A 72089-nucleotide genomic window follows, 5' to 3' on the forward strand; every position below is an offset into this window, starting at 1 on the left:
TTACAATACTATCTATTGAGTACTGTGTTTATAAACCTCTTGTGCTGCTGCCACTAGTAAGAATTTCATTGTTCCGTTTCGTTATATAAGGTCACAAGCGATAGGAGCAGAATTAGGCCATTCTGTCCAGCAAGTCTACTCTGACATAGAATCATGGCTGATATATCTCTCCCTCCTAACCCCATTCTCCTGCCTTCTCCCCACAACCTCTGACAGCCGTACTAATCAAGAATCTATCTAAACGGCCTATCCCACTTAGGTGATTTTTCAGGCGACTGTCAGAGTGGAACACACACACACACACACATACATGCACACATACATACACATACACACACATCGCTTCCTTCACCAGCCCGTTATGCAGGCCGGGGACAGGGCAAGCGGAGGGAGCAATGTCTGAGTGAAATTCACACGATGCAAAGCCAAGGTGATACAGACACACACCGCAATGAACAGGAAGGTTGGCGCCGTAATTAAGACGGCTAAAGCACAGTGTATGATAAGTCCTTTAAAGGGGTCCTTTAAACCCAATAAGTCCTTTAAAAGGGGGGGGGGGGGGGGGGGGGGGGGTGGAAGAAGGGGGAGAAGGAGTGGAGACAACTTTTAAGAAGCCAGAGATACACAGCTGTGAAGCTCGGCAGACATTAATAATAATAATAATACATTTTATTTATTGGGCGCCTTTGAGACATCTCAAGGACACCTTACTTAGATTAACAGGAATATAAACATATAATCAGAATAAAATAAATAATAAAGACATCACAGAAACACAAATTAAAAACAAAATTCAGTCCAAAAACAAAAATCAAAAACACAATGTGAAGAGAGAACAGCGGCAGCTAAAGCGCGCCAGCGTCCACTCTCCCTTCACGGCAGCCATCTTGGACAAAGACTAACAGGATTACCTTACAGACAAAAAATCATCCCCCCACAATGGACACCACTGTGGGGGAAGGCACAATGTCCAGTCCCCATCCCAAGTTCACCCCAAAGTCAGGCCTATTGAGGCCACCGCAATTGCCTCTATGGAGGCCCGATGTTCCTGGCCGTTCTCACCGGGTGGTCTTGCCCCGGCGTCGGGAGAGTCCTCTCGGCGGCTGGGCCACCTGGAACGGCCGCTATCTAGCTGGAGACCGCGGCTTCCGAAGCCGACAAGGCCGTGCCGGTTTGGAGCTCCCAGGCTCCCGATGTTGAAATCGGCGCCGCCCGCTCCACTCCGCAGACCCGCAGCCCGGAGGTGTTGAACACGGCGGTCTCAGCTCACCAGATCTCCAGTGCGTCGATCCAGCGCGGCGACCCAGGCAAGGCATCGCCCGCTCCGCTCCGCGATAGCGCACCAGCGCTGTGCTGCCACCGAGGCCGAGGTGCTGGGCGGTCCCCGCCAGGAAACGGCGCTCCAAGCCCGCTGGTAGGCCACGAGGACGGGTCGACGGGCAGCCCAGAGAAAAAGCTGCCTCACCGACCAGGTAGGGACCTAGAAGTAAAATTAACCCCTACCCCCCACATTAAAAAGTCCATATCTCCAATGGACAAAAAACAGGACTCACTAAAAACTTTAAAAAAAGCGAATTAAAACGGACGGCTGCTAGCTAGCAGCCGTTCCCCAAGATGGCTCTATGGCAGGTATTGTCATTACCGGTCCGTTATCCTTGCTTCTGAAAACTGCTTACGTTTTTTTGCCAATGAGACAATGAAATTCACCGGTCAAAACCAGCTACAACTTACGAGAACCTTCGACCTCCTGGCAACCCACTAGGACCTCCTGCCGACCCACCTACGGCACGAGAATTCTCGCTACTCTCCATGGCGGCTTCATTCTGGTGGCCGCTAATTTTTCAACATGTTGAAAAATTCGCAGTGACCATAATGAGGCCGTGACTAGTTCCCAGAATGCGGGAACTCCTCACGACCATGAAGGCGACTCCCCGGCAACCATCTTGCGGTCGCCTAAAAAGTCGCCTAAGTGGGTCAGGCCCATTACTCTGCCTTAAAAATATCCACTGACTTGGCCCCCACAGACTTCTGTGGCAAAGAATTCCACACATTCACCATCCTCTGACTAAAGAAATTCCTCCTCATCTCCTTCCTAAAAGAACGTCCTTTAATTCTGAGGCTATGACCTCTTGTCCTAGATTCTCCCACTAGTGGAAACATCCTCTCCACATCCACTCAATCCAAGCCTTTCATTATTATGTACATTTCAATTAGGTTCCCCCTCATTCTTATAAACTCCAGTGAGTACAGGCCCAGTGCCGTCAAACACTTATCATATATTAACCTACTCATTCCTGGGATCATTCTTGTAAACCTCCTCTGGACCCTCTCCAGACCCAGCACATCCTTTCTCAGATACGGTGCCCAAAATTGCTCAAAATATTCCAAATGCAGTATTACCACCGCCTTTTGGTGCCTCACAATCACAACAACACATTCTTGACTCTTGACAGCAGCGATGCATCACTTGAGCTGTGGCATTTTTTATGTTCTTCTTGCTGGCAGTCAGGGTCTTAGAGTCACAGAGTCTTATAGCGTGTACTTCCTCCAACTGCCTGCACCACCATTTGTGTAAAAAGGTTTCCTCTCAGGGTCCTATTAAACTTTCCACCCTCACCTTAAACCTATGCCCTCTGGTTCTCGATTCCCTGACTCTGGGCAAGACTGTGCGTTTACCCGATCTATTCCTCTCAAGATTGTGTACATTGCTGTATGATCTTGGTTTAAGATGTCATCTGAAAGACAGCACCGATAGTGCTGCACCAATTGAATTACTGCACCAGAATTCCAATCTATGATTTGTGATTAACTCTCGTCGATGGGATTAGAACCAAAAACCTACTGCCACCGAAGCTAGTGTGCTACCCACGAGGCTGTTTTCATACCATTGGCTTACAATCCAATGGAATGGTTATTGAATTATCTGATTTTTAGGTGGTTTCTAACAACAGCTTCCCCCCCCACGACAATAAAACACTCTGGACTCTTTTCTACCCCAAGACCGGCAACTTGTTAATCCTGGAACAAATAATCAATCTGGTAAACCCAGTGATGGCAGAGAGAGCTCAACATGACCTGAGACGTGGAGGATTTTACACACATGGAATACTCGCATTAGAAAACAGCAACTGGATTCAAGTTAGTGGCTGCCAGAGTGAGACGTGTGTTCAGAAATGGCTTTGGCTTAGGTCTCCCCAGGCTAAAAAATTATTATTCGTGCTAAAACAGAACTTCGCAAAGTGGACGACTTATAAAGAGTACGGGCAGAATGAATTAACTCATTACCGACTGTCATTATAATGACATTTGATTAGTACGGGTTATGGGGATAAGGCAGGAGAATGGGGTTAAGAGGGAGAGATAGATCAGCCATGATTGAATGGCAGAGTAGACTTGATGGGCCGAATGGCCTAATTCTGCTCCTATCACCAATGAATTTTTGACAGGTAAATTGTGATTTGTTCTAGACTTGAAATGGATCGCCAAAGGGGAATATCACAACCTAAGAAAATAACGGCACATTTTGCAAATGGAAAATACTGAAGGTTTCTGGCAGTGGAAATTGAATGGAACTTGCTGCAGATTAAGAGCGGTATTTACAAGAAGTTCAGATTCTTGCTGCTTCCCTTTGGCTTTGGTTCAGCTTCAGAACCTCCAGCACATGTGTACACACCAACCCTGACGTTAGCCCTGCCAAACTAACCATGGACAGTGGAATTCAAGGCAAAGACTCACTCCACTGTTATATTCCAACACAGGATTGCATTTCAAACCAATATAGTCCACAGGTGCACAGGGCACCTGCCATGATACAAAATAAAACATTACGCTTTCCAATTTCAAGTCATATTCCCCATCTACCCCCCACCCCCCACCCCCCTCCCTTTCCCCTGCCCATGGCCACTGTCCACACCAGTTATCAAACTTGCATTCACATTAATTCTACTCACTTTCTCATCCTTTCAAGACTCAAGAAAGCCAAGTGTGTTTAATTGTCATATATACTGAAATGTATACTTTATCTCCCATTCACACTGGTTCTATGTTATCCCATTTTCCCAACTGGTTCCTACACGCAAGCAGCAATTTTGCAGAGGCCAATTGATCTGGGAACAGGCACGTCTTTGGAATGTGGGAGGAAATCACATTGAAACGGAGGACCTCATTGAGACGTACAGAATAGTGAAAGGTTTGGATAGAGTAGGTGTGGAGAGGATGTTTCCACTAGTGGGTGAGTCTAGAACTAGAGGTCATAGCCTCAAAATTAAAGGATGTTCTTTTAGGAAGGAGATGAGGAGGAATTTCTTTAGTCAGAGGGTGGTGAATCTGTGGAATTCTTTGCCATAGAAGGCTTGGAGGCAGTCAGTGGATATATTTAAGGCAGAGATAGATAGATTCTTGATTGGCACGGGTGTCAGGGGTTATGGGGAGAAGGCAGGAGAATGGGGTTAGGAGGGAGAGATAGATCAGCCATGATTGATTGGCGGAGTAGACTTGATGTGCCGAATGGGCTAAATGCTACCCCTGTCATGTATGATCTTATGTGCAGGTTTGCAGGTTAATTGGCTTCTGTAAACTGTCTCTGGAGTGTAGGATAGATCTAATGTACGGGTGATAGATTTTGGCATGGACTCGTTTGCCGAAAGGCCTATTTCCCTGCTGTATCTCTAAACTAAACTGTACTCGGGAAATGCTGCACTGATGGAGATCTTGTCTTTCAGATGGTGCATTAAATCTATTTGGTCTGCTTGCCAAGTACAAAATATCCCAATAGACTCTGTTGGGAAGAGAAGGGAATTAGCTCTGAACCGTGGCTATATCGATGCCAAAACAAACATTACTCAAAACACAAAATGCTGGTGTAACACAGCAGGCCAGGCAGCATCAGTGGAGGGATTGGATTAGCCATGTTCCAGGTTGGGACCCTTCTAGTTTAGTTTATTTGTTGAATATTGTCATATGTATTGAGGTGCAGTGAAAAGCTTTTTTGTTGCATGCTCTCCAGTCAACGAATAGACTACACATGATTACAATCAAGCTGTCCACAGTGTACAGATACAGGATAAAGCGTATATCATTTAGTGCAAGATAAAGTGATAAAATCCAATCAAAGACAGTTCAAAGGTCTCCAGTGAGGTAGATGGGAGGTCAGGACCAAGGATGGTTAAGTTGCCTGATAACAGCTGGGAAGAAACTATCCCTGAATCTGGAGGTATGCATTTTCATACGTTTGTTCCTCGTGTCTGATGAGACTCTTCAGACTGACCAGCTGAGTTCCTCCAGAACTTTGTGTTTTGCTCAAGATTCCAGCATCTGCAGTTCCTTGTGAATTCAAACATTACTCAAAGAGATTTTCCAAGAAATTCATCTCTAGTTTGGATCAATAGACAGATTCATTCCTCATGCCAATGCAAATTTCCCTTACTCTGAATTTCATTCCATTGTGGAAGTAATTTTGAAGGCAGTTTGCAATGCGTTGATGGAACTATGTAGTGCGTTGTATTTCCTGCCTAAAATTCACCACTCTGTTCTTTCCTGAAGCTTGGTGAGTGAAACTTTCCTCTCTTAAAAACATGCCTACAGTTCAATAATTACTGCACTGGCTGTAGGGTGCTTTGGATTGACAAGAGGACGTGGAAGGTGCAATGAATAAGGATGTCGCTTTTAAACAGGAATTTAATATTAGGATTTGTAAGGGTGATGAAGTGGCTTGGAGTTGGAGCGTGAAGAAACTTTGCAACGGATTCTGCAAACTGTTGGAAACTGATTAAGGGACCAACATGAAACTTTAATAAAGCCAAAGATGTATTTTACATTTCAGAGTTGACATCAACTGATGATATGACCCCAATGAATTAACAATCCCGACAGAGTCATCGAGTTCTACAGCACAGTAACAGGCCCTTCAGCCCAACTCGTCCATGCCGATAAAAGCATCTGTGTAGGATGGAACTGCAGATAGATTATGGTTTACACTGAAGATAGACACAAAAAGCTGGAGTAACTCAGCGGGTCAGGCAGCACCTCTGGAGAAAAGGAACGGGTGACATTTCGAGTCGAGAGCCTTCTTCAGACTCTTCAACCTTTTCCAGACTCTTGAGTCTGAAGAAGGGTCTCGACCAATAATGTCACCTATTCCTTTTCTCCAGAGATGCTGCCTGACCCGTTGAGTTACTCAAGCTTTTTGTGACCCGTTGAGTTACTCAAACTTCGATAAAGTTACCTACCTGACCTAGTCTAGGTACTTGCATTTGTCCCATATTCACTCTTCTCTATCCAAATACCTGTCCAATTATACGCTGTTATTGTACCTGTCACACACTCACAACCACTTCCTCTGGCAGCTTGTTCCAGATGTTCACCGCCTTCCATGTGACAAAGTTCCCCTATAATCCTTCCCTTCTCACCTTAAACCCATGGCCTCTAGTTATAGACAGCCCTACACTGTGCAAAAAGGCTGTCACCATTGATAATACAAAGAACTGCAGATGCTGCTGACACTTATATTTACCTCGCAAGATGTGATAAACCTCATAAAGGCTCATTCTCTCTAGAGTCCCAGCCCAATCACTCCCGTTCCAGAAACATCCTATCCCATTTTTCCTGCACCCTCTCCAGCTTAATCACATCCTTCCTATGGTACGATGACCAAACTGTACACAATATTGCAGCGACTTATTCTCTCTCATGTGGCATACCATTCATTCCTGTACCACCCATCTACACGAGGGCTCATTAGCCAGCGAGCCAGCATATCTTTGGGATGTGACAGGAAACCAGAGTTCCCGGAGGAAACACAAGCAGCCACAAAGTAAATATACAAACTACGCACGGACAGTACCAGAGGCCTGGATCAGAAATGGGCCACTGATGACTTCTCTCATTGCATATTTCCTTCAGGCAAAGGAGGAGGCCATTTGGCCCATTGAGGTTATACTATCTTTTGCTGCGATCTCGTTAAATTTCATTCCTCACTGCTTACATCTATAATCCACCTTTATCTTGGGATAATGTACAGTAACTACATAAGCTGACAATCAGCATGTTTCTGAGGTGAGAAACAGGAGCACCTGCAGAGAACCCCAATGCAGTCACGGGGAAAGCGTGCAAACACCACACAGACAGTATCAAACCCTAGTCGCCAGAGCTGTATGGCAGCACCATTGCCTACTTAGCACAGCATGGATACAGGCTCGTTGGCCTACCGATTCCGCACCGACCAGCAATCACCCCGTACACTAGTTCTCTCCTACACACTAGGGACAATTTACAGACGACAATTAAACTACAAAGCTGCACGTCCTTGGAACGTGGAAGGAAATCCGAACATCCAGAAGAAACCCACGCGGTCACAGGGAGAGTGAGCAATCGCTGTGCGTACAGCGCCCAACGTCAGGATCGAACCCGGGTCTCTGGCACTGTAAGGCAGCAACTCTACTGCTGCGCCACCGTGCCATACGTTCCTAACACTGATGACACAGGGGGAAGAGAGAACGGGTAATACAGTAAGGGGAGAAGCAAAGGATGGTATCAAAGAGGTGTACAATGTAAAGAAAGGAGGGATTTATTTAGCCAGAGTTTGGTGAATCTATGGACTTCATTGCCACAGGCAGTTGTGGAGGCCAAGACATGGGGTATCTTTAAAGTGGAGATTGAGCAGTCCTTGATTAGGATGGTCGTCAAAGGTTACAGGGAGAAGTCAGGAGAATGGGGTTGAAAGGCAAAAACAGATCAGCCATGACCAAATGGTGGAGCAGACTTGATGGGCCGAATGGCCTAATTTGGCTACAAGGTCTAATGGTTTAATAGCAGAACTTGGTGTTAACTCCAGAAAACAGAGGAGCAATAACCAATCCACTGGGGGAATTCTGTGTTCTGTTTGGATGGAGGCTATTTGGTGCATTGAGTCTATGCCGGGTCACAGAGCAAGACCATTTCCTCATTTCATGTGTTATAGGAGCGGAATTAGGCCATTCGGCCCATCGTGTCTACTCCGCCATTCATTCATGGCTGATCCATCTTTCTCTCTCAACCCCATTCTCCTCCCTTCTCCCCATAACCCCTGACACCCTTATCTGTCAAATCTCCGCATTAAGAACATTTATTCTCTCTTCCAAGTCCGTCACCCCCCTGATTCTCTCACCACCCGCCCACACAAGGGATAACCTACAGTGGCTAATTGTCCCGTCACCCTGTGTGTCTTTGGGATGTGGCAGGAAACCAGGGGTCCCAGAGTAAACCCAAGCTGTCCCAGAGTAAAGGCGCAAACTGCACACAGATCGCACCAGAAGTCAGAATTGAACCTGTGTCTCTGTAGCTGTGATGGAGAAGCCTAGCTTGCAACCCAGCCCAGCCTGCATAGCGCCACCAGGCTTCAACTGAATGAATTACTCTTCATTTCTGTGCAGCTTTCGACACTTGGTTTAAGGCGTGCAAGCACTGAACACATCATCATCATAAAACTCCTCTAATAAAAGGGCTTAGCCTTGCAGGAGGCCAGAAAGTGTCAGAAATCCAAACCGTTAATCTAACCCTCAGTGTCAGTAAATAACTGGCACAAACTAATTTAAATCACCTCATATAAAGTGTGATGAAACTCAACATCAGACTTACTTACTTATGCAATTAGAGATATAGCATGGAAACAGGCCCTTCGGCCCATCAAGACCACACCAACAATCGATCATCCATTCACACTAGTTTGATGTTATCCTACTTTTGTACACATTAGCTACACATTCAGTGCAATTTAGAGCAGGCAACTAACTTGCAAACCTGCACGTCTTTAAGGGCCTGTCCCACTGCGGCGACCTAATTTGCTTTCGACTCAAACTCGCAGCAAGGTCGACACATGGTCCTAGGAGGTCACTGGAACTCTCCTTCATGCTCGAGGGAAGTTCCCACATACTCACGGCCTCAGTTTGGTCGAGGAAACATTTTCAGCATGTTGAAAAATTTTCCGCGATTAAAAATTGGTCGGCATGGTTCTTTGAACTCGTAGTGCAGTGGAGTGGGGTCGCTAGGCAGTCGAGGTAGCCGTAGGCAATCTCCTTTGCTGACCGGGCATTTTATTTGGCTCATTGGAGTTTTCAGAACCAAGGAAAACCAACCGGTAATGTTAAATGCCCGCTAAACTTTATTAAAAGTTGTCTGGCTTCTTAAAAGTGTCTCCACTCCTACCCCCCCTTCTCTCCTCTTCTCCCTCCCCCCCTCTCCACGGTCTCCAACGGCATGGGCTAAGTGTTCGGCTGGCGACCGGAAGGTGGCCGGTTCGAATCCCGCTTGGAGTGCATACTGTCGTTGTGTCCTTGGGCAAGACACTTCACCCACCTTTGCCTGTGTGTGAATGTGTGTGAGTGATTAGTGGTGGTCGGAGGGGCCGTAGGCGCAGAATGGCAGCCACGCTTCAGTCAGTCTGCCCCAGGGCAGCTGTGGCTACAGAAGTAGCTTACCACCACCGAGTGTGACTGAGGAGTGAATGAATAATGCGATGTAAAGCGCCTTGAGTATTAGAAAGGCGCTATATAAATCCCATCCATTATTATTATTATTATTACTGTACCAGCTGTCTTTTACCTTCCTGTTCATCGCGGGTGTGAATTTCAGACAGCGCTCCCCTGCTTTCCCTGGCCCCCGCCTTTGTGTGCGTGTGCGTGTGCGTGCGTGCGTGCGTGTGTGTGTGAGCAGACGGTCGATCCAGCTCGCTGTTTTTCAGGCGAGTGCCCTCGAGCTTGAAGGTCAAAGACAGTCGCTGAAAAGTCACGTTAGTGGGACAGGCCTTTTAGGAGCATAATATCATAAGGGGCAGAATTAGGCCCCATTCGACCCATCATGTCTATTCTTCCATTCAATCATGGCTGATCTATCTCTCCCTCCTAACCCCATTCTCCTGCCTACTCCCCATAACACGCTGACAGAGGATGTGGAAGAAAACCGGAGGAAACCCAAACGGTCACAGGGAGAACGTGCAAACTCCACACAGACAGCACCTGAGGTCGGGATCAAACTCGGATATCTGGCTTCGCGAATACAGGGACATGAATAATTATTTATGGAGCTTGACAGCGGGCGTGCCCTGGGCATACAGCTCTGTAACTGAGGACTCTCTGATTTACAGACTGTTCCCAGGGACACATTAGTGCTGCTGGAAGATCATCAACTTAGGGAAAGACTCTCTTTGGCCTGCCTCAAACCTGTTGGCCTGCCAGCAGAGCGAGATGTCCGTCGGGGGAACGTTGCGGACTGGCCTGCTCCAGACTGCAGGAGGACGTGCTGAGGGATGCACTGAAGCTCGATGCAGCCAACGCCAAGGCTCTGTTGGGAGAGGTCTAGGGTCCTTCTGTTGCTGGACATTGAGGGGCAGAGTCCAGTGGAGACATCCCTCAAACAAGGGAAAGGATATCATTCCATGGAGCCACCTGTGTTCTCTTTAAAGATGGGTGTGAACACCACCGAATATGACACCCGTGAATGTATAGATAGTGAGAATGTTTAATTTAATTTAGTTTAGAGATACACTCTGCCTCCAAGCCCATGCCGACCATCAATCACCCATACACTACTTCTATATTATCCCACATTCTACGCACTAGGGACAATTTACAGAAGCCAATTAATCTGCAAACCTTTGTGGGAGGAAACCGGGGCACCCAGAGAAAACCCACGCAGTCACAGAGAGAACATACAAACTCAGTACGCACAGCACCCATTGTCAACATCAAACCCAGGTCTCTGGCATTGTGAGCAGCAACTCTACCGAGCCATCTGAATTTAAGCCTTGCTCAACATGCTCTCTGCACATTTTTGCGCAGAACAGGGTTTAGTTTAGAGTGCAGAAACAGGCCCTTCGGCCCTCCGGGTCCGTACCAACCATCAATCCCTTGCACAATAGCACTATCCTACGCACACGAGGGACAATTTACAACTTTACCAACCCAACTAGCCCACAAAACGGAACATTTTTGGAGTGTAGGAGGAAACCAGAGCTCCTGGGGTAAACCCACGCAGGTCACGGGGAGAACATACAAACTTCGTAGAGACAATACCCATGGTCAGGATCGAACCCAGGTCTCCAGACTTTGAGTCCTAATGCAGGGTCTCGACCCGAAACGTCGAGCATCCCTCGGCCTCCACGGATGCTGCTCGACCGGCTGAGTTGCTCCAGCAGTATTTTTTTTCTGCTAGTGTGGATTATTTGATTTCCCCTTATGACAGCATTCCTTGTGATTTAGTAGCTCAGGAATTGGGAACCACCGACAGATCTGCAAAAACCTACAGTCGATATGTGTAGGAAGGAACTGCAGATGCTGGTTTACACCGAAGATAGACACAAAAAGCTGGAGTAACTCAGCGGGGCAGGCAGCATCTCTGGAGTGAAGGAAGGGGTGACGTTTCGGGTCGAGACCCTTCTTCAGACTGTCTATGGTAAACTCTATTGGTTACATAAAGGCAATAAGCTCTGGTGCAGTGTTTTGAACATTCTTCAAGCAGAAAGCTGCAGGCGTCTCAGGCTCAGATTCAATCCTGACCTTGGGTCCTGTCGTAGTGTTTCCACATTCTCTTTGTGACCACATGCACTCGGCCCATGCATTCCAGTTTCCTCCCACATCACAGCCAATACAAGTTACTCTTGAGTGAAAATTGGTGGCAAAAAGTTGACCTAGTGAGCGAGAATACATTGCATGGCTGCAGGGAAATGAGAAGTGGGAATGGAAACAATGGAAGTGTTTTCTTTGGAGCTAGCATGAACTTGAAGGGCCAGTTGACTGCCTCGTAACTCGTATAAGGAAACAATTAAGCATTTTCAGTATTTTGAAACACAGGGCATCGAACATAATTGTGAATATATTTGAGCCTTGCTCAGCATGCATTCTGCACATTTATAAAAGAGGTATTTAAACAGTGATCAATATCAAAGCAACAAGGGAGACTAAAGCACCTCTTGCAACAACATGGCAATGATGATCTAACTCAAAGACCCAACGATCCAGAAGACTTTGACCCCTTTGATCCAAACCGCTCTGAACAGCGCATTCATCACTTTGTTACTTCTGAAATATTATTCCATTTTTCTGCCCTTTACTGCTTTGCAAGGAGCAGGTTTATGAAGAGCCTGATAATTTTGTGCAACAAATTAACTGCTCGTTATCGAATTAGTTTCCTTGGCTGCTTGCTCTGCACAGATTTTCTGTACCCTTCAGAAATGGCCGCGCTTTGTTGGTTTGAAAGTGCTTTGGGATGTTTTAAGGTCTTTAAAATATTTCTATTTTTAAGCAGCTTATTTGAAAATAAAATTACTGTAAAACTGAAAGAATGCAAGTTGAACAGCACTTCAGTGGAAGGAATGCAATGAAATAACATAGAATTACAGTAACAATTAGTAGTTCAATTATTAATGATTTAATGCACAAGTGGAAAGACTGTTGGACTGGCTCAGAGACTGCCACAGAAGGGGTTTCTTGAAGTAGTTACACAAAACACCCACCAGGAATCTCCACACAGAGGTAGAATAATACATGTACAGTATATAAAAAATATTTTTGCTGACATTTATTTTTACAAATATTTTTGCAACTTAATGAAATGAACATGGGATTCTGCAAACATTAAGGTTATTATTGAAGTCATTAAAATCGTACATTAAAGTTAGCGCGGCACAGTGGCGCAGTGTTAGAGTTCATGCCTCACAGCACCAGAGACTTGGGTTCAATCCCCACCTCGTTCTCCCTGTGACCACGTGGGTTTTCTCCGGGTGCTCTGGTTTCTTCCCACATTCCAAAGACCTGCAGGTTTGCAGGTTAACTGGCCTCTGTAAATTGTCCCAAGTGTGTTGGATGCGAAAGTGGCATAATATTGAACTAGTGTACAGATGATCGAAGGTCAGCGCAGACTCGACTGGCCGAACGGCCTGTTGTAATGCTGTATCTCTAAACTTTAAACTATTAATGGCATATTTAATATTTAATATTTTTGTAATGGGTCATGGGTTCACATGCACGCACTCATAAACTAAATTCACAAATCATAAAATATTGCGTATCAATACTAATGATCCATCACTACTTTATAAAATTGGTAGGAAGGAACTGCAGATGCTGGTTTAAACTGAAGATAGACACAAAATGCTGGAGTAACTCAGCGGGACAGGCAGCATCTCTGGAGAAAAGGAATGGGCGACGTTTCGGGTCGAGACATCAATTGAGAAATAGGTGCATCAAATTCCCTGCTTATGTTGGCCACTAGATGGAGCCTGTGAGCAAAACGTAACTTTTTTGCAGACCATTTCCTTGAAATTCGGCAACATGGCAATGTTTATTTGTAGGTTACACCAAGTGTATTTACCAGGGAGAGAAAAAGTGTGGTTATGATCATCTGAATCATAATCCATTACATCAGAGGCGAGGCCTATGTTTGAGAATAATTTGTAAAAGTGAGGGGAAGCAAAAATCACACACTCAGCAGATCAGGCTGCATCTCTGGTGAACATGGATAGGTGACATTTTCGGTCAGGATTAGGGGTGCCAACTGTCCCGTATTAGCCGGGACATCCCGTATATTGGGCTAAATTGGTTTGTGCCATACGGGATTGCTCTTGTCCCGTATTTGACTGGTACTACTCTGTAATCACCGGAGGACAAGCGTACAGAAAGATCCTAGACCCCCCCCCTCACTTCCCTGTGCCAAACCTGGACTCGCACACACTTCTTTCCGATCCCTGGTTTTGCAATTCACATCTCTACTATTCATCTCACACCTTTTGTCTTTTCTGGCTCCTGTCCAACCATCTGCCTATCAGTTCGATTAAGTGTCTCAACCCGAAACATCACCTATTCCTTTTCTCCAGAGATGCTGCCTGACCTGTTGAGTTACTACAGTATTTTGTGTCTATCATCTACCTATCAACCACCCCCCACCCCCCCCCCCCCACATCACTGTTATCCACCCATCACTCGGTCGGCTTTGTCCTGCCCTTCCTTTCATCCAGCTTTCCCCGCCCCCCCACCCCACTCATCCCTATCAGTCTGAAGCAGGATCACGACTTGAAACGTCACCTATCTATATTCTCCAGTGATGCTGCATTTCCTCCCACACTCCAAAGATGTACAGGTTTGTCAGTTATTTGGCTTGGCATAAATGTAAATTGTCCCAATTGTGTGTAGGATAGTGCTAATGTGCGGTCGGTGCGGTCGGTGGGCTGAAGAGCCAGTTTCCTCACTGTATTTCTAAAACGAAAATCTAAACTAAATCTTATATTTTCAGTAATATAAGCAAGAGAATTGAGTGCACACACTGGTGCAATGGTAGTTAAAACAGTGAAACATTTGTTATTAATTCATGAAATTGAGAAAAAATGTTGTGATTCAGCCAATTGCCAGCAATTCACTGCTTCTCCAATAAAATCAGGGCAAATTATCCAGCATGAACTCAAGGTCAAACGAATCCCATTATAACACATCTTGAAGTTATCCACTTTGTCACTTTAGGTCCAAGTGTATTATTAATGCCTTAGACTACAACTATTGGCCTGAAATGATTTGGTCCGACGTATAAAATAAGACTAATTTTCTATATGCCGATTTCAGTTTCCTGATGGACATTTCAAATTACAAGTGATTTTAAAAGAATGTACTTTAAAAAAAACTGTATCTTTCAGCTTCTCGTGTTGTGTCAAACGTAGGTTGTAACTTTACGATTCTACACCAGGAAGCTTTTAGGTCAGCGTAGAGGTCAGGCTGGCACATCTGAGCACAAGAGGGCTATGGGTTTAGAGGGCAAGAAGGCTCAGAGCGATATGGGCCAGGTCCAGGCAGATGGGACTAGCCCAGTTTGCCAAACTTGCTCAGCTTAACCATAGAGTCTTAAGGGCCTGTCCCATGTGGCGATTTTTTCGGCGACTGCTGGCATCATTGACTGAGGTATCAGGTCATTGAAAAAGTCATGGCGTGATGTGGCGTGACGTGGCGTAACGAGGTGGTGATGCGTAGTGACACGGCGTGACGCGGCGTAACGAGGTGGTGACGCGTAGTGACACGGCGTGATGACGTGTTGACACACGGTATTTCCTCAAGTGTCGCAAATTTTTCTGTCGCCGCTGAATTTTGAAATGTTCAAAATCTTTTGGCGACCCTGATATGACGCCGGCAGTCGCCAAAAAAAAATCGCCAAGTGGGACAGGCCCTTTACAGCGTGGAAACAGGCCCTTCAGCCCAACTTGCCCACACTGGCCAACATGTCCCATCTACACTAGTCCCACCTGCCTGGATTTGGCCCATATCCCTCTAAACCTGTCCTATGCATGTGCCTGTCTAAATGTTTCTTAAACGTTACGATAGTCCCTGCCTCAACCACCTCCTCCAGCAGCTCGTTCCATACACCAACCATCCTATTAAATCTTTCCCCTCTGTGGTTCTCGATTCCCTGGCTCTGGACAAGACACTCCGTGCGTCTACCCGATCTATTCCTCTCATGATTTTGTACATGGTGGGCTGAAGGGCCTTTCCCCTGCTGTACAGCTCTGTGACTCTTAATACTCACCCACTGATACCAGATGTTGGCCAGGGTTACAAAGCAACGAGAAATGAGTTGGATCTAAGCTTTGGAACCTCCGATTTTCTATTGCCACATGAGAGCCTGGAATACACATGGTTCCTTTTCTGGGAAATATCACCAATTTACTGGTTTGTGCCAGAGAGTGTTCCTGGATTTACATCAAGTAGCTACAGTGTTAATTCAACCCAGACCCAATTCAAATTTGGCATCTCCGGATCTTAGCAAATTTGGAAAGCACCAGTGATTGAATTACTCAGGGGGGCAACAGAATAGCAGAGAGAGGTCTCTGTAACTGGTCTCTTGGTGGTTGCAAGGGGCAGCAACCTGCCACCAACCGATCTCTGTTTTCAATCATTTGTTATAGGATGACAGTTTGTATCAAGTGAAAGTACAAACAGACCCAACAATAATCGCACATTATATCATTCCCGTACCAAGTAATTTCAGCACTTGGTAACAATCAAGCATTCAAAAGCAAAATTGTTTCAATCTTTTGACTGTTACATGCAAAGTAGTGGAAAACTGGATCATTATAAGATGAGGAGACAACTCAATACCATTAAACCCGATAGCACTAAACATCCCGATACCATCAGACTTCAATGTTATATCTTTACACTATAAGTTGTATCCTTTATCTGTGCACTGTGGACAGCTCAATGTTATTCATCTATAGACACAAAATGCTGGTGTAACTCAGCGGGACAGGCAGTATCTCTGGAGAGAAGGAATGGGTGACGTTTCAGCGTTGAGACTTCTTCAGACTGAAAGTCATGCGAAAGTGAAACGAGAGATATAGACGATGATGTAGAGTGATGTAGAACAATAAAATGCATCTGCAGTCTTTTCTTTGATTAGATAGCAATAGCTTTTCACTGTACCTCAGCACACGTGGTTTCCTCCCACACTCCAAAAGTGCAAAATCCACACTCCAGCGATGAACAGGTTTGTAGGTTAACTGGCTCTGGTTAAAAAATTGTAAATTGTACCCTAGTGTGTAGGATAGCGCTAGGGTATGGGGTGATCGCTGGTCGGCGCGGACTTAGTGAGCCGAAAGACCTGTTTCCACACTCCATCTCTAACGTCTAAAGTAAAGTTATAACTTAAAGAATGTGGAAAAGTGCGATGTTATAGTAGTGAGACTTAATAAAGTCTCTGACAAATGATATGATGCAATAATGGAGAGTCGACGTTGAGATCATTGCTTTGCTCATTATATATATATTTTGCGTTTTTGAATCCAAGTTGAAATGCTCTCCAGAGATGCTGCCTGACCTGCAGAGTTACTCCAGCATTTTGTGTCTTCGAGATATTTGTTTTGCTTCTTAAATATTTATTTTGCATTTTATAATCCACATTCATAGAAACATAGAAATTAGGTGCAGGAGTAGGCCATTTGGCCCTTCGAGCCTGCACCGCCATTCAATATGATCATGGCTGATCATCCAACTCAGTATCCCATACCTGCCTTCTCTCCATACCCTCTGATACCCTTAGCCACAAGGGCCACATCTAACTCCCTCTTAAATATAGCCAATGAACTGGCCTCGACTACCCTCTGTGGCAGGGAGTTCCAGAGATTCACCACTCTCTGTGTGAAAAAAGTTCTTCTCATCTCGGTTTTAAAGGATTTCCCCCTTATCCTTAAGCTGTGACCCCTTGTCCTGGACTTCCCCAACATCGTGAGCAATCTTCCTGCATCTAGCCTGTCCAACCCCTTAAGAATTTTGTAAGTTTCTATAAGATCCCCTCTCAATCTCCTAAATTCTAGCGAGTATAAGCCAAGTCTATGAAAGTATGAAAGTCCTGCCATCCCAGGAATCAGTCTGGTGAACCTTCTCTGCACTCCCTCTATGGCTATAATGTCCTTCCTCAGATTTGGAGACCAAAACTGTACGCAATACTCCAGGTGTGGTCTCACCAAGACCCTGTTTTTGCCACCAAAATGGATAACCTCACATTTATCCACATTATACTGCATCTGCCAAACATTTGCCCACTCACCCAGCCTATCTAAGTCTCCTTGCAGTCTCCTAGCATCCTCCTCACAGCTAACACTGCCCCCCAGCTTAGTGTCATCCGCAAACTTGGAGACATTGCCTTCAATTCCCTCATCCAGATCATTAATATATATTGTAAATAGCTGGGGTCCCAGCACTGAACCTTGCGGTACCCCACTAGTCACTGCCTGCCATTGTGAAAAGGACCCGTTTACTCCTACTCTTTGCTTCCTGTTAGCCAGCCAGTTCTCTATCCACATCAATACTGAACCCCCAATGCCGTGTGCTTTAAGTTTGTAAACTAATCTCTTATGTGGGACCTTGTCGAAAGCCTTCTGGAAGTCCAGATACACCACATCCACTGGTTCTCCCCTATCCACGCTACTAGTTACATCCTCGAAAAATTCTATAAGATTCGTCAGACATGATTTACCTTTTGTAAATCCATGCTGACTTTGTCCAATGATTTCACCACTTTCCAAATGTGCTGCTATCCCATCTTTAATAACTGACTCTAGCAGTTTCCCCACTACCGATGTTAGACTAGCTGGTCTGTAATTCCCCGTTTTCTCTCTCCCTCCCTTCTTAAAAAGTGGGGTTACGTTTGCTACCCGCCAACCCTCAGGAACTACTCCAGAATCTAAAGAGTTTTGAAAGATTATTACTAATGCATCCACTATTTCTGGAGCTACTTCCTTAAGTACTCTGGGATGCAGCCTATCTGGCCCTGGGGATTTATCGGCCTTTAATCCATTTAATTTACACCACTTCCCGTCTAACCTGGATTTCACTCAATTCCTCCAACTCCTTTGACCCGCGGTCCCCTGCTATTTCCGGCAGATTATTTATGTCTTCCTTAGTGAAGACAGAACCAAAGAAGTTATTCAATTGGTCCGCCATATCCTTGTTCCCCATGATCAACTCACCTGTTTCTGACTGCAAGGGACCTAAATTTGTTTTAACTAATCTCTTTCTTTTCACATATCTATAAAAACTTTTGCAGTCAGTTTTTATGTTCCCTGCCAGTTTTCTTTCATAATCTATTTTTCCTTTCCTAATTAAGCCCTTTGTCCTCCTCTGATGGTCTCTGAATTTCTCCCAGCCCTCCGGTATGCTGCTTTTTCTGGCTAATTTGTACGCATCATCCTTCGCTTTGATACTATCCCTGATTTCCCTTGTTATCCACGGATGCACTACCTTCCCTGATTTATTCTTTTGCCAAACTGGGATGAACAATTTTTGTAGTTCATCCATGCAGTCTTTAAATGTCTTCCATTGCATATCCACCGTCAACCCTTTTAGAATGAATTGCCAGTCAATCTTGGCCAATTCACGTCTCATACCCTCAAAGTTACCTTTCTTTAAGTTCAGAACCATTGTTTCTGAATTAACAATGTCACTCTCCATCCTAATGAAGAACTCAACCATATTATGGTCACTCTTGCCCAAGGGGGCACGTACAACAAGACTGCTAACTAACCCTTCCTCATTACTCAATACCCAGTCTAAAATAGCCTGCTCTCTCGTTGGTTCCTCTACATGTTGATTTAGATAACTATCCCGCATACATTCCAAAAAATCCTCTTCCTCAGCACCCCTGCCAATTTGATTCACCCAATCTATATGTAGATTGGTCACCCATTATCACGGTTTTGCCTTTGTCGCACGCATTTCTAATTTCCTGTTTGATACCATCTCCAACTTCACTACTACTGTTAGGTGGCCTGTACACAACACCCATCAGCGTTTTCTGCCCCTTAGTGTTTCGCAGCTCTACCCATACCGATTCCACATCCTGCAAACTAATGTCCTTCCTTTCCATTGCGCTAATCTCCTCTCTAATCAGCAACGCTACCCCACCTCCTTTTCCTTTCTCTCTATCCCTCCTGAATATTGAATACCCCTGAAGGGGGATTGTGATAGTGTACTGAAGGGTACACTATCACAAGCCAGTCCGCCGCCCAGTGTAAACACCTCTTCTGTCCCGACAGCTTCTAAGTGGGTGAACCTGTTCACAAGAGGTACAACACCCGGGGACATTGGCATTCCATGCTTCCCTCCCGTTCTCACTGTCTCCCACCTTCTCTCTTCCAGTACCTTAGGTGTAACAATCGTACTGTAGGACTTGTGGAGGAACGACTCCGTTTCTCGGACGAACTGGAGGTCATCCACTTGCTTCTCCAGTTCCCCAACACGGCCCTTCAGGAGCTCTACCTGGATGCACTTCTCGCATTTGTAGCAGCCAGAGGCACTGGCGGTGTCCTTGACCTCCCACATACTGCAAGCATCGCACTGAATCAGCTTGCCTGACATCTCCTTCTTTCGTCTCCGAAGACTCTCGAGCCAGACTCACACTTCCCTCACAAGGCCGCTCACTCACTGCCGCTCACTCAGAACAGTCTTGCTTAAATTGACTGATAAATTGCCTGATTTACCAATTTACAAACCAAATTCCTCAGTTTTCAACTGTTTTCCCAGCACTGACTCACTTCTCTCCTCCCACTTGGGCTAGAGCCAATCAGTCGTATCTCTTGCTAATCTCCTGCTGCTGTTGTTGCTCCCAAAGCTACAGCATTTAGCAATTGATCAAGGTTTACAATCCAAGAGTTGGGGTGAAATACTGAAACCACACTCTTCCAAAAGTGAGGAGCTGACATCCCTGCACTCTGTATTTCAGGAACACACATGTGAATAATGCTTGTGTGAAATTCCTCTCAGACATTATCATTGAGGGATATTTCCATCGATTTCAAGACCTTTTAACACTATCCACAATGTTTTATAACCTTTGGTTGGGATGGATGCAACCCCCCCCCCCCCCCACCATTAACCCCATCACGCTGCCTCAGAAAAGCAGCCGACATAATCAAAGTATTTTTCCAAACCAGTAATTTCTTCTTCTCCCTGTTCCTGTTGGACAGTAGATAAAGAAATGTGAAAGCACACAGTGCCAGACTCAGGAACAGCATCTTCCCACCTGTTGTCAGGCTTCTGAAAGGTTCTTCCATAAGCCAGCGTACTGACCAATTCACCACTTCCCCATTGCAGACATAGGATTTTCTCTACAGAACTGATGCTGTGAATTATATTCAGCACTCTGCATCCTTCCCTTGCTGTAGCAATGTTACAACATTTTGAGATTTAAAAAATCAAGTCTGCAATTTATCCCATCAGATAAAGCACAACAATAAGTTTAATTTGACACCTAATTCACTTTCATATCTTCAGTATTAAAAAAGTTATGGCCATTTTCATACTCGGAAATTAGCATCTTGTTCCATATTGATTTTCCATTGACTTAACACAAAAGCTGTGATCGAGGACAGTGAAATGGCCATAATTTTTTTTTAAATTAAGAGGACTGAAAGATATTTTCAGTTATTATAGATTGAAGCATTCTGAAACAAATATGAAACAATCTTACTTGGATGACCTGAAATTAAAGCATATAATTAGTTAGTTACCCAATTGTAGCTAATTCCAAACTTCAATTACTAGATCTAAACATCTATCCATTTCTTAAGGAAAGATTAACATTTTTAAATAGCCTAAGTGTGCAAAGAACCTTCACAAAGAATTCACAATAAAACATGATTTTAAAATCTCATTTACATTAATTTATAGGCCAAATGGAAGGAATTTAGTGTTCAATTGCTGTAAATTAATCGCCATTTAAATCAGCTTTCGAGTGGGATCCTTTGGAACTCTGTGGAACGCGCTGGTTTAGAACGTTCCCATTGCGGTGGATTTGTACCCCATATGCCCAGAAAAATACTGCGGGATTGAATGGGCCCCCAAATTAGCTATTTGCAATATTAAACTTTTTATAAAGGGATCTTAAGAATCCCTTTTTAATGTAAAAATAAACAACCTACCTTCCGTTGTCCGCTGTATGAGATCCGTCCCGTTGTCGGCGGTCGCGGGTTTAGAGGATAATTTTTAACTTACTATAACAACTAAATTAACCATTATAGTTTAAAAATAGCTCCAGCGAAAGAATCTCCCAGCGATTTTTCGTCAGCAACTAAGTAGGCTGAACAACCTCGATTTGAATAGCCTAGGGAAAATCGCGTTCTAAACCCGCCCCCATCTCAACGACGCCAAAATCGCGCACACGGGCTGGGACAGATCTGCAGCCCCGCTGAAGGTAGGTTTTGCAACATACCTACTTGTTGCTCCACCCCTTGTACTTGAGTTTGACTTGATTCTTTTTAGTTTGGGTTGATTGTATTTATGTACCGTATTTCCCGGTGTCGAAGACGCTATTTTTTACCCTAAAATAAGGCACGAAAAATTACCTGCGTCTTGGAGGCCAAAGGTTAGGTTGTTCATAGGCCTATAGGAAGCGTTTCGATACTACACGGCAATGCAATCATTTGTTTTGATGAGAAGCGACAACATGCAGTCGCGCACGGTTGATTTTCGCCACTTCAAACACCTGGTCTAAGTAGGAGCTCTGTAAATTCTGTTTATATTGTTTAACACTGCCCCTATTATGGCATCTGCAAAAAAAAAAGCTGTTCTTACACCATTGGCTACAAGTTGCAAGTTACTGAATATGCGAAAGAACACGGCAACAGGGCTGCAGAGAGACATTTTGGATCATCGCCAACTGAGAAAATGATACATTATTGGAGGAGGCAAGAGGACCTGTTGAAGCCTGCGATAAGAATCAAACGTAACCTGCATTGTTCTGCAGCAAAGTGGCCAGTACATGAGGAAGAAATGAAGAATTGGATAGTTGAAGAGAGAAATGCGGGCAGATCAATGTCAACAAAAACTATTATTAACTAATCAAAGCAGCACAAGGTCTGGATGATTTTCATGACACGTCGTTGGTGCCTTAGATTTATGGCGAGAAATGGACTTTCGATGAGAACTAAAACAAGAATCGCTCCAAAAATGCCTGAAAAGTATGAAAACAAAATCATTGAATTTCATATCTACGTAATCAATGCTAGAAAAGAGACTGACTGTGAACTGGGACAAATTGGAAACATGGATGAGGAAGCATGGAAACATGGATGATGTGCCGTTAACGTTTGATGTGGTATCAAATAGGACAGTGGATATCATAGGCTCCAAATCCGTAACTATAAAGACATCTGGACACGAGAAAACCCGCTACACTGCAGTGCTATCATGTTGTGTGGATGGGATTAAATTACCACTACTTATTTTTAAAGAGGAAAACCCATCCCAAAAGACAAAATTCCACCAGGGATTGTTCTCCACGTGCATTCAAAGGGATGGATGGATGGAGATGGAATGAAGCTCTGGTTGTATAAGGTCTGGTCATGGCATCCCGGGGGCCTTCTTAAAAACCATCCCTACTTGTGTGGGACAGGTTTCGTGCTCACCTAACTACAGCTACTAAAGAAAGGGTAAAGAGAGTGAAGTCAAAACTTGTAGTGGATTAACTTTCCAATTTCAGCCTTTGCACATATCCATCAATGTTATCCATCCATTATGAAAGAGGAATGGAATCAGTGGATGAGGAGCACAGACCACGATCTAACACCAACAGGTCGTTTGAAAAGGCCAACCACTGCTCAGGTGTGCGAGTGGGTTTTAAAATCGTGGAACCGTGTTAAGACTGAAATTGTCGTCAAAGCTTTTTAAAAATGTGGCATCAGTAAAGCGTTAGATGGCTCAGAAGACGACATTCTATTTGATAATAGTTATATTCCGAACAGCTGTGATGCCCCTGGTGAATTATCATGCTTTGAACATTCGGATGATAGTAGTGACTTTTTCAGATTTGAATATTAGAATGTTTTTCGTTTTTGTAATCTTTGTTTCGTGCACAATAAAATGTTATTTTATTCCGAACACTGTATTGTTTTTATTACCGGTATATACATTATCTTTATTTTATATGAAAACAATACGCAATGCAAATGGCCGCCACCACGGCGAATGTTTGTTTTTTTCTCCCAAAATTTAGCAACTCAAAATGGGGGTGTGTCTTCGACGCAGGTGCGTCTTCATCGCCAGGTATATTATCTGTTTTGATTAGATAGCATACAAAACAAGGCACAATTGACAAGGAAAAACCCAAACAGGACTAGCCAAGAATGCAGCGTGGACAAGGTGAGCCGAAGGGGCTGTTTCCATGCTGTACATCTCTGTACCTTCCCCAATGATAATCAAGCCAAGTTCAATCATGTGGTTTGATTTCATCTTATTCCATCATAATCATACAGCACGGAAACAGGCCCTTCAGCCCAACTTGCCCATACCGACCAGAATGTCCCACTAATCCCACCTGCTCACGTTAGGCCCATAACCCTTTAAACCTTTCCAGTTCATGTACCTGTCTAAATGCCATTTAAATGTTGATATAGTACCAAAATTAGATCTTTCAAAACATATGGACAATGTTCACCTTGAAAACTGATTATAATTTTAGTGATAACAAGGTCAAACAGATTTTGTTTAGAACTTTAAAAAAATAGATAGAACTCAACAGATGATGATGGAGAGATGGTTTGTTTTCTTTTAGAAATAAATTCCCATTATTTTCTCTCAGAGATAGTACATGCAGGTTGCTACAGAGATGAGTCTTAAGTGCAAACACACAGTGCTGGAGGAACTCAGTGGGTCAGGCAGCATCTGAAGAGGGAATGGACAGACAATGTTTCCAGCAGTGACCTGGAATGCTGCCAGTCCAGTCCATCCACAGATGCTGCCTAACCTGCTGAGTTCCTCCAGCATTTTGTGTTTTGTTCAAGGTTCCAGCATCTGCAGTTGATTTTCCAGAGTTTTTAGTTACATTTGGTGATGTACCATTAACAATCATGAAGACATAACAATAGTAGCCAACAATAGTATCTCTGGTAGACAAAAATGCTGGAGAAACTCAGCGGGTGAAGCAGCATCTATGGAGCGAAGGAAATAGGCAACGTTTCGGGCCGAAACCCTTCTTCAGACTGATGGCACATGGGCTATGATGAGCCAGTCAGACTTTGGCCCATGCAACCTTTTGCATGACGGCATCTGAGTTTATGTATTTAAACTTAATATTTCAGAGCTCATATGATTATGCAAGTTCATTAAAAATGGAAAGCTGCACAACATTTCCTGTTCGTCGAGTGCATGATTTGACTCCAGCAGAGTTTTACCATGGCTGCCATCTGGGATGCTCCGCATTTGTGATAACAGACTATGGCCATCGTTCGATGAGCAAGTGTGAAGAGGTGATGCCGGGTTTGATGAATCGGCGAATATTGTGCTCTCGTGGGTCTGGTACTCATTCATGGTCGCGCTGTTGCACTCTGGTGCAAGGTGTTGGAAACGTTCCATCTCCCGGGGATCAATCGCACCTTGCCCGGCGCTGAGGTCCTGGAGGGATTGCTCGGTGCTGCTGTTGGCTTCCATCACAATCGCTGGATAGTTCTTCGTGCCCTGTAGCCAGTAATATTTGATGTCACTGATGTGGGATATGGCCGAGCCCTCGTAACAAACAACTTGGCATCGAGTCTTGGGATTCGGATCCCCTTCAAGGTCTCTTACATCCTTTTTGAAGCAAAAACGAGGGTAAGTTGCTGTTCTGCGGTGCACCTGCCAACATCTTTTTGCATGCTAGGATAACGTTCCCTTTCTATTTGGAAAAGGCAGCAGGCACATGAGAACAACACTACCTCTAGTTTCTTTTCTGGACTGCACACCATCGTGACTTGGAAATTCACTGCTGTTCCTTGCAACATTCTGGGATCCCTACCTCAACAGTGCCGCAGAAACATCTTTGCCAGGTGAACTGCAGTGGTCCAAAATGGTGACTCGCTACCACCTTATCAAGGGTACTTAAGGATGGGCATTAAATGCTGTTCTGGCCACCTTTACTGACTTTCCATAAACCACTAACAAACATGGAACATAGAACCACACAGCAAAGGAACAGGCCATTTGGCCCACAATGTCCATGCCAAACATAATGCCAAGTTCAACTAATCCTTCCTGCCTGTACATGATCCAGACCCCTCCATTCCCTGTACATCCATGTGCCAATCTAAAAACCTCACATGCCACTATCCTATCTGTCGCCCCCACCATCCCTGGCAGCGAGTTTCAGGCACCCACTACTGTGTAGAAAGAAAAACTTTCCCCGTACATCTCCTTTAAACTGTACTCCTCTCTCCTTAAAGCTATGCCCTCTAGTCTTTGATGTAAAGAAACAATCTCAGGAATATCTTTGAAACGCCGCTCGCAATTGTTCATTCAGAACAATGCATCTATAATTGTCTGAGTATTTTAGATTGTTAACTAGTATCTAGTTGCAAAACTCTTCTACGGGTTGAAAGGGCATTCCGCCACGGATGGCCTACTGTTGAATATCAACAAAGAGTTTAAACAAATGCACTTTGGAAAATAAGTGATGGCCACTTCAGTGACGTACATCAACAAACAAACTCCTCCCAATGGAAAGGAGGGATAGTGGAACAGCAGGGAGCGTTGCTACTGCACAAGCAAAAAGTCCCAGTTTCAATCTTGACCTCTGGTACTCGCTAGAGTTGGGAAGGATGAGCGGGTACTTCATTGAAACTTATCGAATAGTGAAAGGCCTAGATAGACTAGAAAAACAGCTTTTTTTCCACAAGTAGTAGCTCTACTCAATAACCAAAAATTTGTAGCCTCCTTTTGATCTGGTATTTTATTTAATTCACATGTTTAATCAATAATGTTTTGCTAGTAATGTTTGATGTTTTTATTTTTTAATTTTTTAATTTTTTTTTATTTTATTAGAAGTTAATACAATACAAAACAATACAGTGGCACCTAATTTTAGGTGCCAACTATGTCATACCGTAATCCATTCTATGTACAACCTCTAGTTTTATGTTATGAGTAAGCAAGACAAGAAAAAGAAAACAATAGAAAGGGGAAAGAGTGGAAAAATAGATGGTAGAGAGTAGAAAAATGTGAAGTGTGTATATAAAAAATAAAAATAAAAAAATAAAATAAAAAAGAAAAGGTGGAAAGTAGAAATAGAAGAGAAGGCCCCTTAAAAGAGAATTTTTCAAATCTATATTCGGAGATGTAGATCTATCCACGTCATGAACTGAAATCAGCAATCCTTATGGTACCGCTGCATCACATGATTCCAAAGAGTCGATGAAAGGAGACCAACTCCTTAAGAATTGGTCATATTTATCTATTAGTCGGAGTCTCATTTCTTCAAGGCGTGCTATGTCCATCATATTCCTAATCCACATTTTAACAGTTGGTATGGTTGTATTTTTCCAAAATTTAAGTATCAATTTCTTTCCAATTATTAACCCATAATTAAAAAAAACATTTTGGTCTTTATTTAAATTGGTATCTTCTCCTATTATTCCAAATATAATCCATTCCATTTTGGGTTCTATTCTTGACTTGAAGAGCTTTGTAAATATATCAAATATATCACTCCAAAATTTATTCAACTTTGTACATCCTACAAATGAATGTGTTAAATTAGCGTTTTGAAACAAACATTTATCGCATCTGGGAGAGACGTTTGGATAAAATTTATTCAACCTCGTTTTTGAATAATATAGTCTATGTAATAATTTGAATTGAATTAAATTATGTCTTGTATTAATAGAACAGTTATGTGTATTCATCAAATACTTTTCCCATCTATCCTTCGAGATCTTTATCATTAGCTCATGTTCATGTTTGATGTTTTATATGTCATTCCTAACTGTCACTGTATGTCATGTTGTCACTTGCGGGCGGAGCACCAGGGCAAATTCCTTGTATGGGAATGCTTGGTCAATAAACATCTTTCATTCATTTATTCATTCTTTCATAGAGTGGATGTTGAGGGGATGTTTCCTCTAGTGGAACAGTCTAGGACCAGAGGGCACAGCCTCAGAATAAAAGGAAAAACCTATAGAAAGGAGATGAGGAGAAATGTATTTAGTCAGAGGTTGGTGAATCTGTGAAATTCATTGCAACAGATGACTTGAGGCCAAATCAATGGATAAATTTAATGCGGAGATTGATAGATTCTTGATTAGTAAGGGTGTCAGGGGTTATGGGGGAAGGCAGGAGAATGGGCTTGAGAGGGAAAGATCGATCAGCCATGATTTAATGGGCCGAATTCTGCTCCAAGAACTTACGGACTACTGCCTGTGTGGAGTTTGCACACTCTTCCTTCGACCATGCGGTAGAATCTTTTCTGTTGGATGAGCAAATAAAGATAGCCAATTACCTGACATAATGTTTTTGGCATCCAGTGAGCGAGGGTGCTATTTGCAGCGTCTGGGATGTTGGGCCAGATGTGTTTCTTAATTCTGTGGATTGAAGAGACAAATGTGGAGGATGAAAATGCTGCTTTGTGTATACCACAAGCATGTTTGCTGATGTTCCCATGTCAGCCAGTGCTCTGTTAATATTGATTTTCTTAACATCAAGTGACCCTTGCTTTCCCGCTCTCTCCAACCCCCCCCCCCCCCCCCCCCCCCCCCCCCCCCGCCCCACCCGAGTTCTCCCACTAGTTTCATTCCTTCAGATGTAATTTACTGGATTGTACCCCGCCAGCTAACAATGAACCATTCTATGTTTCCTTATCATCGTCTGCTTTGATCTGTTGTTTTCACACCTTACCCCATCCACGCCTCTAGACTCCCTCTCCCCTGACTCTCAGTCTGAGGAAGGGTGTCGACCCAAAACATCACCCATTCCTCCTCTCCAGGGATACTGCCTGTCCCACTGAGTTACTCCAGCATTTTGAATCTATCTCCATTTCAAATATTGGTTTTGGGTCAAAGCGGACCACTACCCCATACCTTTGCCGTTGGTGGATGCAGGTCGCAATTAAAGCCAGGGTCAGAAACAGAGAGAACAGGAAGATGCACATCAGGAACAGTTCCACTTCTCCGTCATCTGATAATTGGAAATGGAGCATTTGTGAACAAGAAACTCACAGATGTAAAAAAACTCAACATTTCAAAATCCAGGCCATGCCAACTCCTGCAACTCCGATCCGGTGCCGCCACCAGGACAATGAGCCTTTATGAATTGTTTAGATAATAGACAATAGACAATAGGTGCAGGAGTAGGCCATTCGGCCCTTCGAGCTAACACCGCCATTCAATGTGATCATGGCGGATCATCCCCAATCAGTACCCCGTTCCTGCCTTCTCCCCATATCCCCTGACCCCGCTATCTTTAAGAGCCCTATCCAGCTCTCTCTTGAAAGTATCCAGAGAACCAGCCTCCACCGCCCTCTGAGGCAGAGAATTCAACACTGATTGTGTGCCTCCTTGTAGCCTCCCCACCAGCTAACAATGAACCATTTTATGTTTCCTTATCATCGTCTGCTTTGATCTGTCGTTTTCACACCTTACCCCATCCATATCTCTAGACTCCTTCTCCCCTGACTCTCAGACTGAAGAAGGGTGTCGACCCTAACCAAGTTAAGACTCCACATTTTTAACAACTTTAGACTGGAATTATACAGTGTAATCTACTATTCCTATGCACTTGTACTTGGCTATGATTGTGTCAATGTGTAGAACGATTGTTGCTTGACAGCATGCAAAAAAAATAATTTCACTGTACCTACGTACAGGTAATACAGTACATGCAAGTCCAACATTTATCGCCTTTGCACAATTGCTCTTGAACTGAACATCCATTTCAGTGTAAAAAAAGACACAAAGTGCTGGAGTAACTCAGTGGGTCAACCAGTAAGTGCTGGTTACCTCCAGCTCTAGCTTTTCCCACTATTTTCACCCATTGCCAATCACTCCCTCTCAACTGTATCCACCTATCACTTACCAGGCTTTGCCCCACCCCTCTTTTCCCTCCACTCCATCAGTCTGAAGAACAGTCCCGACCCAACATGTTGTCTGTCCATTCCCTCTGCAGATGCTGCCTGACCCGCTGACTTCCTCCGGCACTTTGTGTCTTACTCAAGATTCCAGGATCTGCAGTTTCTTGCCTCTACAAAGATGTTTTATGCTGTGTCCTGTTTACGGGGTAAATTATTAAGAAATCGGACTCGCAGCAGTTTGTCCCCCCCACCACCTATTGTCCTTCCTCTAGCTTCACAATTCATAATTCTTTTGTCTCACACTTTCTGTCTGTATCCTTTGTTGAACCCTCCTCACCTGTGTTGGCCGATCACCTGACAGGCTTTGTATTGCCTCCTCCTCTCTTCCAGCTGTCTTTCCTTCACCCCCCGTCCCCGGTGTAGAATTAGGCTATTCGGCCCATCAAGTCTACTCTGCCAGTCAATCATGGCTGGTCTATCTATCCCTCCTAACCTCATTCTCCCGCCTTCTCCCCATAACCTCTGACACCTGTACTAATCAAGAATCTATCTATCTCTGGCTTAAAAATATCCACTGACTTGGCCTCCACAGCCTTCTGTGGCAAAGAATTGCACAGATTCACCACCCTCTGACTAAAGTGTCCCTACCTAGTGTGTCGGATAGTGCTGGTGCACGGGGATCACCGGTCGGCGTGAACTCGGTGGGGCGAAGGGCCTGTTTCTGCGCTGTATCTCTAAACTAAACTAAAGGTGCTGTCTGACCAGCTGAGTTACTCCAGCACTTTGTCTTCCATGGTAAATGATTTCATTTACACTTTGCCAAATGGTGGATCTGAAAACCCATGTTATAATTCTTACCAATCATCTTGGTGGTAATGGCCAGGTTGTAGCCGGTAGCCCTGCCTGCATCTGTCGAGGCCACAATGGTCACGTCATACTCCATGTTTGGCAACAGGTCAGTAAGGATGCAGTTGTGCTCAGAGCTATTGATGACCACAGCTGAGGAGCAGAAAGACCAAATACATGCATTAAACCTGACACTCGAGCAACTGGTTCTTCAGCGCAAGAGTCTTTGATTAAACGTGTAAGAGACAGCGATAACAACAGTTTCAGATGGTGTAACACAGCAATGCAAGAAACAAGAGCAGGAAAAGGCCATACAGCCCTCAAGCCAGCACCCAATTCAATAACACAGCCTCAGAATTAAAGGACGTTCTTTTAGGAAGGAGATGAGGAGAAATGTCTTTGGTCAGAGGGTGGTGAATCTGTGGAATTCATTACCACAGAAGGCTGTGGAGGCCAAGTCAGTGGATATTTTAAAGGCAGAGATAGATAGGTTCTTGATTAGTACGGGTGTCAGAGGTTATGGGGAGAAGGCAGGAGAACGGGGTTAGGAGGGAGAGATAGATCAGCCATGATTGAATGGCGCGTAGTTTTGATGGGCCGAATGGCCTAATTCTACTCCTATTACTTATGACCTTATGACCATATGTCCAATTTGATCTTTGCTTCTTGAGCATCAAAGCTATTTAGCACGTGAACAGGCCCTTTGGCCCACCTTGTCCATGTTGACCAAGTTGGCATACTTTTCTCATCACATTACCTGTTTTACTTGTGTTTGGCTTGATTGCATTCCTGTGTAGGATTATCTAATTTGGTTGGATAGCATGCAACAAAAGCTTTTCACTGTATCTTGGTGCACGTAACATTAATAAACTTAAACCCCTCTAGATTAGTTGTTATACTTTAGAGATACTTTCGAGATACAGCACGGAAATATGGCCTCCAGCCACATACTCTGCACTCGGCCCGTACAGGGGACAATTTACAGTTATTTCAAAGCCAAGTAACCTACAAACCTTGTCTTTTGAGCGTAGGAGGAAACCGGAGCACCCGGAGAAAACCCACGCGGTCACAGGGAGAATGCAGACAGCAGCCATCGTCAGGATCAAACTCAGGTCTCTGGCATTGTAAGACAGCAACTCTACCACTGCGCCACCATGCCAGCCCATTTGGTCCATCACCCTCTGAATCCTTCCAACCCACATAGCTGACCAAATGCCTTTTCAAGCTTAAGCTCTCCTTTCCCACCTGTTCCTGATACCCTCATCTTCCCTGTTGATCAGAAATCTATTTATCCTGACCTTGAATAAATTCTCCCATGGCGGAAAATCTTCCGCGTAGTATCCTCAGTTTTCTCAATGTCCCCCAAAATGTTACGTGTTCATATCAGATTTCCTCTTATTCTCCTATATTCCAATTAGTATATTTGTAAATGTTGCTCATTATACAACCCTTCTACCTCAGGAGTCAGCCCATTATTCCTGTCCAAATGTATCCCATAACAATAATAACTAACTAACTTCAACTACAGCCATAACTAACTGAACTTCCTTACTCACTGATTTTACTTACATTTCAGCTTGCCATTCCTATTCTTATACAGTATTGTGTAATTCCTGATGAAGCCATTCCGATCATCAATTGGAAGCTCCTTCCATTCGAAGTGAACTTTGGTCTTCCAGATCTGTTTGGACCGGATCTCTGGACTGCGCCTTGGAGCTGTGATGATAATGACACTAATGTGTGAGATAACAGGATCTTGTAACCCCCCCCCCCCCCCTCCAGCTTCCTCCACCCCTCCCTCGACACTACAATCAATCAGAAGAAAGGTCCACATTGAAAGGTTGCCTATTCATGTCCTTTAGAGATGCTGCCTGACCCATTGAGTTCATTCAGCACTCTTTTTTGTGAACCAACACCTCACAGAGCAGGTACTATTGCAATGTTTAAGAAGCATTTGGACAGGTACATCTGGATAGGATAGGTTTAGAGGGATATGGGCCAATTGCAAGCAGGTGGAACAAGTGTAGATGGGACATGTTGGTTGGTGTGGGCAAGTTGGACCAAATGGCCTGTTTCCACACTGTATGACTATCTATGACTCTAGATAGAGTCCCTTGTATGTTCAGTACAAAAATATTTTTCCTCCTAACTTGTGTTAATTTCTTTTCTTTTTTCCTTCTTCACCCATTTTGGGTAATGTCAAAGACTTTACCTTCTCCAAATGGGCATTGACAACACAAGAACATAAGGAGCAAGCTTGTTTGACCCTTTGTTCTTGCTTTGCCATTCAAGAAGATTATGGCTGAGATTGTAATTCAGTGCCCTTTCTCCACTGTCCCATACCTCCTAACTTAACACCTAAAGACATATTGATCTCCCTGTTAAACACAAAGAAATACAATATTGTTAAAATGGCAGATTGGCAACTCAACATTCAAGAGTATAGAATCTTTGGACATGATACGGGGATTGCAACAGAGAAGGGGAAGATGCAAAATTAATTAAGTAGTTCAATACCGCGCTAACGAGTGAGAGTGTCTTAGAAGGCTCTACACTAGAGGCCAGATGCGTAGAACCTAAGGACTAAAATGAGGCAATCAGAGCCGAGTAGATAGAGTGAATGTGGAAAGGATGTTTCCAGTAACGGGAGAGTCTGAAATCATAAGGCACAGCCTCAGAATAAAAGGATGTACCTTTAGAATGGAGAAAAGGAGGATTTTGTTTTTGCCGGAGGGGGTTGAATCTGTGGAATTAATTGCCACAGACGGCTGTGCAGGTAATAACATTGAGTATTTTACAGTGGAGGTCAATAGATTATTGATTGTCAAAGGTGTCAAAGGTTACAGGGAGAAAGCAGGAGAATGGGGCTGAGAGGGAAAATTAGATCAGCCATGATCGAATGGCGGAGTGGTCTCGATGGGCTGAATGGCCTGATTCAGCTCCTGTGTCTTATGGTCTTAGGATTGCTTTATTATCATGGTATGAGCACTTTGCTGAGGGTACACTATGGGCCTTCAAACAGTCAGCACAAGGTAGTCAAACAGTGCGTCTGGGTGGGGTTAGAAAGGTCCACGGGCACCCTGGGGGAGTTTCGGGACCGCTGGGCACCGCAGGGGATTGAATGCATCCTCAATAAGGATTGTAACATAGAATGCATCCTCAATAAGGATTGTAACATAGGCGTATAGTAGTTTATTTTGGATATTTGTTTGTATTGTATTATGGTGGTGGGTTCTGGTTTGTTTTATTGTATTGTAAATATTATTTTTTAATAATTGAATACATTTTTTTGATTTAAAAAAAAAAGGTAGTCAAACAGTTATGTAGTCAAATTACAGAATGATGCGAGAGTTGTAGGTTTATAGTAGTGGCGGATATCAACTCCGCCACTAACAACTGGGGCAGTTTCAGTATGAAAAGTGCAGAATTAATTTAATTTAAACTGTGTTTAGTTGAGCTTTATAAGTATAACGTTCCTATTAAATCTTTCCCCTTTCACCTTAAACCTATGTCATTAGGTTCTCGTTTACCCTACTCTGGACAAGAAACTCTGTGCATCTACCCAATCTATTCCTCTCATGATTTTGTACATTTCTATAAGAACACCCCTCAACCTCTCCCTGTAGCTCAGGCCCTCGAGTCCTGGCAACATCCTTGTAAATCTTTTCTGTACCCTCTCCAGCTTGACAAGAGCTTCTCTGTAACACGGTGCCCAAAGCTGAATGCGATACCCTGAATGCAGCCCCACCAACGTCACATACAACTGCAACATGACCTCACAACTTCTATACTCAATATTCTGACCGATGAAGGTCAATGTGCCAAAAATCCTTTTTGACCACCTGTGATGCCACTTTCAACAAACGATGTACCTGTACTCCTGGACCCCACTGCTCTACAACATTCCCCAAAGCCCTGCACTGTGTACGGTGGGTCAAAGGGACTGTTCCTGTGCTGCGTAACTCTACAACTTCCTTCATAAATGATGTGTCTGCAAGGCAGAGAGGTGAAACTAATCACCAGGATCATAGCTTTCACTGCTTCTATCCGCCTAAAAGAACTGCACAAGATGGATTCCTTTATAATCCATCAGATCTTCCTTGGTGTATGATACCTAGAAGTAGCAAATTCATTTCCTTTAAATCCATTGAGCAAACTAGCAGATGTCATTCATAGTACTTACCACCTTCTTTTGAGTATGCCTGAGTGGTTGAAGGAAAGCCTGGCAGGTCTTCAAAAATAGGGTAAACCGAAATGTTGTACAGCTGCAATGGCTCAATGGTATCTGGAGAAGAAAATTTCACACCACTTCAGTATTGCTCTAATAAAGACATTTAGGTACATAGATACCTAGACAATAGGTCTTCTCGTCATCTAATAAATCCTGAAGAAGGGTCCCGACCCGATACATAATTTGTCTATTCCCTTCCACAGATGCTGCCCGACCCGCTGAGTTGCTTGAACTCATAGAAACGTAGAGAATAGGTGCAGGAGTAGGCCATTTGCCCATTCGAGCCAGCACCGCCATTCAATATGATCATGGCTGATCTTCCAAAATCAGTACCCCGTTCCTGCAGCACCCTGTTCCTGTTTTTCTCCCCATATCCCTTGATTCCGTTAGCCCGAATAGCTAAAGCCTTCTTAGAAACATAGAAATATAGGAAATAGGAGCCGGAGTAGGCCATTCGGCCCTTCAAGCCAGCAACATCTTTCAATATGATCATTGCTGATCATCCAAAATCAGTACCCAGTTCCTGCTTTATCCCTATATCCCCATCATTCCTTTAGCCTTAAGAGCAAAATCTCTCTCTTGAAAACATCCAGTGAATCGGCCTCCACTGCCTTCTGCGGCAGAGAATTCCACAGATTCACAACTCTCAGGGTGAAAATGTTTTTCCTCATCTCAGTTCTAAATGGCCTAACCCATATTTTTAAACCATGATCCCTAGTTCTGGGCTCCACAACATGGGGAACATTTTTCCTGCATCTAGCCTGTCCAATCCTTTAAGAATTTTATATGTTTCTATAAGATCCCCTCTTATCCTTCTAAATTCCAGTGAATACATGCTCAGTCGACCCATTCTTTCATCATATGTCAGTCCAAAACACTTTGTGCTTTTCTCAAGAGTTCAGCATCTGCAGCTTCTTGCTTCTCCGTCTAATAATCCTTCAGTATTTTACTCTCAGGGGAATATTTAGAGAGGGTTGGTTAAGGCCCTGTCCCACGATGCGAGTTCACCCAAGAGCTCTCGCGAGTTAAAAAAATAAATCAAACTTGTGGTAAGTATGTAGAATGTACGTTGCGGGTACGTTGGAGTTCGTGGATGTCTCGTAGCGGCTCGTAACGCTAACGGCAGGTACTCGGGAAACGCGGTAAGTTTGTGAAACTCGTGAAGTTTCTTTCCACAGTGAAAAATTTCCAAGAGTAAAAAAATACTCGTGATGAAGTACCACGAGTTTGATTTTTTTTTTTAAACACGGGAGAGCTCTTGGGTAAACTTGCATCGTGGGACAGGCCCTTTAGTCCATACCATTTTGATCTTGCTGAATACTATCAATTTTTACCCTTTTTTTAATGTAGATTGGTCATCAATATTTTTAATTAAAAATCTTGGCACTAACTATGTGGAGGTTAAGTTGCCAGGTCAGTTTTTATAAAACCACAAGTCTGCAACAATTAACATTTTTTAGTGAATCGCTTGCATGAAAGCAGGTTGTGCTCAATCAACAATAATCCTATAAAATGTAAATTGATATTCAATCCAATCTTTGCACTATTATTGCTTGTTTGTTTTTTTTAATATACAGAACAGTTTTGTTATTTATTATCGTGTTTACAGAGTTGAGCTGCTGCAAGTAAGAATTTCATTGTTCCGTTTGGGATATATGACAATAAAATCTTGACTTGGACACTGTAATGTTTTCATTTTAAAGTCATAGAGACATTCAAGATGAAAACAGGACCTGTTTTGCCCGAGTTTGACCCATATCTCTCTAAACCGTTTCTACCGACCTTTATCTAAATTAAATCAAACTGCTTTATGGCACCCTAATTATACACTTTCTTCTGCATCAATTCAAAGGTTCAGCTTAAGGGGAAGCATCCATGAGCACAATGATAATCAAAACAAAATCGGGAGATTCGGCAGATTTATTACTTTTAGAATTTTCCCTAGAAAAGTCAAATGGTTTCCAACGTTACTTTTGGATTTGAGTTAACTTTAAGTTTCCAAAATTGAAAGGAAATATCTGTTTGTACAGATATGGACCTTTATTCCATTTCTTGCGAAAATATTTCCATGCTTTGTTTTCCCACACAATCTTTTACTTTTATAATGATCAAAAGTACACACTTAAATTGGACCAGACGTGGGCCCCATCTGCTCAAAAGAACACAAAGTGTTGAGTAAAGGGCCTGTCCCACCAGCATGCGACTGCATACGGCGAGCGCGACCTAACGTGGTCGCTTGAGCCGTACGGCCTCGCGGGGCCAGTCCCACTTCAATCGCCGGAGCCGTATGGAGTTGTGCGGAGCTGGTCCCGACATCGCGCGGGGCTCCGAAAAACTGACACTATCCAAAAATCCTGCCCGGCAACGGCCTGTCGGCCCGCAGCCACATTGAGGCCGTACGCAGCGCCTCGACGGGCGTGCACAGCGTCTCGACGACGTACGCAGCGTCTTGACGCCGTACGCAGCGTCTTGACGGCATATGCAAATGGCGTTGTGCGATGACGTTACCGCCCGACGCCGTGCGACGTCCAAATTGAGTCGGCCCACCTCCTGCCCAGCTGATTGGTGAGTATGATGTCAGGACCAGCCCCGCACAACTCCAGACGGCTCCGCGGTTGGAAGTGGGACCGGCCCCGCGAGGCCGTACGCCTCAAGCCACCACGTTTGGTTGCGCTCGCTGCATGCAGTCGCATGCTGGTGGGACAGACCCTTAACTCAGCAAGTCAGGCAGCAACTCTGGAGAACATGGACAGGTGAATCAAGGGACATCAATTTAGTGCAGGAAAAGGAGCTGAGGTAAACGATCAACCACAATCCTATTGAATGGCAGCGAAGAAAGAAGCACTAATGGAAGTGGGGAGAGTAAAATACGATTTCATTGTTCTGTTTTGGGAATAAAGGTGTAGACTATTTTCTAAATGGGGAGAGAATTCAGAATTCAGAGGGGCAAAGGGACTTGGGAGTGCTGATACAGGATTCCCAAAACGGTTAATTTGTGCGTCGAATATGTAGTAAGGAAGGCAAATGCAAATAAATCTGATTTCCTCTCCTGATGGGCACTATTAATGGGGTTTTATTACAATCCAGAACTTTGTGACCACCTTTGAGACTGCAGATACTGGAATCCTGAGGCCAAAACAAAGTGCTGGAGGGCCAACTACAATGTTCAGTTACATACCTTGGATGGTTACTTCTGTAACGTTGGCAGCGACATTTTGCCAGTTGATACTGCAGGCAATTTTCTCAGACACTGCACACCATTCGACCACGTAACCAGTTGTTGGCACATTGGGTGGTTCCCATTGCACCAGAATGCTGTTGTTTCCATTGGAAAAAGCAAGAATGTGGGACATTGATGGTAACCCTGCCAGAGAAGGTCAAAGTGATTATTTTACCTTAGGAAGGTGACACATCTTTTTCAGGAAGGTCATTTTCTTTCTTCAATTAACAATGGATATCGCTACATTCTTCTAGTTGGAATCAGATTTTACTTTAAATCTAGCGGTAGAGTTGCTGCCTTTCGGCGCCAGAGACCCGGGTTCCATCCTGACTACAACTGCTCTCTGTACGGCATTTGTACGATCTCCCCATGACCGCATGAATTTTCTCCGAAATCTTCGGTTTTCTCCCATACTCCAAAGACATACAGGTTTGTAGGTTACTTGGCTTGGTATGAATATAAATTGTCCCTGGTGTGTGTGGGATAGTGTTCATGTGCGGGGATCGCCGGTTGGTGCAGACTCGGTGAAAGGCCTGTTTCCGCGATGTATCTCTAAACTGAAAACTAAACAAAAAAGTTACCAAGGACTTCAGTTTAATGACTTAACTCCTGAAATTTGCACTTTCTCCTTCTTTATTGCCACTCAGATCCTCTTTAAATCTTTTCCCTCTCCTTGGACCTTTGCGTCTCCTGGTAATAAGATTGAGACTATATTTCCTATCTATGCACCTTAGAGTTTATAAATCTCTATTGTAAACCCTCAGCCTCCTTTGCTCCAGCGAAAACAGATCCCAGCCAAAGATAGACACTTAGCGTAGAAAGTCACAGTAAGAATGTTTTTTACTTTTGTTTGATAAAGTACCCTTATTGTTAGCTTCAATTACCAAATATCTTCTAGTATCTCAGAGGGGAAAAAAAATACCGAAAGAGTCATTATCAATTTTCATTGTTAACCTGGGAATATTTGACTAAACAAATCTATTGATAAAAGGTACAACTGTTGCAGGAAAGTGCATCTCTCTGCACTTTATTTGCTCATTGCAAGAATCAAATATCAGAATAAACTCATTATTTTGTTGCATCTACACCCATCAACCGTTCCGCTGTTATCCGCTGTTATCCTCATCGATTTAATTATCCAGCAATAACATATCAAATGTAGACAATAGACAATAGGTGCAGGAGTAGGCCATTCGGCCTTTCGGCCCTTCGAGCCAGCACTGCCATTCACTGTGATCATGGCTGATCATCCACACTCAATACTCCCTTCCTGCCTTTTCCCTATATCCCCTGACTCTGGTATCTTTAAGAGCTCTATCCAACTCTCTCTTGAAAGCATACAGAGAATTGGCCTCCATTGCCTTCTGAGGCAGAGAATTCCACAGATTCACAACCCTCTGTGTGAAAAGGTTTTTCCTCATCCCCGTTCTAAATGGCTTACCCCTTATTCTTAAACTGTGATCCCTGGTTCCGGACTCCCCCAACATCGGGAGTCTGCGTCTGGCATGCCCAAACCCTTAATAATCTTATATGTTTCAATAAGATTCCCTCTCATCTTTCTAAATTCCAGAGTATACAAGCCCAGCCACTCCATTCTCTCAACATATGACAGTCCCGCCATCCTGGGAATTAACCTCGTGAACCTACACTGCACTCCCTCAATAGCAACAATGTCCTTCCTCAAATTTGGAGACCAAAACGGCACACAATACTCCAGGTGTGGTCTCACTAGGGCCCTGTACAACTGCAGAAGGACCTCTTTGCTCCAATACTCAACTCCTCTTGTTATGAAGGCCAACATGTTGCAACAGGCTCAAAAATCTAACCAATAATGAGTGGATTATTTTGTGAAAAGCATGCAGTTAGCAATACCTAGATTTTTCGATGATGGAATGACGATGTCAGCCTTTGGAGATTCCCCCACTGAATTGTAGGCGGACACTTGGATTCTGTAGTTGCCATCTGGCAAATGGATGAATCGCTCTGAGATTGAAGCGTTGTGCACTCGCAGCTCCGGTTTATGCAGCCAGACCCTGTAGCCCAAAATCTCTCCATTCGCTGCAGTTTTTTTCAGTGGCTGTGTGAAAAACATTAATGTGCCGATTTAATGACATCAAGCAGATGAGAGGAGGAGCTCAATAAAAACAAATTTGGCAATCTCACAATCTCTTTGGGTGATAGTGCAGTCAAAAATATTAATCTTAATGTCTTCTTTAATTTTCTCTTGACTCAGTACTGCCTTTAGGGTTATTATTATTGTCATGTACCGAGGTGCAATGAAATGCTTTGTTTTGCATGCTGGGGAGATAGGTGGGGGGGGGGGGGGGGTGGGGGGGGGGGGGGGGGGGGGGGGGGGGGGGGGGGGATAGAGGTTACCTAAAATATGCAAGATATGGAGGAAGAACAGGTGGGTGAGATTACTCTTATAGGTCTGGTCAAAGTACCAATAGTTAAAGGGTTTCTTTGTGAACACTAACAATGCTATGCTGCTGTTGAAGTTCTGGTATTTGGTTTAGCTTATTGTCACATGTGCCGAGGTACAGTGCACCCAGTCAGTGCAAAGACCACAATGATTACAATCAAGCCGTCCCTTTTGCCTGCATTTGGCCCCATATTCGCTAAACCCTTTCTATCCAAGCACTGGTCCAAATGCCTTTTAAATGTTGTTATTGTACATGCCTTGACCACAGAGTCATAGAGTGATACATTGTGGAAACAGGTCCTTCGGCCCAACTTGCCCCCAGCCAACATGTCCTAGCTACACTAGTCCCACCTGCTGGTGCTTGTGCATATCGCTTCCAAACTTGTCCTGTGCATGTAGCTGTTCAACTGTTTCTTAAATGATCGGATTGTCCCAGCCTCAACTACCTCCTCTGCCAGCTTGTTCCATACACCCACCACCCTTTGTGCGAAAAAATTACCCCTCGGATTCCTATTAAATCTATTCCCCTTCACCTTGAACCTATGCCTTCTGGTCTTCGATTCCCCTACTCCAGGCAAGAGACTCTGTGCATCTACCCGATCTGTTCCTCTCATGGTTTTGTACACCTCTATAAGATCACCCCTCATCCTCCTGCACTCCAAGGAATAGAGACCCAGCCTACTCAACCTCTCCCTATAGCTCAGACCCTCTGATCCTGGCAACATCCTTGTAAATCTTTTCTGAACCCTTTCAAGTTTGACAATATCATTCCTATAACATGGTGCCCAGAACTGAACACGATAACTTCCTCTGGCAGCTCGTTACAGATAGCCACCACCCCTCTTGTTCATATTAAATATTTCCCCTATCATCTTAAACCCTTGACTTCAAGTTCTTGATTCTCTTTCCCTGGGAAAAAGACTCATTCACCTATATATTCCTTTCCTGATTTTATATACCTCTGTAAGGTCACCCCTCAGCCTCCTGCACTCCAAGAAATCAAGTTTGAGTCTGCCCAATCTCTCCCTATAACTCAGGCCCTCGAGTCCAAGCCGCTTAATCCTAAATGTTTTCTGTGCCCTTTCCAGCTTAATGACATCTTTCCTATTGCAGGATGTCCAAAACTGAACCCAATATTCCAAGTGCAGCCTCACCAACATCTGATACAATTGTAATGTCCCAACTTCTATACTCAATTCCCTAACTGATGAAGGCCAGCATGCAAAAAGCCTTCTTAACCACCCTGTCACCCTATTCAGGGAACTATGTATGTGTACTGTTGGTAGACACAAAATGCTGGAGTAACTCAGCTGGACAGGCAGCATCTCTGGAGAGAAGGAATGGGTGATGTTTTGGGTCGAGACCCTTCTTTGCACTTCAGGATACCTCTGCTCTACAACACTTCCCAAAGCCCTATCATTCACTGTGATTTCCTATCAATGTAAATGGGATTCGTGTCATACAGCCTCACAGCGCCAGAGACCTGGGTTCGATCCTGACTACGGGTGCTGTCTGTACGGAGTTTGTACGTTCTCGTGGGTTTTCTCCGGATGCTCTGGTTTCCTCCCACTTTCCAAAGACGTACAGGTTTGTAGGTTAATTGGCTTTGGTTAAAAAAAAAAGTAAATTGTCCCTAGTCCATAGGATTAGTGCTAGTCTACAGGGTGATCGCTGGTTGGTGCCGACTCGGTGGGTCGAAGGCCCTTTTTCCACTCTGTACCTCTGAAATCTAAAGTCTTATGACAGAAATTGCAAAAATAACCATTATTCCTTCGCTGCAGAACTTTAGTAACCCAGTCAAGTGGTTTTGCGATCATTAATCATAGTGACTTTGTATTCTTATTTTATTTAAGTTCATAAATACCTCAGCTGCCATGGAGGCCTTTAAATTCATGCCTGCAATGTCCAGATGCCTGGATACCAAGACCAGGTAACATAACCTCCACAGTACTGTGGCCAAAAATAACAATTGCGAGCAAGTGTTAATGCCCATGCGGCAACATTAGGATCACAGTGAAAGGGGATAAATGATATGCTTTCTTGCAAGAATAATTTCATTTGTTATATCTTGTTGCCTCATGAAAAATCAAAGCCCAGTTTTTGGTCTGACGTAAAACTTAAGTTGAAATGTCAAGAATTCTACATTAAGAGCAGTTTGTCACATTATCTTCAGGATGTGCATTAAATTTTTTTGATGTCAAGTCACAGCATCTATATGAAGACTACAGAAGTTCCAGTAATGCCACTGGCAGAAATTCTAACTTCCTCATTCATTTGATAGAATATAAGTTCATAAGGTCATAAATGATAGAAGCAGAATTAGGCCATTCGGCCCATCAACACTCCGTCATTCAATCATGGCTGATCTATCTCTCCCTCCTAACCCCATTCTCCTGCCTTCTCCCCATAACCCCTGACACCCATACTAATCAAGAATCTATCCATGTGTAGGAAGAATGGTCTAGCTTAGCTGAAGATCTTGGTCATAGGTTCATAAATTCTTGGAGCAGAATAAGGTAATTTGACCCATCAGGTCTACTCTGCATGATGAGATGGGCCGAAGGGCCTGTTTGCATTCTGTATGACACTAACTCAATGAAATATCTAATTTTGGGACAATTTATTATAAATTAACATTTATTTTCATATTTCAGATGTTAGCTTGGTGAGGGAGGAATTTGATCTTAGTAAATCGGGGTAGCCTGTTGTACTCCTCTGTACACCTTTAGTTCCACTGAAGTTACACTGGAACGCAACCTTCTTGCGCGAGTTCAGCGGCATTATCACACCACATTACCTCGGCAATGCCACCAGCATAGTCAAGGGCCAGTCGCACCCCAGTCACTCCCTCTTCTCCCCTCTCACATCATGCAAGAGATACAGAAGTTTGAAAGCTCATACCTCCAGATTCAGGGACAATTTCTTCCTGGCCGTTATCAGGCAACTGAACCATCCTTGGATACTCTTGGAGACCCTTGGACAATCTCAATTGGACTTTATTGGACTTCATCATACTCTAAGGATTATACACTTTATCCTGTATCTGAATGGTCTCGACCCGAAACGTCACTCATTCCTTATCTCCAGAGATGCCAAGTGTCCCGCTGAGTTACCCCAGCTTTTTGTGTCTATCTTCGGAAGAATCTATCTATCTCTGACTTAAACACATCCATTGACTACGCCTCCACACCTTCTGTGGCAAAGAATGCCATAAATTCACCACATTGTGATGAAAGAAATTCCTCCTCATCTCCTTCCCAAAAGAACGTCCTTTAATTCTGAGGTTATGACCTCTAGTCCTAAACTCTCCCACTCGTGGAAGCATCCTCTCCACATCCACTCTATCGAAGCATACCTATATTAAAGCATACCTTCCACATTAGGTGCACCCTGCGTATTCCTTCTGCATTCGGAGTCTCGATACTTCTCCAAAGTTGTAGTTTTTGAGTTGGAACTAATATCAAAAAAGAGAGTGCAAGTTAATCACAACACAGTAACAAAATAAAACTCTGGGGTACAGTGAAATTAGTCAGAATTCCTCACATTATGGAATTATTTGAAAGCTGAGACAGTAAATTGCATTGTAAAAAGGTCATAGGAAAAAATGTGGCACAATGACCAAATATTTTAATGTGAATAATTGGAAATCCAGGGGAAGATTGTCGCAGCAGTACAGAATGGAAATGTAAATCAAGATGATTGTCCTTTATCAAGTCTCTGTTCCTCTCCTATCAGGTCAAAATGTCCAAAATAAAAAAAAAATATATTGCATCATTTGCTAAAGAAAGGGTACAGTATTGTGTTCAGTTCCGAGCACCATGTGATTCGAAAGATGTCAAGCAGGAAAGGGTGCAGAGACGATTTACGAGAATGTTGCCAGAACTTGAGGGCATGAGCTGCAGGGAGAGGTTGAGCAGGCTCGGACTCTATTCCTTGGAGCTGAGGAGGATTAGGGGTGATCTTATAGATCTGTACAAAATGATTGGACAGGTAGATGCACAGAGTTTCTTGCCCAGAGTAGGACAATCGAGAACCAGAGGACATTGGTTTAAGGTGAGATGGGGAAAAGATTTAATAGGAACCTGAGGGGTAACCGTTTCACACAAGGGGTGGTGTGTGTATGGAACGAGCTGCCAGAGGAGATAGTTGAGGCAGGTACTATCACAACGTTTAAGAAACCTTTAGGCAGGTACATGGATAGGACAGGTTTAGAGGGATGTGGGCCAAACGCAAGCAGGTGGGACTAGTGTAGAGGGGACATGTTGGTTGGTGTGGGCAAGTTGGGTCGAAGGGCCTGTTTCCACACTGTATGACTCTATATAACTGCAGTAGCTTGGACCATGTTCACACGCACCAGACTCTGCTGTAATGCCGGTCTTCTCATTGCTCCATTCACTCCATGGACTGGTCTCAGTTTTCTGCTTACAGCGAATTTTCATCTGGTACTCAGTGTAAGGCAAGAGATGGCATAGTCTGAAGAAAGTACTATTTATCATTGTTAAAGCAACCTGGGTGGCATGAAAACAAAAAAAGTTATTTGAATAAAGCAGGCATTGCTGTAAAAATACTTAGAGTTCACAAAAACTTGGATTCTACAGTGCAGTTACCGGCTACAACAATTTACACTGGCTTATGGTTCTTGGCAGTGCCATAGGATTAAAATAGTGGAAGGAGGATACAACTTTCACTTACGCAGCTTGATTACAAAATTCCAATTCTGTTACAGAAGTTAAATCAGAGAGATCTATCATAGGGGACAGGTTCTCTGGCCCTTCAATCCCATGTTCTTTATCAAACACTATGACATTAACTCAATTTCTTAATCTTCCCACATTTTCTACAACTCTTCCCAGATTCTCTCACTAACCTACACACTGGGGGAAATTTAAATGGCAATTAACTGACCGATCCACACATCCCAGGGAGATAAAAATGCTGGAGGAACTCAGTGGGTGAGGCAGCATCAATGGAGTGAAGGAATAGGCGACCGAAGGGTCTCAACCCGAAACATCACCTTTTCCTTCTCTCCATAGCTGCTGCCTCACCCGCTGAGTTCCTCCAGCATTTTTGTCTCCTTCGATTTTTCCAGCATCTGCAGTTCATTTCTTAAAGGACCCACATGTCCCTGTTTTTTTTAAATGTATACTACCTAAAGCTTTACCATTCATTGTGAATGTCCTACAATTACTTGTCCTCTCAAAGTACATCACCTCACGTTTATCAGAATTAAATTTAATTTGAAACTGTGCTGCTCATCTTGACAACAGATCAATAGATCATCCTGTCGCCTATAAATCTCTTCCCCACCATCGGAAACACCACCACATTTTGGGTCGGGACTCTTATTTTTCATCTTGTTTACTTATGTTTAGAGATACAGCATGGAAACAGGCCCTTTGGCCCACTAAGTCCGCACTGGCCAGCAATCCCCGCACACTAACACTATCCTACACACACTAGGGTCAATTATTTACATTTATACCAATCCAATTAACCTACAAACCTGTACATCTTTGGAGTGTGGGAGGAAACCAAAGTTCTCAGAGAAAACTCACGCAAGTCGCGGGGAGAACGTACAAACTCCGTACAGACAGCACCAGTAGCCAGGATTGAGACCAGTAACCTAGGTCCCTGGTGCTGTAAGGCAGCAACACTACCACTGTGCCACCATGCCATTTTGACCAAAATGTCCCAACTCCAAATGTCACCTATCCATGCCCAGCGGGGATGCTGCCTGACCTGCTGAGATACTCCAGCACTTTGTGTCCAATAGTCATATGAAAAACACATTACCATGGAAATGTATTTCCAGTCACTAGTGCTAACTACATCACACTGTGGCACCTCTGTTACAGTCCATTTTGGAAAACAGTTCCATTCATTTGCATGTATATTTGGTTTTCATTTTCATGGGTTTGAGCTGCATTTTATTTTAAGTACATGCACATAATTCATCACATTAGAGTTAACTTGTATTCAGTTTAATCAAATGTGTTAAGACTAATTTGACCACTTAAAATGTGTTAATTGGCACTCCAGCTATGTAATAATACCATGCGTTACGTCCTTCACCTCATGAAATTCTACACTTCTGTGGTTGTTTAAAATTATTCTGATGTCACAAAAAGGTCACTTCGTGAAACATTAGACTGGAGAGCAAATCCGTTTTTGGCTGAATGATCTAAATGCAAGCAAGTAAATTAGCAATTCGGCCACAAGTCCTAACATTTTTTTTATTTATTTTAATTAGAAGCAATTGTACACGGATAAATCGCTCGGCATCTACAACTATACAATTATTGTACAGCTTCATTTTTTTCAAATTTTATCATAACAAACACACAGTAGACAGAGAACAAAAAAAAAAAAAAAATTCAAATAAAAACAAAAACAAACAAATAAACCCAAGAACATATCAACAAACAATAAAAACAAACAAACAAACAAACATAAAAAAAAAAAATTAAAACGAGTGGAGGGCAGCCAGAATATCAGTCAGAGTGCAAGATCAAAGTTCGCTCAGATTAAAGACATAGCACAGCAGCAAAATATACAGATCAGACAGTTATGCCTCGTCAAGCAATATCAAAAATGGTTTCCACACCTTCAAAAAATAATATTGTGAATTCCCTTTGTAAAAAAGGAATCTATTCCATCTTAGCAATAGAAAGCATTTCGTTGAGCCACCACTGTAAACATGGAGAGAGTGGAGACTTCCAATTCAGTAATATTATTTTTTTAGCTGCAACCATACCTGCTCTAAGAATCTGCTTCTGGTGGGAAGGAAGGGGCCTTGTATTGTCAGAGCAACCAAAAATAGCCAGATTACAATCAGGCGGAATATTTATTCGACATTGTTTGGAAAGACAGTTAAATATGTCACTCCAGAAATTACTTAATACTGGACAGTGCCAGAATAAATGTGATAGTGATCCGTCTGCAGTACCACATCTGTCACACATGGAGGAAACCGATTCAAAAATCTTGTTAAGTTTGGTTTTAGAATAATGTAGTCTATGCTAGACTTTAAATTGAATGAATCTGTATCTAGAACTAATAGAGCAGCTCTGTATACCGGACAGTTCATTTGACACAGGAGTGCCCAATTCTGCAGCCCAGGCCTCCCTGAGATGACCGGCTTCAACAGGTGCCGTAAAGGCAGTGACAAAGCGGGAGAGCAAGTGTTTAGAGTCAGGCTGTGGGAGAAGTAGATCATAAAGAATGTGGCTTTTTGGTTTGTCTATGAATTCTGGGATACGCTCCCGTACAAAATGCCTGACTTGAAGGTAGCGATAGAAGTGTTGTTGAGCAAAGGCGGTATTTAGTTTGGAGCTGAATAAATGAGGCACATTTATTATCTATGTAGAGATCATCAATACAACACAGCCCCTTCCCCCTCCAGTCCAGAAACACTCTATCCATCAGTGCCGGTTTGAACAAGTGATTGTGTACTATAGGGGTGTACACTGAGATATTTACCAATCCAAATAATTTTTTTATTTGATTCAGAATCCTTACAGAGTTTCTGAGAATGAAGTTATGGCCACCTAATTTGTAGGGAACCTGTGCTCCGAAAAAGAGCAACACTGGGAGAGAGGTCTCTGAAACAAACATGGATTCAATTTTTAGCCAGAGTGGGGAGACATCCTCAGGAAAGCCCCACTGCCAGAAAGTGAGATCCCTCGCATTTGCAGCCCAGTAGTAATGCTTCAGTACCGGAAGGCCGAGGCCACCCCTATCCACATTCTTCTGTAGGTGGGCTTTAGCAATGCGAGGGGGTTTGTCTGCCCAGACAAATGAGAGTATAACCGAATCCAGTTGTTTAAAAAAAGACAATGGTAAGTAGACAGGAAGGTTTTGGAAAAGATATAAAAATCTTGGAAGTGCAACCATTTTAATAGCATTGATGCAGCCAATCATTGAGAGGGGAAGCAGCTTCCAGTACAAGTCCTAACATTAATAGAGGATTACAGATTTAGCTGAAATTAATCCGAATTAGTAAACGTTTTGTTTACTAGGTACCCTCAACCATTTTCTTTACATGAGATCCTTATTGCCCTTAATAAATTGTTAAGAAATGCACAATTACATTAAATTTCGTAATTAATTTGGGACCTGGAATGCAGTTCTAATTTGAACAATTAAAATTTTGCACTGTTAAATTTAGAAAAATCACCTGGATCCATCTTTCATCGTCAAGTTCCTTGTACCGGATCTCAAAAGCCACCGTGGTATGATCAGTCATCTCAAAGGGCATCATCCATTGACCAATTAAGCAGCCATTTTGCTCAGCATCCGGTGTCACCTCAATTATTCGAGGAGCTCTGAATTTTACTGTGGGATTTTAAAAAAACACATTAATTATTTGATTTTAGTCCCCATTTGGATTTAGGGTAAGGGCAAGAGATTCAGAGGGTTATCCAGAGGAGGATCTTTTTCACAGAGTGGTGGGTACCTGGAACACACTGCTTGGGAGGGTGGCAGAAGCAGAGTTAATGACAGCTTTTGAGATGGGTCATATCAAGCACTTTGCATCATATGGGCATAGAAAGCTACGAGGGCAGTGCAGACGCTCCCCGACTTACGCAGTAGGCAGCTTATGTAAACTCGCTCTTACATAAACAATTCTGTACTCAGTCATTGGTGCAATCAAGGCAGGTTGTAATTTCCACAGCACTGTACGATCACTCCAGTATACATCGGAAGTAAGTCAGCAATGGCGGCGGTCTTTACCCAGAAGGCCACACAGCAGAGAAAGTGCCTTGGACGCAGCCAGACAGATGATACTATCAGAGACGGACACAAAGTTCTGCAGTAAATCCACGGGCCACGCAGCAACTCTGGGGAACATTGTCAGGTGCCATTTCAGGTCCAGACCCTTCGTCAGACTCAATGAGTTATTTTGTGTAGGGAATGGGGATAGTGATTTCAACGTGTAAAATCGGACTTATGCAAGGATTCATGGAACATAACCCTTACGCAAGTTAGAGAGTGCCCGTGCTGGATGAGGGATTAATACAGATGTTTGCCTTCTGGTCAGCATGAATGTGATGGGTCGAATGGTCTGTTTCCACGATTATGGTTCTATTTACTATACAGACTGATTGGGTTAAATGGCCCGTAGCTCAGTTCTATCCGACACGTTATCCTAAGATAAAAGAAGAACACATTTGCTTTGAGGTAATGCAATTTAGATTCACTAAATTCACACTCATTACTGTGTCCTTAAAGAGAGATTGATTAACACTCGCCTAAACTCACTCAAGTTTAATAGCGACACTACTCTTCCAACCAGGAAGATAATTGAAGTTCTTTGAGAGTTTAATCGATTGCTTTATAGTCTGACACCAGTCCACTTACATGGGGGTCATTAATCTTAAAGCATAAACCATTAAATGGATTGTCAAACTCAATATAGTGCTGAGCGATACAGTATGGAAACAGGCCCTATGGCCCACTGAGTCCCTGCCAACCAGTCATCACCTGTACATTAGTTCTATCCAAAGAAACTATAGTGGAGCAAGATAGTCCACTCGACGAAAAAGCCGTAGTAGGTCATGGGTAATATTCAGCGCCATTTCTGTAACCGGCTTCCGTCTCCGCTCTAGTATCTTTTTTTGTTAACCATCGATTTCCTTTAAATTTCACCCTTACCTTTTCCGTTTTTTTTCAATACCTGCCATGACCTCTTTGATGTCATCCTTCGCCCTGCTCCTGGTCTCGGTGTGTGTGTGTGTGTGTGTGTGTGTGTGTGTGTGTGTGTGTGTGTGTGTGTGTGTGTGTGTGTGTGTGTGTGTGTGTGTGTGTGTGTGTGTGTGTGTGTGTGTGTGTGTGTGTGTGTGTGTGTGTGTGTGTGTGTGTGTGTGTGTGTGTGTGTGTGTGTGTGTGTAAAGATGACATTAAAGAGGTCATGGCACCTATGGAAAAATCCGACCCGAACTATCACCTATTCTCCAGAGATGCTGCCTGATCCGCTGAAACACACAAACTGTTCCCCGGCAACGCTGATTGCACTGCGAGAGGCATAACTGAAGTCGGGTCGGGTTTACTTAAATGGCGGAAGTTACGCTCCATTGCTTACTAATAATAATAATAATAAATTTTATTTATGGGCGCCTTTCAAGAGTCTCAAGGACACCTTACAAAAATTTAGCAGGTAGAGGAAAAACATGTAAGGGGAATGAAATAAATAGTAGAGACATGACTAGTACACAAATTAAAGACAGAATTCAATTCAAAACACAATATGAGGCAATTCATGCACAGATGAAAAGGGAGGGGGACGTGGGGCTAAGGATAGGCAGAGGTGAAGAGATGGGTCTTGAGGCGGGACTGGAAGATGGTGAGGGACACGGAATTGCGGATCAATTGGGGGAGGGAGTTCCAGAGCCTGGGAGCTGCCCTGGAGAAGGCTCTGTCCCCAAAACTGCGGAGGTTGGACTTGTGGATGGAGAGGAGACCGGCTGATGTGGATCTGAGGGACTGTGAGGGTTGGTAGGGGGAGAGGAGGTCAGTGAGATATGGGGGGGCCAGATGGTGGAGGGCTTTGTAGGTGAGGACCAGGATTTTGTAGGTGATCCGGTGGGAGATGGGAAGCCAGTGAAGTTGTTTGAGGATTGGAGTGATGTGATGCCAGGATTTGGTGTGGGTGATGAGTCGGGCGGCTGTGTTCTGGACCAGTTGGAGTCGGTTGATGTAGGTGGAGCTGATGCCAAGGAGAAGTGAGTTGCAATAGTCCAGTCGGGAGGAGATGAAGGCATGGATGAGTCTTTCAGCAGCGAGAGGTGTGAGAGAGGGTCTGAGAGGGTCTGAGTCCAATGAATTTGGCAAGTCTATGCTTGGTCTCGCCGATATGTAGAAGCCCACGTAGGGAGCACCGGAGACGGTAGATGAGGTTGGAGGAGACCTCAACATGAAGTAAACTTCTGGATGAAATTGAGGGAGGAGGTATAAGGACACATGTTGCATCTCCTCCGGTTGCCGAGGGAAGTCCTCGAGAGGGGACTTTTGTCAAAGGACATTCCTCAAGGCAGTTGTGAATTTTTTGAATGGTTTTCCCGGGAGAGTTGTGGATGCTCAGTCATAAAGTCATGTGATAGGAGTAGAATTAGCCCATTCGGCCCATCGAGTCTACTCATCATTCAATCATGGCTGATCTATCTCTCCCTCCTAACCTCGTTCTCCTGCCTTCTCCCCATAACCCCCGACACCCATATTAATCCCTGAGCATCTCGCTATTCAAGGTTGAGATTGATGTTGGATTTAGGTAATCAATGGATAGAGTCATAGAGTCACACAGCGTGGAAACAGGCCCTTCAGCTCTACTTGCCCACATCGACCAATATGCCCCATCGGCACTAGTCCCACATGCTTGCCAATATCCCTCTAAACCTATCCTATCCATATACTCATCTAAATGTTTCTTAATTGTTGTTATGGTACCTGCCTCAACTACCTCTCTGGCAGCTCGTTCCATACACACACCCCTCCCCCTCTCTTTGTGTAAAAAAGTCGCCCCTCGGATTCCTATTAAATCTCCCCACTCCCCCCATCACTTCAAACTCAAGTCCTCTGATTCTTGATTCCCCAACTCCGGGTAAAGGATACTGCGCATTTACCCAGTCTACTCCTCTCAAGATCTTGCATACCCGTATAAGATCATCCCTCATCCTCCTGCGCTCCCAGGAATAAAGCCTGCTCAGCTTCTCCCTGTAGCTCAGGCCCTCGTGTCCTGGCAACATCCTCGTAGATCATTCCTGCACCCTTTCCAAATGTGAGGGATGGCTAGAAGACTGACAATGTTATTGGACATTATTTTACTGAATGAAATGGACCTTGCATTCACTGTCACCCATTGATTATTAAAGGACATCTAGTTTCACCGGAGGTGCAAGGAACTGTAGATGCAGGAATCTTGACCAAAGCACCAAGTGCTGGAGGAACTCGGCAGAACACCCAACCCGAAACGTTGTCCCACAGATACCGCCTGACCCACCGAGTTCCTCCAGCACTTTGCCCCAGTTTCACTGCTGTTGTCTAACGTATGAGAAGCAGTATCATCGAACTGAATCAGATTGAAAGGGATAGAGCATGGAAACAGGCCTTGTTCAGCCAACTGAGTAACTCAGCGGGTCAGGCAGCATCTCTGGAGAAAAGGAATATGTGACATTTCGGGTCGAGACCCTTCTTCAGACTAAGAGTCAGGAGAAAGGGAACAATTACAATTTAGTTACTTTCAGTCATAAGAAGGGTCCCAACCCAAAACATCACTTATTCTTTTACTCCAAAGATGCTGCCTGACCCACTGAATTACTCCAGCACTTTGTGTCTATCATAGAAACATAGAAAATAGGTGCAGGAGGAGGCCCTTCGGCCCTTCGAGCCAGCACCGCCATTCATTGTGATCATGGCTGATCGTCCCCTATCAATAACCCGTGCCTGCCTTCTCCCCATATCCCTTGACTCCACTATCCCCGAGAGCCCTATCTAACTCTCTCTTACATCCATCCAGTGATTTGGCCTCCATTGCCCTCTGTGGCAGGGAATTCCATAAATTCACAACTTTCTGGGTGAAAAGGTTTTTTCTCACCGCAGTCTTAAATGACCTCCCCTTTATTCTAAGTGACCTCCCCTTTATTCTAAGATATCAATGAAATTCTTACTTGCAGCATCAGCACAACTGGTTTGTAAACACAGTGCTCAACAGATAATATAATAAGTCAAAAAAGCTCAATAAATAAAACAATATAGGGCAAAAATGGGACATCATTTTGAAAAGGTTATTTAAAATGATAGAATGAGTATATATCATCTTGCAGTAAACAGCAGAGTTCAGTTGTAACAGCAGAAGGTATTTAAACCCAATGTTTGCCCAGTAAAGATCACTAGAAGATCACTAGAACTCAATGTTCCCGCTGAGTGGTCAACTCCGTTTTAGTCCCAATCAACTATTTGGTGAACCAGTAATTATGCAGCGGTCAATATTTATCAGTTACTGCAGGTTCATCGGCAGAAAACTCCAAGGCAGTGACACCGATGATAAAACTTGCAAATATCGGATGCTGAAGAATCACTTCTAATAAAATAGTTTCGAAAATATAAGGGAACTAATCATATCACAATGGTGCATGAACAGTTTATTTTACCAATATATTCTTTATTGACAAAATCTGTTAGTTTGAAGATTAAAATTTTAATATGAACAATTATTCAGGCAAGTTATAAAAGTGGCTAAACTGTTATTATTTACTTTTTCAAAGAGCTAATTGTAAAGAGGTGTCATCAACACACTGTAACTTTACTTCGTTTATTCATACTGTAACATACTGTAACATTACAATGAGCACTAGCTGTACGTGGTCTGTCACGGGAACTAGAGAGAGAACAGTGGGTGGGGAGGTTGTAATTATACTTGTGATATGGGGAGTGGTTAGTAGTGGTGAGGTAACTATATTAAAGGTACATGCACATATCATCTACACTAATCAGCTTTCCTCTTTGTACAACGCACAACCCAATATATCACTTTATTTGTTTCCGTGTTAGCATTTAATGCAACATCAATCAAAATATGTAGGAAGGAACTGCAGTTGCTGGTTTACACCGAAGATAGGCACAAAGTGCTGGAGTAACTCAGCGGGACAGGCAGCATCTCTGGGTAGAAGGAACGTCACCCATTCCTTTTATCCAGAGATGCTGCCTGTCCCGCTGAGTTAATCATGATTTTGTGTTTATCAATCAAAATACCTATCTAGTGCTAAGAACTAGAGCTAATAAAATCTGGTAAATCTAGATGAAATCAAGAAAAGCGAATAAAATTGAGCAGCATAGGACTGTTATTATAAAGCTCATCTTTAAACATATGATGAAAGATTCCTTATTACCTATCAACATGCCGTCAAGGCATTTGTGGTTGGACATTTCGGTGCCAAGGGCGTTCTCAGCCGTAACCCAGATGTCATGGTACGAAACCAAGTTTGAAACAAGGACCATGCATGAATTATTGGCTCCACTTGTAGTGCAATTCTTTGGTGTTAAATATCTGGTAGCGCATTTCCCAATGGTTCTGTAATGGTCAACAAATATAAAACTTTAGTTTAAAGTTGACTCTCTTTAAGATGTAGACAAAGCGCACAAACACAAAACTAAGATACATCAGCAACATCACATGGAGAGATACTTGCGTACATCAGAGGTTAGGCAATGTACATAACATGGTTTATGACCATCAATAACTTCCCTACTTCAATTCATGTAGAATAGAATCACTCATGATCCTTTCTGGGCATTTCAAAGTGCTTGTCATACAGTGTGGAATCAGGCCCTTCGGCCCAACTTGCCCAGACCGACCAACATGTTCCATCTACACTAGTTATACCTGCCTGCATTTGGCCCATATCCCTCTAAACCTATCCTATCCATTGCTTGTATTCATTTTTTTCAAATTAGCCATAATGGTAATATTAGAAACTCAGTAACCAATTTAAACACAGCATATTCACCCTGTGATAATGAATAAAGAATCGATTTTGCAGTAACACACAGGGATCTGCAGATTAGAAATGAGTAAAAATATGAGTAAAAATACTCATGATACTGGTAAGTGCTGGAGAAACTCAGCAGGTCAGGCAGCCTCCATAGAGGGAATCGACAGACCATATTTGGGGTCGGGACCCCTTGAGCCATTGAGTTCCTCCCACACTTTGTTTTTTTTTAAACCTGGTAGCAATGTTAAGGGGGAATAAATACTGGTTTGGGTAATAGCTCTGCTTCAATATAATGTCAGCAAGACTTTTCACGTTCATGAAACAGTAAACAGAGCTTCACTATAATGTCTTGTCAGGAGGATGGCACCCCCAATAGTGCGTCACTCAATCAGCACCTTATGGGAATGTCATCCTTGTTCCAGACCTTCGAGATTTGTAGGTGTGAGATTAATGCAAAAAAAAAAAACCATGTACGCAAATGTATTATAATGATCATAATTCAGCATTCATTTGCATTCTCTAATGTTAGGCTCACTGGAGCAATGCACAGTTGAACCAAATTGATTGGTGCCAAAGATGCCCCTGGAGTGTGTAATCGAAATCGTGCAGTGGCCACGACACTGAATCTGCGGTTGGCAAAAATATAATTTAAAATGTTCAAGTATCTAAACAAATGAATTAAAAAGGTTAGAGGCACAAGAAACTGCAGATGCTGGAATCGTGTGTAAAACACAGAGTAACTCAGCAGATAGACACAAAATGCTGGAGTAGCTCAGCTGGACAGGCAGCATCTCTGGAGAGAAGGAATGGGTGACATTTCGGGTCGAGACTCCTTTGCAGACTGATGTCAGGGGAGTGGGTGGTACAGAGATAATATGTAGTCAGAGACAGTAAGACTGGTGGGAGAACTGGGAGTTACGGGGGGGAACGGTCTCTGCGGAAAGGGGTGGAGATGGGAAGATGTGGCTAGTCGTGGGATCTGGTTGGAGGTGGGGAAAATGTCAGAGGATTATGTGATGTATGCGAGGGCTGATGGGGGACTCTGTCCTTGTTATGAATGGGGGGAGGTGGAGCAAGAGGGCTGCGGGATATCAAAGAGACCCTAGTGAGAACCTCATCTATAATTGAAGAGGGGAGCCCCTGTTCCCTAAAGAAAGAGGACACCTCCGATGAACTAGAGTCCCGAAACGTCACCAATTCCTTTTCTCCAGAGATGCTGTCTGACCCGCTGAGTTACTCTGGCTTTTTGTGTCTAGCACCTGTGGAAGGATTGGATAGGCAACGTCTTGGGTTGGGACCCATGTTCAGACTCTCTGCCATTTCAGATCAGGACCCTTCTTCAGACTCCAGACCAAAAAAACGGTCCCGACCTAAAAGGTCGTCTATTCATTTTCTCCACATATCCTGTCTGACCCGCTGAGTTACTTTGTGTTTTACATTAATTTAAAAGGGTATCTCAACAAATGTTGTCATTTATAAAGGCAATTTTAAATCAATCTAGTTTTCCATTTAGTTAAAATTGTATTAAAAAGTATGAACGACGAGAACAGGGCCGGATTTACGTATAAACTAGACAAGCTTAAGCTTAGGGCTTCGAGATCTAGGGGGGCCTACTCACCTCACTGCCTCATCGACCATCCGCCCACCGGGACCTCCTACTCTTACAGACCGCTGACCCTCGCCACTCCACCGCCCTCCAGCAGCCCGCAGCCGCCGCCTTACCTGCAGCCTGGACTCAGCACCGGGCCTGAAGTTTCCATGCTGCAGATTCCCACTTCCCTGGGTTTGACTGCGCTGGGTCCTAGTGCTAGGCCCCCTAACCCTGGTAATCTCAGTGGCTGTTCCACTGGGTCTTCCCCATTCCCCTCAAACCATGTGACCCCAGCTCTTCCCCACCCACACTACAGTCCTCATACCCCCCTCCCCCCTGACCACCGACCACCGCTCCACCAGACATCGCCTCGGCCTCAGTCCATTCACCTGCCTTCCTCCGGCCCCAAACCCCATCCCAGCCGCAGGCCCAACACTCCAGAGCTTCAAATGGCAATCCAGGTAAGGCATCGCCCACTCAGTGATGAATCCAATATGTATTTTAAAATCAACTGTTTAATGACAACATACAGTAGGATCTAAAAGTGTCACACTGTCACTGTCGGGTAGTCATGGTCCTCTAGTCGCGGGGGTGGGGGATTGGGAGGGGGGGGGGGCCTCACAAGTGAAATAGCTTAGGGCCTCTCTTCATCTAAATCCGACCCTGGACGAGAACATGGAAAATCTTTGGGCATAATAGTAAGTAATAGTAAATTAACCTCCGCAAGATAACATCAAATTGAGCTCAATGTTATTCTTATAGACAAGGTCATGCTCATTTACTGACTTAACAGCAGCACAAAGTTGGATCAAAGTTAAACATTGAACCATATTACTCACTCCGATACATGTAATGTGTAATTAGTCTCCAAATGTGTCTCAGATCCTGGATCCCAATTACAAACAATGCTTTGTATTGCAAATGAGGTCCAGTGCGATTTGCAGAGTAAAAGGTGTGGTTTCATTGGAGGATCTGGAGAAAAAAGGAAACATTATAGTTCACGGGACAATAACCTAGATCGCACACGGCTTACAAATAGCATGTTGTGCATTCTAATCCTTGAAAATGCTTGTAGCAACCTTTACTCAACCGTGCAGTATGGAGACGGCTGCTCCTCACAAGATGGGAAATCAAGGCAAGTTTAGTTTAGTTTAGTTTAGAGATACAGCACCCTTCGGCGCACCAAGTCCACACCGACCAGCGATCCCAGTACACTAGCACTATTCTACACACTCGGGCCAATTTACAATTTTTACCAAAGCCAATTAAACTACAAACCTGTACGTCTTTGGAGCGTGGGAGGAAACCGGAGCACCCGGGGTAAACGCTTGCATTCACGGGGAGAATTTGTAAACTCGGTACAGACAACGCCCTTAGTCAGGATCGAACCCAGGTCTCTGGCGCTGTCGGGCAGCAACTCTACTGCTGCGCCACCGTGCCGCCCCAAGAGCATATTTCCAGCTGCCTTTGTTTGGAGTCTCACAGCTGATTCAGAGTCCCAAGGACAGGAGAAGCCCTTAGCCAAGTTTAGTTTATTGTCATCTGTACTGAGGGACAGTGAAAAACCTTGTATTGCATGCTAACCAGTCTGCAGAAAGACTATACAGCACATGATGACAATTGAGCCATCCACAGATACATGATAAAGGGAATGACATTTAGTACAAGATAAAGTCCAGTAAATTTCCGATTAAAGATGATCCGAAGGTCTCCAATGTGGTAATTGCATCTCAGGACTGGTCTCTAGTTGTGGAAGAAACCATTCCTGAATCTGGAGGTGTACTTTTTCAACTTCTGTACCCCGTCATCCTGTAGGATATAGGATAGGTCTTTCCAGCCGACCCCACTAATTAACCAGATCATAGTTGATTCATACCTCAATTCCAGCTGCTCCATATCTCCTGACATTCTTATCAAACATGACTGAGATGTGAGATGAGACGTATCTCAGATGTTTATCTAAGATGTGTATCTAAGAGCTTAGGTATAGTGTGTGATACTAGTCCTGAACTGTGTACAACAATGAATTTCACTGTACGTTGGTAAATGTGACTATAATTTACCATTGAATTATTGAGTCACTAGTCAATGTCTCCATGATCCAGAATACTGGATAGGAGTTGGAGTTACCTCAAGAAACTGTTGCTTTTCCCACTGCCACACACTCACAGTCCGACGTCTATTTATTCACCAGTGGTAGACTCTTCCACGTGGCAATCTCAGGTGCGCAAGGCCTTAATCAGTCAGTGTTAGAGTCATAGAGTGATACAGCATGGAAACAGGCCTTTTGGCCTAACTTGCCCACATCGACCAACATGTCCCAGCTATACTAGTCCCACCTGCCCCCGTTTAGCCCATATGCCTCCAAACCTGTCCTATCCATGTACCTGTTTAACTGTTTCTTAAATGTTGGGATAGTCCCTGCCTCAACTACCTCCTCTGGCATCTTGTTCCATACACCCACCACCCTTTGTGTGAAAACGTTACCCCTCAGATTCCTATTAAATCTTTTTCTCCTTCACATGTGACAATAAAGTATTCATTCATTCATACATATCCTCTGGTCCTTGATTCACCTGCAATGGACTCCATGCAAAGTACCAGATCCATTCCTCTCATGATTTTATACACCTCTATAAGATCACCCCTCATCCTCCTGAGCTCCAAGGAATAGAGTCCCAGCCTACTCAACCTCTATAGAGTTCTCGAAAACAAAATCTCCAGCAGTCCTCACAGTAACATGGGCATCTTCCATGCTCTCGAAAGTCTCCAGTAATCTTTTTTGCTTACTAAATTAGAGTCATTAGATAACTCCATACAAGATGAAATGTCAGTGCCTTTAGCAGAGCTGAAGGGAAGTGATGAGAAGAAGAACATTGAAGAGGATGTCAAGGTTTCATGGTAACAGCAGCACTCAAAGCTTTTAACTGTACCTGTGACAAAAATAAACCCAAACCCAATTTCCCCGGCACAATTTATTAGAATGCTCAATGGTAATATATTTCTCTTGGGAATTTTTTTTTTAAGTAAATGTCATCAGGATGACAATGTATCACTCAGCTAAAAAATACAAACTTAACTTCATGTAATATCACAATTCTCCACAATGTCCAAAAAGTACTTTCTCCAACCAAGGAATTATTTTTGAAATACTGGTCTAAGCAAATCCCGACAAGCTGCACAGTTAATGTTCCAATTTCAGACTGTATAGTGGTTAGGACATCAGTCAAACTTTACCTCATTGACTAGGCATAAAATATATTAGGCCACAAATAAAAAAAACAAACGTTAGTGCTGTCGAGTTCCAGCACTCCAGTAGGGGGCAGTAATACCTTTCATTTCCAAACACCTTTATGGTGGCAAACTCATGATCTTGCTGCATGAATGGAGTAAGTAGTGAGATTCTTCAAGCACATAAATAAACATATTGTTTCCTCTGATCTGACCTCCAAAAACTCCCACCTCCCTCCCCAATCTTTGCACACACCCCAAGCCTTTCCACTTGTCACTTTAATTTCATGTTTGTGTTTTGTGTATTTTGTGTTTAATGACTGTTGGCAGGTCAATTTCCCTCCTGGGATAAATAAAGTTCTATCATATCGTATTGTATCATATCGTATCAAAACTATATGAGTCCCGACCCAAAATGTCAACTTCCCATTTTGAAAAGAACTGAGCCTGACCCACTGAGTCACTCCAGCACTTTGTGTCTATCTTAAGTAATTTCTTCTTACTACATTATAAAATAAATGAAGCCCAAAATCTTCAAAGTCAGCACGGCACAGTTCTGCTGGGAGAACTGACGGTCCATTTGCGAGCATTATGTGTCTGGGACTGACTCAGCCACTCACATTCCAACTGAGCGATATTAACTGCTCTCTCTGCTTGTAATCATCTCCCAAAACAAACATAAAGTGTGATTTGAGAAATCAATTTAACCTCAAGTATAAACATCATACACAATGGGGAACTGGTATTGATACGCCTTTATTATTGTCATGTGTACAGAGATACACTGAAATACTTTGTTTTGCGTGCTAACCAGGGGACTCATACGATAAATGAGTATAGGAAGGAGTGCAAAAGAGAAAATTAATGAAGTGCGTATAGTGTTACAGCTACTGAGAAAGCAGTGAAAGGGCTGCAAAGAGGTAGATTGGAAAAATCGGGAATATAGCCCGGGCATACATATGAGATGCCCGCTCAAGAGTCTGATAACAGCAGGGAGAAGCTGATCTTTTTTTAAATTTCAAAATAGACTTTATTCAGGTAATATATACAATACATGAACTGTGCAAAAAATTCATCCAACATTTTTCGGAGGCTATACAAATTATTCAATAGTCTACATACATTGCTCAAATTTCACAAATTTATCCCCCACCCTTGCCAATCACGTGGCCCACTGGCGTGGAATCCCTTCCCTTATTTTGAGGGGCATCTCCACCACACCCTGCCCCCCCATGTCCAGCAGCGGGAAGGAACCTAGACTGTGGTCCTCCCCCACCGAGCCTTGGCGTTGGCTGCACCAAGCTTCAGTGGGTCCCTCAGCACGTACTCCTGCAGTCTGCAGCGGGCCAGTCGGCAACATTCCCCGATGGACATCTCGCTCCGCTGGGTGGTGAGCAACGCTCGGGCAGACAAAAGAGCGTCTTTCACCGAGTTGATGACCCTCCAGCAGCACTCGATGTCAGTCTCTGAGTGTGTCCCTGGGAACAGTCTGTAAATCACAGAGTCCTCTGTGACGGAGCTGTTCGGAATAAACTGTGACAGGGACCCTTGCAGACCTCTCCAGACTCTCTTTGCGAATCCACACTCTGCAAAGAGGTGGGCAACTGTCTCCTCTCCATAGCAGCCGTCCCGAGGGCAGCGTGCGCTGGTAGTGAGGTTTCGACGGTGCAGGAAGGATCTGACTGGGAGGGCTCCCCTCACCGCAAGCCAAGCCAGGTCTTGGTGCTTGTTGCTGAGTTCTGGCGATGAGGCATTTTGCCAGACAAGCTGGTCAGTCTGCTCTGGGAACTACGCCACCGGATCCATGGAGTCATTTCCCTGCAGTGCCTGCAGGACGTTCCATGCTGACCACTGCCCGATGGACTTGTGGTCAAAGGTGTTGGTCCGGAAGAACCTTTCCACAAACGACAGATGGTGCGGCAATGTCCAGCTGACTGGCACATTGCGTGGCATCTACGCAAGGCCCATCCTTCACAACACCGGGGACAGATAGAACCTCATCAGGTAGTGACACTTGTGTTCAAAAGGGAACTGCAGATGCTGGAATATCGAAGGTACACACAATTGCTGGGGAAACTCAGCGGGTGCAGCAGCATCTATGGAGCGAAGGAAATAGGCGACGTTTCGGGCCGAAACCCTTCTTCAGACTGATGGGGGGTGGGGAAAGAAAGAAGGAAAAGGGGAGGAGGAGGAGGAGCCCGAGGGCGGGCGGATGGGAGGGCGGGAGGAGACAGCTAGAGGGTTAAGGAAGGGGAGGAGACAGCACGGGCTAGCCAAATTGGGAGAATTCAATGTTAATGCCATAAGGACGCAAGGACCCCAGACGGAATATGAGGTGCTGTTCCTCCAATTTCCGCTGTTGCTCACTCTGGCAATGGAGGAGACCCAGGACAGAGAGGTCGGATTGGGAATGGGAGGGGGAGTTGAAGTGCTGAGCCACCGGGAGGTCAGGTAGGTTATTGCGGACTGAGCGGAGGTGTTCGGCAAAACGATCGCCCAACCTACGCTTGGTCTCACCGATGTAAATCAGCTGACATCTAGAGCAGCGGATGCAGTAGATGAGGTTGGAGGAGATGCAGGTGAACCTTTATCGCACCTGGAACGACTGCTTGGGACCTTGAATGGAGTCGAGGGGGGAGGTGAAGGGACAGGTGTTGCATTTCTTGCGGTTGCAACGGAAAGTGCCCGGGGAGGGGGTGGTGCGGGAGGGAAGGGAAGAATTGACGAGGGAGTTGCGGAGGTAGTGACACTTGGTGCCCACGTGCCTTGGCTTTACACTCCGCCTGATGCAGCCACACACAAAGGTAGCCATCAGGGTGAGGGCGACGTTGGGCACGCTTTTACCCCCGTTGTCTGCCGACTTGTGCATTGTGGCCCGTCACACCCGGTCTATCCTCGTCCCCCAGATGAACTGGAAGACGGCCCGGGTGATCCCTTTGGCGTAGGAGGGAGGGACAGGCCACACTTGCGCCTAGTACAGCAGCCCCGAAAGCACCTCACACCTGATGACCAATTTTTTTTCCCATTATGGAGAGGGAGCGTTACTTCCACAGCTCCAGCTTCTTCCCCACCTTGGCTATCCGCTCCAGACAATTCTTGTTACCTGCCTCGAGTCTGGTGGTTCATGCCTTCAAGCTTTTGTATCTTCTGCCTGACGCAAGAGCGGAGAAGAGAGGACCAACGTTGGCTGCATTCCTGAGGCAGGGTGATGTGTCAAAGGAGTGAATGGGAGCGGGAGGCTCGTCTGCGTGATAGTCTGGGCTGTCTTCACAACTCTGCAATTTCTTGCTGCCTTGGGTATCCAATATGATCATGGCTGATCTACGTTCATCTCAATTCTTCTACTGTAATTCTTCCCCATAATACTCTATCTTTCAACATTTTCTCCCTCCATCTTGAATATATCCAATGATCTGTGTTCCAATAGTCACTTCAGTTTAGTTTATTGTCACGTGTACCGAGGTTGCGTGCTATCCAGTCAGCAGAAAGACATACATGATTACAATCAATCCATTTACAGTGTATAGATACACGATAAGGGAATAACGTTTAGTGCAAGGTAAAGCCAGAAAGGTCCAGCCAAGGATAGTTTGAGGGACATCAAAGAGGTAGCTAGTCCAGCATGGCCTTCTGGAAAGCAGAGACAACATCATGGATATTGTGCTGGTCTTCGGAAGTGGACTTCAATCCACAACCTTTCAACCCAAAGGCAAGGCAGCTCCCAACAGAACAATTGCTGGGCTTTACACAGTTGGTGGTTGTTGCTCGTGCAAGTACAGGCATACTTTGAAAGATTGATAGCAGATGAGTCTTGGCAATCTAATGAGAAGCCAAGAATCCCATTACATCTGCAACCGATTTTAAGCTGACCGTCTCCCCGCCATTGAGTGGAGCAGGCAGCAACTCACAATATTCCTTCATACTAAATGAGTATTTTACTGTTAACAAATTTTGCCCATTAAGGCAATGCGAAAATGAATATTCATAAAAGTATGGAAAATGGGATTGATGTGACACACGTGATAGTTTAGTTTAGTTTAGTGTCACATGTACCAAGCTTTTTTGTCGCATGCTATTCAATCAGCGGAAAGATAACGTATGGTTACAATCAAGCTGTCCGCAGTGCACAGTTACAGGATAAAGGGAATAATGCTTAATGCAGGATAAAGTCTAGTTAAGATAGTCCAAGGGTCTCCAGCGAGGTAGATGGCACCCACCATAATGGCACCCACCATAATGGCACCCACCATAATGGCACCCACTGCTATGAAACTAGAGGGAACAGAGCCCATCCAATGCAGCCAAGCAAGCACTTTGACTTCCATTAATTATATATATATATATATTAGAGCGGCTTGGTGGACAGCGGTAGAGTTGCTGCCTTACCAAGGTTAGATCCTGACTATGGGTGCTGTCTGTACAGCAGATACCCAGGTTAGATCCTGACTACGGGTGCTGTCTGTACAGAACTTGTACGTTCTCCCCGTGGGTTTTCTCCGGCTGCTCCGGTTTCCTCCCACACTCCAAAGACATACAGGCTTTTATGCTAATTGGTTTGATAAAATGGTAAATTTTCCCTAGTGTGTGCCACCTAGTGTTATTGTGCAGGGATCTCTGGTCGGTGTGAACTTGGTAGACCGAAGGGCATCTTTCCACGCTGTTTCTCTAAACTAAACCCTATTCACTCCTCCTCTGAACTTACATCCAGCTCTGACCTCAACCCATTGAAGCAGCTGCAGCGATCCGTTGTGAAGGACAGAGCAAGTCAGGTTCCCTTTGAGTTGATTGAAACTGGGTATGGTGACTGTTAGCACCTGGTCATTCAAAGCACTGTACCGGCTTCTCAAAATCTCATCCTTGTCCAGTTGCCAGACCACGTCAATTGGGTTGTCCTTGTAGTCGACAGTGCAAGCTCCACTTCTTGGCAGTAAAGTAGCTCTCAAAGGATTACCAAGGTGGATAACGGAGGAATTCAATGCAATGTGACTGCAGTTTTTCGCCATCATGTGGGCAGCATCTGAAGATTAAGGCAACACAGTGTCAGTGATCCATGCAGGTCTATCCAAACGTCAAGAGACAAGAGTCCAGAGTGTCATTGGTACCGGCAATGGAACAATGAAATTCTAACTTGCCACAGCTCGATTGATTGAATTCATTGAAAGATACAGCATGGATACAAGCCCTTCGGCACAGCAGGTCCACGACAACTGACCAAATCATCCATTCATACTATTTCTGTGTTAAACCATTCTCACATCCACCCTTGCCGATTAGGGGAAATTTTAGTGACCAATTAACCAAAAAATGTGTGCGTTTTTAGGATATAGCATGGAGAGGAAATATACGAGGTCACTGGGAGAAGAACATGCAAATTCCACACAAACAGCATCCAAAGTCAGGATCAAACCCAGATCTCTGGTGCAGTGAGGCACAGCTGTGCCACCAGGTTCAAGAGCAACTTTTTCCTCAGGGACCATCGGTCTCTTGAACACTAACCCAAAAACTAACTAATCTTCTATGAACAATGTCTTTGGTTGCATTAGGGACTTTGGTTTGCACTATTTTCACTATTGTGGTGACCTGGTATTATGGCTATTAGCTTATTGTATTTTTGATTATTATACATTATCTGTGTACTATTATGTTTGCAACCCTTTTAAGCTACAGCAAGAAATTCATTGTTCTGGTGTTGGTACATAAGACCATTACATGATCTGGATTCTTGAAAGGCAACCTGTTTCCTCCTCAGGGGAAAGCTAGTTACTAAAATCTAGAAATAATTCTTAATTCTAATCCATTTTTGTTTCTAAGTGTTTCTACAAATGGGAATCCCAGCAAGTAGAAGGAGTTGCAAGGTGCAAGGGCTGGGAGGTAGATGGATATTGATTGCACCGCGTTAGGTCCAGTGTGAGCGGATTTCACTCAGTCAACATGCTCACTCCAGCATAGATGGTGTCCTATTATGAGCACAACTCTCCCCTGCTCTCCTCTACAATGCCCAAGGGCAGCACAGCGGTAGAGTTGCTGTCTTACAGCGGCAGAGACCCATGCTCGATCCTGCCTACGGATGCTTATCTGTACAGAGTTTGTACATTCTCACTGTGACTACGTGGGCTTTCTCCAGGTGCGCCCACTCCTTCTTCCCAGAGGCAGGTACTATCGATAAGTTTAGTGCAAATGCGGGTGGGTGAGACTAGTGTAGATGGGACATGTTGGCCAGTGTGAGCAAGTTGGGCCAAAGGGCCTATTTCCACGCTGTAAGACTCTATGACTCCAAAGACCTACAGGTTTGTAGTTGAAATGCCTTTTGTAAATTGTCGCTAGAGTGTAGGATAGAACTAGTGTACGGGTGACCACTGGTCGGTGTGATCTTGGTGGGTTGAAAGGCCTGTTTTCACACTGTATCAGTTTCTCTACAACCGCCCCCCCCCCCCCCCCCGATCCCACAATGTGTGAGTCCCCACGTGAGACTTAACTGGCAATTGGTACCTGCTGTCTTCCTGCCCACCAGGCACCTGCCAGCAAGCAGGCCTGTTATGAGGCAAGAAACCTGTTGAAAAAGATTAAGACACATGGCAGCTGATTTCTGCCAGAAAGTGCTGGAAACCTCGAACATTAGGACTTTATGCCAGCTCGATAGAGTGCTAACTCCAATTGCGCATTCAATCAGTGTTGTCAGAAATTGTCACATTTGTGCAGTTTTGAATATCACATAATATTCTTCCAAAGATTCAGATAAATTATGTTCTTTTTCTTGCACCCTTTTCCCAGCCTGTAAGCATTGAAGCAGGCAGGAAGGCCATTTCTACATAGCAAGGCTCCAGAAACAACTACATTAAGAAATAATCAGTTTGGACCTTGGAGACTTTAGAGATATAGCGCGGAAACAGGCCCTTCAGCCCACTGAATCCATGCCAACCCAGCAATCACCCTGTACACTAACATTATCCAACATGTGGCACAATTTATAATTTTACAATAGCCAATAAACCTACAAACCCTGTACATCTTTAGAGTGTGGGAGGAAACCGGAGCACCCGGAGAATATCCACGCCATCACAGGGAGAATGTACAAACTCTGTACAGACAGCACCTGTATTTAGGAATGAACCCGGGTCACTAACGCTGTCAGGCAGCGATTCTACCGCTATGTCACGATGCCGCCCCACTTTAAAACTTCAAGGACTTACCTGCACCAATCATGAGAACCAGCAGAAACCAAACCTCCAGTTCCGGGAAGGTTATCTTGGCTGTCATGGTCATTAGAGTTCAACAAAACCTGAAACAGCAATATTAACATGACAATGCAAACAATGTCTAAAGTAGTTTCGTGAAATATTTCAAAGATGATCCCACTAACGATACCAAATATTGTGAGAACGGGCAATATTCAGGAGCAGGCATATGCTTTTGGCTTTTCAAGCCTTCTGTCGTTCAATATCAAACTGATACTATACCTCAACTATCCATTCAATGGTTTAATGGTACTTTATTGTCACATGTACCGAGATACAGTGACATTCATTTTTTGCTTACAGTTCAGTAAAAGTATTACCATACATAAGCACAATCTTAATTAAGTACAAGTGTGGAGGAATAATAAACTGAGACAATATACAAGTCGCCATGTTTTGCCGACATCTTTCAAGATTCGTCTGAAAGTTGTTATAAATATACAGTTCTTGATTTAGCCAGAAAGGCCTTTTACCATCCACACTCCAATTTCCCTGAAATTGAGGGAACATTCTAAATGTTCCCTTTTACGTCCAACTAGACTAAGTGGGACCCGTTGGGTCGCAGTCACATGGGAGGCCTGATCCCCAGCGCAATATTCCACCACTCACCTGTTCTCCCAATGCAACCTGTTGCCCCATAGCAACATTCCACAACTCAGGGGAGGGGTTGTGGGGAAAGGGAGGGTGTAGGAAACGGTGGGTGTGTGGGGAAAGGGGGGAGGGGGAGGGGGAAGGGGGGTGTGGGGAAGGGGAAGGGGGGGGTTGTGGGGAGGGGCTCGCACTCTGCTCACCCCGCACCTTCAGCTTTCGGCCTCACACAGCTGATCCCGGTCCCACTCCGGTTTCACTCAGAGGCTTCCGGTTCAACTCAGTAGCTTCCGGCTGGTCTTGCTGACTCCCCGCGAGCTGCTCAACACACTGCGACCCTTCAGCTTTTTATTCTCCTCGCCGCTTTATTGACAGCAGGTTCCGGAAGGGGGAGGGTTTTACGATTTTGAAACCTTCATAACTTTTGTGCTATTTCACCGATCGGAACAAAACTTATTTGACTTGCAGCGGAGGAGAATGGTGAGTAGCGCTATGCGGGATCGTTTTTGCGCAAATGTAATTACAACGCAGACCGGAAGTGGTCAAGAGTTTTCAGTAATAGTATAGATGATCTAGTAATATTGCTCAACGATTTACATTTCAGAAGGGCAGCAACACACCAATATATCTCCTTAATCCTAAAAGGTGCAACCCTTACCCTGAGCATGCTTTGCATTCTCCAGCTGTGCAAAGAGCCAAACAGCAGCACCTACATCAACGTTCAGGCTTCGAGCTTCACTGGCGTGGACAACATTTATAGCCCATCTATAAATGTCCTGAAGAAGGTAGTGGATTGCTGCCATCTTGAGTCGCTGCACTCCTGCTGTTGAAGATTCTCCCACGATAATATAGGAATAAAGGCGAAGACTATTTTCTAAATGGGGAGAGAATCCAGAAATCAGAGGTGCAAAGGGACTTGGGAGTCCAGGTGCAGGATTCCCAAAAAGTTAATCTGCAAGTTGCATCAGTAGTAAAGAAAGCAAACTCAATGCTAGCATTTATTTCGAGAGGGTTTGTATACAAAAACAGGGATGTAATGCTGAGGCTCTACAAGGCGCTGGTAAGGCCACATTTGGAGTACTGTGAGCAATTCTGAGCACCATATCTGAGGAAGGATGTGCTGGCTCAGGAGAGGATCCAGAGAAGGTTTACAAAAATTATCCCAGGAATGACTAGGTTAGCCTATGATGAGCGTTTGTCGGCATTGGTGCCTGTACTCGCTGGAGTTTAAAAGAATGAGTGGGGACCTCATTGAAACATAGAGAATAGTGAAAGGCTTGGATAGAGTGGATGTAGAGAGGATGTTTCCACTAGTTGGAGAGTCTAGGACTAGAGGTCATAGCTTTAGAATTAAAGGACGTTCTTTTAGGAAGGAGATGAGGAGAAATTTCTTTAGTCAGAGGGTGGTAAATCTATGGAATTCTTTGCTACAGAAGGCTGTAGAGGCCAAGATATTTTTAAGGCAGATTTTTGATTAGTACAGGTGTCAGAGTTTATGGGGAGAAGGTAGGAGAATGGGGTTAGGAGGGAGCAATAGATCAGCCATAATTGAATGGCATAGTAGAATTGATGGGCTGAATGGCCTAATTCTACTCCTATTCCTTATGAGAGGTTGAGCAGTCTGGGACTTTATTCCTTGGAGTGCAGGAGGATAAGGTGTATAACATCACAAGGGAAATTATATATCCAGAGAAGAGGAATCAAGAACCAGAGGACATAGATTTATGTCCAGGGAAAGATTTAATAGGAACGCAAGGGGTAATTTTTTCCACACAAAGGTTGGTGGGTGTATGGAACGAGCTGCCAGAGGAGGTAGTTGAGACAGGAATGATCATAACATTCATAACATTCAAAGACATTTGGACAAGGACATGCATAGGAAATGTTTAGAAGGATATGAGCCAAACACTAGTCGGTGGGACTTATGGAGATAGGGCATTGTGGTCGGCATGGGCAAGTTGGGATGAAGGGCCTCTTTCTGCGCTGTATGGCTATGACTATAGGGAGTTCCGTGATTTATGCAGAGTAACCAAGAACAGAGAACAACACTTTGCCAAATCAAGTTTAGATTGCAACTTGGAGGGGAATCTGCAAATAAACTTGTTCTCATGCACGTGGCATGGTAGCACAGCGCCAGAGACCCTGGGTCGATCCAGACCTGTATGCAATTTGTATGTTCTCCCCGCGACCTGCATGGATTTTCTCTGGGATCTCCGGCTTCCTCCCACACTCCAAAGAGGTACCGGTTCATAGATTACCGGTAATTGGCTTGGTAGAATTGTAAATTGTCCTCACAGTGTGTAGGATAGTGTAAGTGTGCGGGGATTGCTGGTCAGCGAAGGGCCTGTTTCCACAGTGTGTCTCTAAACTAAACTAAACACTTGTTGGCCCAGTCTTTTTTGAAGAGAGGGTCAATGGGTTTCTGAGACACTTTTGCGATAGGCTTAACTGGTAACTGCGGGGTGTACGTTGATAAGTGGGACAAACTGACGCCGCAAAGGCAAGCAGGGACAATTAATATTTGGTGTGGTTAAGGGGTGCAAATCCGGCAGGTTGTTTATCCGAGAGCATGTCACGATTCCTGAGGCGTTGGCGCTACATTCAGACAAGTGGGGAGTATACCTTCACACTCCTGACGTCTTTTGTAGATGGTGGAAATGCTTTGAGGCGTCAGGAGATCAATAACCTGCGGCAAGATCGCCAGGGTTGTCCCTGTTCAGGTAGCCTCCAGTAGCTGATCCAGGTGTGTTTCTGGTCAATGGTTACCATCCCAAGACTTCAATGGTGGGGAACTTGGAGATGGTAATTCCACTGAATGTCACGGTTAATTGGAGACAATGAACTGCAGATGCTGGTATCTTGAGCAAAACAAAGTGCTGGAGGAACTCGACGGGATAATGGACCAATGATATTTTGGGTCGGGACCCAAAACATTGCCTGTCGATTTCCACCACGGATACTGCCTGATCTGAGATGCACCAGCACTGTGGTTTGGTCATGGCTAACTCGTCTCTCACATTGGAGAATGTAATCCTTCGATAGTTCAATGGCCTGAGTTACTTTTCAAACTTGCCGGTCCCTGGCCCAGTCTTCTTTAGTTCTGGCTGCTTCATCGGCTGAGGATAGATACAAAGTCCTGGAGTAACCCAACAGGTCAGGCAGCATCTCGGGAGAAAACGGATGGGAGACGTTTAGGATCGGGACCTTTAACTGGTTCCGACCAGAAATGTCACCTTCTTTTCCAAGAGATGCTGCCTGCCTTGCTGAGTTACTCCAGAACCTTGCATGTATCTTTGGTATGAAGCAGCATCTGCAGTTCTTTGTGTCTACATTTCATCTGTTGCGGAGTCAGGAACAGAATTGATCATTTTTAATCAACAGCAAACATTTTTAATTTATCATCAAACATCCCTCTTCAAATCTCGTGTTTGAAGGAAGGCCATGAATGAAGAGGCTGAAGACAATTGGGCCTTGGACACTGACCTAAGTAACTTGTGCGCGATGTCCTATGGCAGGGATAATCAGTGTCCGCCAACTCCAACCACGTGTCTGTATGCGAGCTAAAATATACACCATGCTACAGATGAATGTTAGATTCTCATCAGAATTCCATTTAACATCCCTGTACATCAATTATCCTATCATTCCTTTCCAGAATTTAATGTATCATTGAGATCTTGCATTCCTTTTTAATTGAAAAACATAATTTTCAAATGATTCAGCGCATTAAAGTCACCAAGGAAGTATCTTATTATTTTAACTTTGATGTATGCTGCACCTACAGTTTGTAAGACGCAGAGGATGTTCTTTGGAAGTGAAAAATACCCACACTACTCATTAAACCAAGTTGTTCACTGGTTTACATTAGTTTATAAAAAGTTTCTGTGGAGTTTCAGCTTCATTCACAACAGGCCCACGGAAGAAACCTGACCTCATCAATGAACCCTCTTGATAATGAATCTGCTCAAAATAGTCATAGAGACATAGAGTGATACAATGTGGACACAGGCCCCACAGCCCAACTTGCCCACACCGGCCAACATGTCCCAGCGACATTAGTCCCACCTGCCCGCGTTTGGTCTATATCCCTCCAAACCTGTCCTATCCATGCACCTGTCTAAATGTTACTTAAATGTTGGGATAGTCCCTGCCTCAACTACCTCCTCTGGCAACATGTTCCATACATCCACCACCCTCTGCATGAAAAAGTTACCCCTCGGATTCCTATTAAATCTTTTTCCCTTCACCTTAAACCTATGTCCTTTGGTCCTACTCTGGGCAAGAGACTGTGTATCTACCTGATCTATTCCTCTCATGATTTTAGTAACCTCAATAAGATCACCCCTCATCCTCTTGAGTTCCAAGGAATAGAGTCCCAGCTTACTCAACCTCTCTATAGCGTAGACCCTCTAGCCCTGGCTCATGCCCTTGAGTCCCGGCACCATCCTAGTAAATATTCTCTGTTACCTTTCCAGCTTGACAGCTTTTCTATAACATGGTGCCCAGAACTGAACACAATACTCGACAATGGCACTGAGAAGGCCACACTTGGAGTATTGTGTATAGTTTTGGTCCCCCCCCCCCCACACCCACTATAGGAAAGATACCGTTAGGATCGTCAAGTAGGAAAGAGTACACAGAAGGTCTACGTGGATGTTGCCAGGACTTGAGGGCCTGAGCTACAGGGAGAGTTTGGGCAGCTGGGCCTTTATTCCTTGGAGTGCAGGCGGAAGAGGGATGATCTTATAAAGATGTACAAAATAATGTGGGAAATAGAAAAGGGGAATACACCCAGGTCTTTTTCCCCCCAAGGGGAAGATTTAATGAGAACCTGAGGGACAACCTTTGCAGACGGAGGGTGATGGATATATGGAAGTACCTGCCAGAGGAAGTAGTTGTGGCAGGTTGCAACATATAAAAAAAGAC

Source organism: Amblyraja radiata, chromosome 29 (genome assembly GCF_010909765.2).
Source record: "Amblyraja radiata isolate CabotCenter1 chromosome 29, sAmbRad1.1.pri, whole genome shotgun sequence".
In the NCBI taxonomy this organism is placed as follows: Eukaryota; Metazoa; Chordata; class Chondrichthyes; order Rajiformes; family Rajidae; genus Amblyraja; species Amblyraja radiata.